Source organism: Zingiber officinale, chromosome 9A (genome assembly GCF_018446385.1).
Source record: "Zingiber officinale cultivar Zhangliang chromosome 9A, Zo_v1.1, whole genome shotgun sequence".
Lineage (NCBI taxonomy): Eukaryota > Viridiplantae > Streptophyta > Magnoliopsida > Zingiberales > Zingiberaceae > Zingiber > Zingiber officinale.
The window spans coordinates 136062938-136130478 of NC_056002.1; the positions used below are offsets into that span (position 1 = coordinate 136062938).

A 67541-nucleotide genomic window follows, 5' to 3' on the forward strand; every position below is an offset into this window, starting at 1 on the left:
AGGTCGGCTACTCTACAACTCTGCCAGCTTGACCAACTCGACAATAGGTTTATAGACTCAGTACTCAACTTCCAAACTTGGCGACTTGAAGTCGTATTGGCAACTCAGCCGACTCAGTCGACTCAGCGACTCAGCACTCGGCTAGCTTAGCTTTCGGAAGTTCTCGACAGGGAGCATTCAATATCCCACTCGGGAGCACTCAGTGTCTTAACTTGGCACTCAACAATCTGCATGAGCGATACTCAACTTCCCACTCGAGCTTGGAAGCACTCAACATTTGGCTAACGACATCCCGCTCATGCTTGGATAACTCAATAGCTCGGCCTAACTAGCTCAGTCTAGCAATTTGAGATTATTAATTCAAGTCAATTTGAGATTATTAATTTAAGTCATCTTGATGTCCGTAGATTCTGGTTAACTCCGGTAAATATGTATATGAAAAAAAGAAAATATATACATCACTTCATGTACCATCACCACTAACAAAGGCTCGTACAATTGTCAATGATGCGGTGATAAAAAGGGGGTCTGTCCAGTACGAGTAAATTGGCCAAGTAGAAGTCAAAGTCAAGGTGGTTAACGTTAGGGTGTCAAAGGGCTCGCCTATGGAGGCCGAGCGGAGGTCGATTAAAATGGTCGGTCGGGCCAGATAATATTTGATTGACAACAGGCCTGTCCGAGCTGACTTCCCGTCTAGCTCGGAACAATATGGTAAGATCACCAGACGCTCAGTATCGAGCAGCAGAACGCCAAGGAGACCGGAGTGCTTGCTCGAGCGGAAGGAGACAAACTACTATACCCAATCACCACAAGGAAGAACAGTTGAACCGATCAAGTAGAAGAGTATCAGTCGAGCGGCTTCCTTGCTCAGATCGGAGCGTGGTCTACATCCAGTCAACACAGTAGCCACATTCCTAACTTTCCATTCCCATAATTGTATATTTTCAAGTGAGGATCACTACAGCATGGTAGAGCTAGCTAGCATACATTCTTAATTATCGCAGAGCAATAGTTGTATAGCGTCCCCGTCAATCTGTCCTAGGGCCAACACGGAATAAGTAAATCACGGGTGACCACTAGTCTTTGGAATAGTGACTAGCACATAAGGGAGACATTTATCTTGGCTTTGTCAAGATTCGAACTCCAGACCTAATGATGATCATACCTCATGTGCTAACCACTGGACCATCCAAGGGGACAAGTACAAATACATTTATAAACTTAGTTATTAGATATCTATTCATATATCTGATACTTGGTATATGAGCAGCTATCTTTGGAAACGTGAACATTTGGTAGAAGGTGAAGCAGCGATAGATTTCCTCAAGCGCATGCTTCGATGAGCATGCGATCGTTCCACTCCTCCTTCATGGCCCTATTCAGCCGAGCCACGCACATCGAATCCTCCTCTGCAGCTCCCGTACCCGCGCTGTCGTTTCTCGATTGGCTCGCCCGCACGCCGCGTAACGCGTCCCGCGATGAGGTGGCCAGGTAGTCCTCGAGGGCGGCGAGCACCCGCGTCGGCGCCCGGCCGCGGCCGTCCCAGAGCCACACCCTCGCCACCCCCCGCCGCAGCGCCCGGCCCACCGCCTCCCTCACATCGGCCGCCTCCATCACGCGCGGCTTCACCTCCACCACGAACTCGCCCTCGCGCCGGCCGCGGCCGACGGCGACGGTGCCGTCGTCGGCCGCGACCGGCGGCGCCAGGGCGAGCGTTACCCGCTCCACCAGCTTGCGCGGGAACGAGGCGTCCGGGTAGAGCGCGCGCTGCACGGAGTCGGCCGCGCTGTCGACGAGCCGCGCGGCGCGGCCGTTGACGACGAAGAGCAGATCGAAGCGGCGAGCATGGGGCGAGGAGGAGGAGGAGGACGCGGCGGCGCTGAGGACGGTGATTTGGATGCCTTTGGAGGCCTCGTGGTTGCCCCAAAGTGAGAAGGCGGCGACGGCCAGCAAGAGGAGGAGGCGGAGTAGGAAGCTGGAGGAGCCGTCCGCCGGCAAGGGAGGCGGCGACGATGTGGGGAGCAGAGGCTGATCCATACGGAGGAGGCGGCGTAGCCAATGGCAGACGATGGAATGGATAACTAGATATAGTTAGGGAACGTATAATTTTTCCAAAAACAAAATAATAATAATAATAATAATAATTAATGTTTATAATTAATATAACATTTAAGATGGCATTTGGAATTAAGCAGGTAATGGAACCACTGTACCAGCTGTTGATCTCGCAAAAGACCGGGAGAAGGCCCAACGAAGATTAATGCGACAGAGACATATGATTGTGATGTCCATGCTCACGGGTACTGATGAGTAAATTGTCGGTTAAACTGAATTAATCTATCAATTTAATTCAAAATTTTATTTTATTTTTTAAATAACTGTTCATATGACAAATGCAGGATCAATACTGATCAGTTAACCTACCAAATTAATTAATTTTTTATTCAATTTAATTTAAACTAGTAAATTTTGAAAGATTCTGTTCGTTTAAAAAATAATTAATTTAATTTCAATTAATTTGATTTAACCGAATGATGGACTATATCATATGATATTATTTTTATAAATCATTTTTTTTTACAAATAGCGTGAATTCGCCTTAATTGATTGCATGATTCACATGTTCATCAAAGGTTAATTGATTAACAATTTGTATGCATTGCAATTTTTAGGAAAAATATAGAATGCAGTAAGATGTGATTTTATTTTTATTTTTATTTGTTATCATTATTCAACTGAACCGATTTAATGAATAAAAGATAGATTTGTTTTCAGTCCAATAAATATTTTGTTGGGACTGGCCGACGCCTCCTTGGTCCCGCCTAAATCATGTAGGTGGACCTATCGTGCCATTGTTCGGAAAGGGACCTGCCTAAATCAAGTAGGCAATATCATTTTTAAAATAATAATATATAAGTATTCTATGATAATTTTACTATAATCAACTGAGTTAAATTAGGTCTTATAAATTTGATATCTTATATCTAAGTGCACAAAAAATTTAAGAATACATGAAGTCAAGCTGAAGATGCGGTGAGTGAGAAAGATAGCACGGGAAGGGAGTCGATGGACTTGGTGTATCCGAAAGGCGAGAAACTACGGAAAAGTACATTGGTGGACGACGAGAATGATGCGCACAGTGCATCCGAGGGACAAGAAACCAGGAAGGAAGTATGCTAGAAGAGAAGACTGGAATTGAGTTCGGGTGAATTTAACTTTGGACGGTGAGAGCCATCTCAAGCGAGCGAATAGAAGAATGATCAACTTTTGAGTCGACCATTTCAGGCACCTAGATCAATTCCAGGCGCCTGGGAAGGGCGGCCACGTTAGTGAGAGTCATTGCAGAAGAGGATCAACATAAAGTCCATGTAAACCGAATCCAGATGCCTAGATCCCTTCTAGACGCCTAGAAAGCCCAAGACCGTTAAAAAGGCCTATTGGCAAGTGGATCGATTCGACCGAGTTCAAGCGCTCGGATTGTTTCCAAGCGGCTTAAAAGGGCCACGTTAGCAAACGGTCATTTCAACTAGTAAGCTATAAATATAGGTCTTGTCTTCTAAGTTGAAATAACACACTATGTATTCATTTCTAGTTTTAGTTTTAAACTTTTGTACTTTTAACTTTGTAAGGGGCTTCTCTACCTCTAACCGTTATCGAAGAAGGAGCTTTTGTAGTGCGCTTTTCATAGCTTTAGATTAACAATCACCTAGGTTATAACAAAGTAAATATTCAAATCCCTACTTTTATTTTATATTAATCATTTCTAATTAATATGTGTGTCCTTGCTAGTTCAAAAGTAAGAGAATTTTCTAACTCTAATTGCAGACTATTCACCCTCTCTAGTCGATCTACCCATTTCTACCATTGGTATCAAAGTCCAACTGCTTCAGAATGACTTGTTGGTGCAGGTTGCACTGATAATCAGATTTTAATGTATGACAAATATGTTAAAGTTAGATATTTTATTTATCTAACATTTCTACCGAGTGTGCAGGAGTTGACTAGTCTGAAGGACCTAATACCAGGCTGAAATTCAGTTAGGTCTATGGGACCCAATAACTAGTGGGAAGTCTAGATAGGTCCGTAGGGACCGATATCTAGCGAGAAGTCTAGTTGGGTGCGTGAGCCCTAACAACCGGCTAAAGTCCAGTTGGATCTGTGAGATCTGATAAATGGCGAGAAGACCTGGTGGGTCAAAGATAAGTCAAGCGACTGCAAGTGGTAAGTGAAGGTAAGCAATTAGTGAAGAGATCCAGTGAGAATGCGTTTCCGGTTGAGGGAACTATAGGCGTCGGTCCAGCTTAGGTCCATTTGGGAAACCTAAGCTGAGACCTTGACTAGATCCTGGTCTTGGGGAGACATGATCTAATTATTCCTATTTTATTAATGTTGTGCTAAGTCTGTTTTGCAGGATAAATATATTTTTTTGTTGTCTAAACTAACCCTTTTTGCAAGGAAGAAGCTGCTGAAAAAAAAGAGTCTGGGCACCCGGACCAGCTCGCCTGGGTGGGTGCCGCAGGCACCCGAGTGGTCCAAGCGCCTAGAGTTGCCCAGGCACCCAGACCAGAAAACTTATCTAGGAGCTGAGTTGGAGCGTGTCGAATGGCCGAACCACGTCAGCATGGTCCAGGCACCTAGAGGGGTTGCAAGCTTCCAGAATGGACCTATATAAGGGCCTTCTACCAGCAGCTTCAATATATCACATCTGCTATCATATTCAAGTGCTACTCCGAAAAGACTCCGATGATACCGAAAGGTTGCTCCAAAGTTTGAGGAATGAGAGACTTCATTTTCCTTTTTGTTTGTCGGTAACAAGTTTTATTTTTAGTTCTTGTACTTAATCTTTGTAATCTATTTACGAACTAATAGTGATTACATAATGAAAGAGATACGATAATCGCGGGCCTTGGAGTTGGAGCTGTCACAAACTTCGAACCAAGTAAAACTTGGCAGTGTTAGCATTGTCTTTTTTTTCCTTTTCCACTGCGTAACTTATTTTAACTGATGATTTTCGACAAACACTATTTACCCCCTCTAGCATCTTTACAATCCTACAACCGCTGACTAAAGCAACAAGAAGATGACCGGACCAAGTATTCATTCCCCAAAGTTGGAGTGGGAATTGTTAGAGTGTATACTAAAAACCTAGCTTTTGTATAAACATTTATTTAGAAATAAAGAATCACATTGGTCAAAAATATCTACATTTATGTTAAGTGTAGTTGTTCAATTAATTTATATCATAGATAACATGGTGTGTGGTGTCATACACAGAAGATCATGTTATCGGTTCTTTATAAATTATAAACAGTGGCTCACGACTAAGATGGAAAGGAACAAACCGTTGGAATAGTCGTAGTGTAATTAGGTATTAGTTTATCTTGACTAGTAAATTACACTAGTATACTCTAAGTGTATTTAGTAGGACCATTTAAGGTAAGTTCTTTTTATACTGACTTAATAAAAGAACTAGACCTTAGTTATTATGGAAGTGTGTGCTCTTAATCCTAATATAATAACAAGCACATATATTTAGTATTTATTTCTTTGACTTATCAGTGGGTGAGATTTAGCTCGATAAATCAATAAGCCCGATAAGTTGGGAAATGATATTACTTATAGTGTGTGTTGTTGATTATACAAGGAAACTGTGTCTTAGTAATCTAGGTTGAGAATGCCCCCAAGAGGAGCTCATAAGGATTGTCATGTTAAACCCTGCAGGTGAACTTAGTCCTACAAGACAATGAGGTTGAGTGTTACTACTCTTGGAGCTAGATATTGATTAACTGAGTTGTCAGTAACTTACTTAATTAGTGGGCATTCATTATCTTAAATACAGGGAGACTAACACACTCATAATAAGAAGGAGCCCAAAACGTAATTTGGGATTGGTGCGGTAGTTCAATAATAATTCTTTAGTGGTATGAATTATTATTGATGAAATTAAGTTAGGTGTTCGGGGCGAACACGGGAAGCTTAATTTCATCGGGAGACCAAAATCAATTCCTCCTCTCGGTCTCTATCGTAGCCTCTTGTATATAGAGATTTATACCCACCACATACCCACTTCTTACCCACCTTTATACCCATCCTATTGGGGCCGGCCAAGCAAGCTTGGAACCCAAGCTTGGGCCGGCCAAGTAAATAGGATGAGTTGAGTTGGTGTGGCCGACCCTAGCTTGAACCCAAGCTTGGTGTGGCCAGCCACATCATATTAAAAAGGGATTTTATTTTTAATCTTTTCTTAATGTGGATATCATGGTTTTAAAAGAGAGTTTAAAATTTAAATCTTTCCTTTTATAACTTTCTATAAAAGATTAAGAAAAGATTTGAAATCTTTCCTTGTTTGTAGATTAAAAGGTGGATTTTAATTTTAAGAAAACTTTCCTTTTTTAACCATATTCATGATTTAAAAGAGAGTTTAAAAATTAAATATTTCTTTTATAAGTTTCTACAAAAAATTAAGAAAAGATTTGATATATTTCCTTATTTGTAGATTGAAAGGTGATTTTAATTTTTTAGAGATAACTTTCTTTTTGGAAATTATCCACATATTTAAAAGAAAGATTTTAATTTATAAAATTTCTTTTTATAATCCACCATGAAGGAAAAAATTATTGAAGAAAGTTTTTATAAATTTCCGGAAATAAATTAGGAAGTTTTAATTCTTGTGTTAATTAAAACTCTCCTTGTTTTGGAGATTAAAGTGGCCGGCCATGTTTCTTAGAGGAAAAAATTGATTTTATTAATTAATTATTTCTTTTTCATGGCAAAGGAATTAAGGAAATTTTTATTAAAATTTCCTTATTTGCCAAGACCAAGGATTATAAAAGAGGGGATAGAGAGGTCTTCATTAGAACAACCTCTATTCTATTTTCTCCTCTCTTTTTTCTCCTTGGGTGTGGTCGGCCCCTCCTCTTTCTCTCTTCCCCTTCTTGTGGCCAAAACCTCTTCATTGGTGGAGTTGCTTTGGTGGCCAGATCAAGCAAGGAGAAGAAGGAGAGAAAGGAAGCCTTGTTTCTAACATCCCTTGGAGCATTGGTGGTGGCCGAACCTCTTCATCTTTAGAGAAGCTCTTGGTGGCCGAAACCTAGAAGGAAGAAGAAGAAGTTTTGGTGGTTCTCATCTCGGTAGATCGTTGTCCACACAACGTCCGAGATAAGAAGAGGAATACGGTAGAAGATCAAGAGGTCGTTGTATACAAAGGAATGTATAATTAGTAATTAATTTCCGCATTATACTAGTTGTTTTTCTTTTGTATGAATTCAAAACACAAGAGGCATTAGATATAGTTTTCGAATTTATTTTCGAGTTTTTGTTTTTTTTTACTTTGTCGAATTTGTGATTTGATTGTTCTTTTTTGTTAACCTAGAGTTATTTAAGGAAATTAAATATTAGCTTTCCTTAAAAGGCTTTGTCTAGGCGGTAGTGGTTGCTTCCATATCCAAGAAGGTCATGTGCCTCGCCATGCAGTCCTGGAAGCCAATGTTGGAAATTAATATTTAATGGAATTAATAACATGGTGGATTTGGATCAATAGTGTTAAGTTTCGCTTGCGATCCAAATCTAAACCATCAAGAACAGATAAGTTAAATTTAGAATCAATGATGTTAAGTTCCATCTGCGATTCCTAATTTAACTTCTAAATAACACAATAGGTTGTTTAGGAAAGGTTCAACACGTGTACAAAATTTTTGTACAGTGGAACTGGTACGATCTTCCTAGGACCAACCAACAGTTTGCACTTCGGTAATGTCAAATGAAAGTATTCTTTAAAACTGACTTTAATATTCTTCTAACAATTAAGCATGATTTTCTAGTACCCAAAGATCATAACAGAGAACAAAAGGAAAAGCACCTTTAGAATAAGAAGAAGCAGGCTGACTTCATGGCCAACGGTGAAATGGAATTCCACCTACTGAGTGTACTATCACCCTAAGAAGTCAATTGAATCGAAGCTTATGAATCTGTCGAAGACCTCTGGGAGAAGTTCTTGGAGCTACACAAAGGAACCTCGAAAACTAAACTAGCAAGACGGGATCTACTCAAAAACTAACTCGGCAACCTCCAGCTTGAAAAGGGAGAAACGATTACTCAACTACACACCAAGCTTAAGAAGTTGATCACTAGACTAACCAATCTCAGAGAAATAGCACCAAATCGAGACTCGCTAAGATATAAACTTAAGGTGTTCTTGAGGACACAAGAATGGACATTAATTGTCGATTTCTACTACATCTCCAAAGACCTCGAGGTAAGTAGTTTAGAAGATTTGTTTTCAACATTAGAAATTTATGAATCTCAATGTGCAAGATTAAGGAAAAGAAGTCAAATCAAAATCTAGCACCGCAAGCCAAGAAGTATGAATCGGATTTGGAATCTTCCCTCGACGAAGAAGAAAAAGGCTACATGGTAAGGAAGTTTAATAAATATTTTAAAATTAACAAATGTAATAAGATACATGCCAAGAAGCTTCTACAAGGTAAAGGAAAGTCAGGTGCTATAACTGCTTAGAAGAAAGACACATAAAGAACAACTGCCCAAGACTAAAATCAAAGGAAAAGAAAAAGAGAATGGGACAAGAAGGTCCAAACAAAATATCCTCAAAGCGACGTAGAGTGAGTCATCATCATCCGAGTCTAAGACAGAACAATATGTTGGACTAGCACTAATGACTAGTCATCGAGAAGAAGACGACGAAGCTACTTTGGATGAGAGCATCGATGAAAGACGAGCATCAAACTATGAGTTCGACACAGTGATTTATGTAACCTTCTCTATGATAAACTTCATGATGCTATAAAAATATTAAATAGAACTTTATACAAAATGAAGAATAAATATATTGATTCCAAGAAACAAAAGGCATGCTTACTAGAAGATCTTGTTAGAATTAAGGAAGAAAATATAAAATTAAAACAACAAATAGAATTATTAGAAATAATTGATATATCAGAAATTTAAAGTGGATCAAAGTTAAAGTTTTTAAATTTCAAACTGAAGACTTAATTGGTATATTAGAAATTATAGAAGTTAAATTACAAAAATAACTAGAAATAATATTCTAAGAAAATATTTAATTATTTTTGTAGATAATAATTTATTTTAGATATCCAAATATGTTCTAACATTGAGATTAATTTTATGTGCATGTATGAAATTGATTTAGTTGAATTATTAAATGCATTGGAAAATTTAAATTTTTATAAACTTTCTGTTCAATTTTAATTTGGTTTAAAATTGTTATGATAAAAAATTATGTTCTTTTGTTGCTATAAAACATTTGTATTTTTTTTTGGCTGTTATATTATTTTTATGTCTTGTTACCAAAAAAACAAAATTGTAATATTTAAAATTTTTAACTATAAATTTTTGAAAATTCTGATGTTTTCAAAACTAACAACTAGATTTTTAATGTTAAAAGAAAATTAGCAAGATTTTTAGAAGTCAAAATCTATTTTTAAGTATTTTATTTAAAAAATACATATTTTTCTATAAAATATTTATTTTGATTATAAGAAAAATAGTTTTTTCATGAAATTATTTTATTATGATTTGAATGATTCTAAGTGACTTTAAAAAAAATTCATAATTTTTCAAAAATTAAAATTTATTTTAAAATTATTTTTACCAAAAATGGGTTTAATTCTTAAAAAATATTTATTTGCAAAAGAATTTCAGTAAAAATATGCAATCTTGACTAATTTGTTTACAACTCCTAAATTTTTTTTTAGATTTTGTTGTCTTATTTTTTCTTATTTTTGATATTATCAAAGGGGGAGAAATTAGGGAGGTTAAATTAAGAGAGAGATTGTATTATTGGCATGTAATTGTAATATTTGATATTATTTTTTAATAGGAAAATTATTATTTTTAATTACTTTAAATCATTTAATGTTTATTTACCCTAACTTTAACTCAGGTTGATGGACATTAAAAATAAGAAGATTGTAAGTACTCCGGGATAGTTTTGAATGATCAACCGAGTTAATTTAGATCCTGTGGATTTGATGTCTTGTGTCTAAGTGTTTAGGGACTTAGGAATATAAGAAGTCTAGCGGAAGACACAATGAGGGACGAGAAGCTGGGGAGGAAATCTGCTCGAGGAGAATGCCAGAGTTAGGTGATGTGCATAGATTATATATGCTTTTAGGCATGCTTTAATGCACATCTATTTATATTTCATAAGTATAATCTATGTTTATTACACCCCATTTTATTATTATGTCATACTTCTATTCTATTTGTTCGGAGATATGCTCTTTTCATATTTTAATTGACAAGACGCCATTTGAAGCGAAAAATGGAACAAAAACGTGCATTGAAGCAATTTATGAAGATCAAGTAGCCTGGCCATGCCCCCTGGCACAACCGTGTGCCTTCTTCCGAAGCAAAGCTAGACAGGTCGTGTGTCACTCCAATAGCCAACCAAGGGGTGATAGCCATGTCCCCCTTCCGTAGCTGAGCCATGTTCATGTCGTGCCAAACTTCTAGAACCGAATTAAGGACAGGTCGTGCTAAATGGCACGGCCGTGTCAGGGTTCCAGAGACAAATCAGGGGTGGTCGTGCCAATTAGCATGGTCGTGCCTCTTCAAACGAGGATATTCACCTCAGGAAGTGCCAAAAGCCATGGCCATGGAGGAGAAAATAAGAGAGCAGTGTCGCGCGAAAACAAGGCTGTGTTGAATCTGGGCAAATTGCAGATTGATTTCGAAACGGCCATAACTTTGTGTCGGTTAGAGTTATTGGTTGTTCTTTATGCCAAAATATAACTAACTTCGATATCTACAATTTTCTTCAGGTTTCAAGAGATAACAACACGGTCTAGTCATGCTAAAAGGCACGATCGTGACTCCTATCCACGACCATGTTATACCCTCCGCCCAGACTGCAGACCAAACTTTGAACCACCATAACTTTCGGCTCTGTCGGAACCACGACTCAATCAAAATATAGATAATTTCAAGGAATACAACTTTGGTTCAGAGTAAAATATGATAAAATTAGCTTTAAGGGGTAAAAAACTAATTTTACTGAACCCCTATAATCCTAACTAATCTGGGCAGTTTTGAGGAGGTATAAACGAGTCAAGAACCTCATTCTTTTTCTCATCTTTAGCTTAAGGCTTGCCCCTATTCCTTAGGAAAGGGTTCTCCCCCTTGGGGAACCCTAAAATCTTCATCTTCACCTATCCGTCCACCTTCAGAGCAAGAATTATATCTAAGAAGACCAACGCTACATGGATAAGCCTTCTCTTCTCTTCTCTTTTCTTCTCTTTATGTTTTGAGTTGTAGATTATTTTACTTCTTGTCTTTTAGTTGTATTTCCTTCTCTATGGAGTAGATCCTTTGATTCTTAGGATGTAAGGAGTATTTTGTGATGTTGATGTTTGAACAATGTATATGTTATTTCCTTGTTCAATGAAGTGTTTATGTCATGTTCTATATGTGTTGTATCTTCTATGTGTTTGATGAAATGTGTTAATAGTTTAAACATGTAGATATGTATTGATTGTTCACCCCCATAAAGGGGATACTCTAGATTATATAACTAAGGGCTCTAGTAACAAGGGTATCCCTTTAACTAGACATTTAGAGTATCGCCTTGAAAGGGAAGACAATTCTCCACAAAGAAGAATCTAACTAGGCTTAATGGATTATCTCTAATTCTATGTTAATAAGTGTCCTATTTAATCTAGCAATTGTATGACTGAGGGCCCCCAATGACAAGGGTATCCCTTTAACTAGACATCCTAGGTTACCTCTTCTACTTAGTGGCATCGGATATCAATAGGGGTAGCACTCTAACATGATCGTCGTGAGGTAGTGTCGGTATTTTGTTAGACTTCCTACATGTGAATAAGGACGGAGGTAAGGAGATGAACAATGCATAGGAACATTAACTAGCATCATAGTGAAATGGAACTCCTAGAATCATTCCCCCGACCAACTCTCACTCACTTTGTTCACTTGCACTCACACTCTTTCCCTCTCACTTCTCTCTCTTTCCTTCTCTCTCTTCTCCCAATCTCCCTCTTTTAAGCGCACGTAAATCAACCTTCGATAGTTTAGATAATTCACTGTGCGAAGTCAACTAGTGTTTAATCAATAGTCTCTGTGGGATCGATATTTTTATTACTTGACGACAATCGTACACTTGCAGACTCGATGCATACACCCACGATGCATTCGCGGGACGAAAAGCCAGGGAGAAAGTCTGCTCGAGGAGAAGACTGAAGTTGGGTTCAGATGAGCTCAACTCTGGACGACAGGAGCATCACCCAAGTGAATAGATGGAAGAATGGTCAACTTCTGAGTTGACCATTCCAACGCCTAAATTAATTCTATGTGCCCGAATTCCAGGCACCTAGATCCATTCCAAGCGACCGGAAAGGGTGGCCATGTCAGCAAGAGTCATTGCCGAAGAGGATCAGCACAGAGTCTACGTCAATCGAATCCAGTCACTCGAATCCCTTCTAGGCGCTCGGGAAGCCAAGGATTGTTGAAGAGAGTCATTGCCAAGTGGATTGAATTGACTGATTCCAAGCATTCATATTGCTTCCAAGATCCTGGGAAGTACCACGTTAGCAAACTGTCATTTTGATCAGTAAGCTATAAATACAGACCTTGTCCTCTAAGTTGAAATAACACACTTTGTATTCATTTCTTATTTTGATTTTAAGCTTTTGTACTTTTAACTCTGTAAGCAGCTTCTTTGCCTCTAACCTTTGTTGAAGAAAGAGCTTTCATAGCGTACTTCTCACAACCTTAGATTAACAATCCCTCAGGTTGTAACTAAATAAACATTCGAGCCCCTATTTTCGTTTTATGTTAATCATTTCTAATTAATGTATGTTACTTGGTAGTTCAAAAGCAAGAGAATTTTCTAACTCTAATTGCATGTTATTCACCCCCATCCCCCCTCTAGCTAGGCCACCTGTTACTACATGATCTTTAATAATTAGTTTATTTTTTGGATTAATAAATAGTCTACATAAAATTTAGCATAACTTTTAAAATTTATTAAACTTATTATAATGTATTTATTTTGTACTTGATGTGGCGAAGCTAATGGTACGATGTGGCACAGATTATGACTCAATCAATTCAACCCTCAATCCATCCGACTTAATTCGAGTTACTCTATCTACTAGAGTCGAGGTGTAGCAGATCGTGTTAGGAACCATGCAAGCTAGAGAGGGGGTGAATAACTCCAATCGTTTCGTCTCGATTTTGTGCTCATTGTTTGAATATGCTGCAGAAATTTGAATCAAAACCGAAGCCACATGCACAAGTACTATGAGATTTTTCTTGGTATCTGCCTCTTAAGGCGACTAGTCCAAGGCTTACTTCTAGCAATCATTCTCCAATATAACAATCTTCTTCTCATACATCTTTCAGGGGTAGAGAAGCCTCTTACAAAGTGTTCTTACAAGAACACAACAAGAAAATAAGAAAGGAAAGCAAATACAATGTGTACAAACAACTTTACATGAATCTTTCTTTGAACTCTTTCTTGTTGCTTGATACTGTCTCTTGTTGGTCCAAAAATAGAACAACACTTCGTTCCAAAACCACCTCCAAGATTTAAAATCTCCTCAAGAATCTTGTTTTATAGCTTTCAAGTTGGGGATAATTTCTGCCTATCAATCGACTGATTTTACCCATTAGTTGATTGATATGTTGAATCTGACCATTTAAAGCTACAAAATCTTTCTTGACCTATTTGACCACCAATCAGTTGATTAATGAAACACATCAGTCAACTGATGCCATGCAACAGTCAAGTCTAACAACTGAATCAACTTGTTTTTGTTCTATTCTGATCGTCATCAGTCGATTGATGCAACTCATCAGTCAACTGATGTCATCAGTTGAGTCTAACAACCAAATCTACTTATTGTTGTTCTATTTCTAAAGCTATCAGTTAATAGATACCTATGATCAATTAACTAATATTGAGTAACAAAATAGTAGATCTCTGAACGAGCTCTATTTCGCATATAAAATCATCTTGTTCTAATATCTAGGTCAAAAGTTATAGCCTTCAAAAGTTTGCTCTATCAAGACTTCCTCATTGTCTTGCATCTGATCGACCTTGATCTACTGGGACTCATTGTTGTCTGGCATTCAGCTAACCTTGATTTGTTGGGACTTCACACCTCATGCCAACTTCCTATCAGATTTTAGACTACCAAGTGTTCAATCAACCATGACCCACCTGGACTTTTCTCTTGTCAACTACCTGTTAGACTTCCGATCACCAAGTGTTTGGTCAACTATGACCCACTTTGACTTTCCATCTAGTACCAACTTCATCTTGGACTTTTGACCCACCAAGTATCTGGTCAACCATAATCCACTTAGAATTTTCTCTTGTCAACTACCTATTGGACTTCTGATTACCAAGTGTTCTCGCAACTATGATCCACTTGGACTTTCGATCTTGTGTTAACTTTATGTTGAATTTTTGACCGCTAAGTGTTTGATCGACCTTGGCTCACTTAGACTTTTCATATCTTGTCAAGTATTCGGTCAACATTGACCTACTTAACTTTTTGCTCAATCAACTTAACATATTAATCGACTGTCAATTATATGATCAATCTTGACCTACTTAATGCCCCAATTGAAAATTAATATATTGATCAAACAAGAAAATCCCAACTCGAGTCAACTTAAGCTTGGTCAAACCTTGACTAAGGGTCGATTACACCAACAACAAGGTCTCTAGCAACCCTAACAAGCCACTAGTAGTTCCAAGGGATGTAATCGTTATGCAAGCTACCAACAGTCCTAAGGGACACAACTATTAATGCAGGCCACCAGTAGCCCCAATGGACACGGTAGTTATAACAAGTGGCCAACAACCTCAAGGGACATGATAGTTACAACAAGTCGCTAGCAATCCCAAGGAACATGATCGTTATGTAGGGCGCTAGCAACCCCAAGGGACCCTCCAATTATAGCTGATCATGAATAGCCCTAAAGGATGCATTAATTATAGTTAGTGTCAGTTATGGAAGATTGTACCTTCAAGGGAGAGGAAAGAGGCTCATCCTTTAAGAATCATGGTCACCTCTTCACCCCTTATGTAGAATAATGGTGACAGTAATAGAAGGGGATGAGTAAGATATCATATTTTATTACATTTCACTTTGTCACTGTCTTTTCTCTCTAACTCTCTATTTGAGTCTGACTTGAACGTAAAGAAGTCATTCCAAGGTACACTTTCTTCTATCTTCTTTCCAATGCATCCATTATAGTACACCATTTTTTTACCATGTTAATCAACACATAATAACTATGCCACTATGGCTCTCCTCTAGCCATTCAAATTTCATTCACAAAAATCAAAACTCAAACTGAAAATCCATAAGGTGATCCTATCCGAAAACAGTGAAGACGACTAGTTGGAGATGTGGTTCTATGGTTGATGCGATAAAGACTCCACGTAGCTCTATAAGATGAAAATGTTAGTGTCGGACTAGAGAAGGGGTCTCCGGTGTTGGCCCACCAACGCTCAAATTAGTCACCAAAATAGTAGAAAGACAGCCAAGAACTGAACAACAATAAGAGCGTGGATACAAACATGGCTCCTCCGGTGCATGGACCCCCCCTTTATATAGTGCCCTGTAGCGGACATGCATGCTTCTAAATGCTGTGCATATTTTCCCAACTGTCTTATGAAGAGACAAGTCAGAAAAATATCGTCGACACATTTCCTTAACAAGACATGCAAATCTCTGACATAATAGTAGAAGCTTCCGCCGTATGATTTACCTACTGCTCATGCCCTATTATTAGCAACACTAACTTCCAGAAGGATCTGATGAGCTAAGCAAGGGGCCCACTATTTAGCCGAGCGAGGGAGCTGCTCGGCGAGGATTCTCTGCCCGATCACTCAAGGTTGTTCTTCTCAATGATTGCTTAGCTCGGTAGGTTGTTCCTCGTTTAGCCTGACATACAGTCGGTCGAACTAACCCTTGTTTGGTCATCACAGTTGTGAAATCTATCTCCCTTTCTTTAGTTGTCCAGCTATCAGGGCGCTGCCTATCACCCAGCTGGACGAGTGATCTGGTTGAATGAGCTACCGACAACACCTTGATCCTGGGCCATCCTTCACTAAGTGGGTGGTCACGTCTGATTGGACCCTTCAGGCCCGATCGGCCCTTCGCTATCCCGCATGGCCAACTTTGGTGACCTAGTGATGCCATGCCTTTGACCGGCTTGACTTCAACCTCCACATTAGCTGCTTTTCCTATCTTTGACTCATTCTTAGTGGGCTCCCTTTACTGCTGCATCACAAGTTTTCCCCTCAAGTCTAGTCGAAGGAAGCTGTAAGTCCAACTGACTGGACGAACAGTGTCTTCAGTGACCTTTCATGCCGATCGGATATTCTCGATTTTAGAGCTGCTGCTCGGCTAGCATCTTCATTAATTAAGGGTTTATAGTCACCGTTCGACTTTGAGTTCCGCCAATCAAGGGTTTATAGTCGCTGCTTGACTTTACTTAGATTTAGGGTTTAGGCTTGGCTTTGGTGAATACTGTAGTTGCTTTCTGCCATGAATTTAGATCCGTCGCTCGGCTATTGAAAGCGAAGATATTCAGTTTTATAGCCGTCATTCAGTTGTTGATGTTCCTTGCACATAAGTTTGTATACGCTGATCGGCGATATCATGGTTGACACTTAGCTATCAGCCATTGATCTCTGTTTTGACTGTTGATAGATGGTTTATTGGGCATATCATTCTAATGGTTATTGTACGAATTTTGGGAACTAATGTTTTGATAAATCAATTTGTTAGGTGGATTTACAAAGCAAGGAATATTTAAAGTTGATTTCGTTTATTGCTCCATATTCATGATTTTTTTTGCCTCATTTTGTAGGAAACCAATGGGGTTTATTGAGCAAGGGATTTAAGCTTATTTGAGAAGGAGTTAGGTTTATGCAACCAAGAAGAGTAGCTAAAACCATACGAACCAACTAAACCTAGCCTTAACCATGTGACTCAACCCATTTGATCATCCACTGTTGAACCGGTTGAAATAAGGATTTAAAAGTCCAGCTTTGGCACGGTGAATAGTGGCTTGTGCTACTGTTTACCATGTCATCATATTCTTCACACAGCGATGCAAGTCCCTTCCACTTCTCAGATTTGAAATCCAGCTTCCTTCATCGACGGAGAAACCTGACTACCTGAGCAACCGACGATCAGTGCTTGAGGATTAGGGCGCAACAGAGGGTGTTTTCCTTTATCGCGATTTTGGCATCCGCATTGCTCAACAGCAACATATCGGAGGGTGTTTCCCCGATCTGAGCTTTCATCGTCCAACGGAGTTGCTAGCAGCGTTTCCTTTGTGTTCCAATTCCATTTCATCCTCAAATTCATCAGCGACTTCTGAATCGATCAGATCAATCGATTAGAATAAACAATTTCAGATTTCATTCCTCTATTCTTGAAGCGTCGACAGTTTCAGTTGATCGCGAGCTTGAAGGGTGGTTCTCAGGAGCTATGAGCATCATCAATACTAGCTGGGTGTTTGGTTCTTCTTCGTTGATGACTTAAAGGGTGTTTCCCAAAACCATTTCTGTTTGACAGCAGGAAGAAGGAACTCGATCTAGGATTTGAGTTGAGGAACATTTTATTTTTCTTTGATTCTTCCATTCAATAACTCAGATCTGATTACTTATATTTGCAACTCACCTTCAGTTTTGAATTCCTGCAATTTGATTGAAGCATTTTATCCATTACTTTACTAAATCAGAAACCCTTGATCTTTGTATTTGGTTTGTTGCAATTCAATTGCCACACGTTTCAATTCTGTATCAGACATCTTGATCTTGTTTAGCTAGTTTAGTTTTTGCAATTCAGTTTGCCAACTTAATAAAGTGAATACTATTTTAGATTGATTTCAGTTTGATGGTAAGAGTTGAATTTCATCTTCTTCATTGAGTAATTAAGTTTAGTTATGTTGTTCTTCAAGTCTAGTTATTCTTAAATTTGCTAACATTAGGATTTGATTTCTGATTTAAGGCGGATGTGGTAAATGGCCTTTACTTATCTTGATTGCAATGCACCATTCATTTAGCAAGAAAATCAAAATCATACGTCCCTTTCCAAATAGAAAACCCGAAAAGAATTTTACATCTAAATCAAGCACACATTTAGTTATCCTTGAAAAAATACGACTTGGGACCTTACTACATCTCTGCTTCTGTATCAATATGTGTTTTCAACAATTAATAATTTGGAGTGTCATGTAACATGCAATATGGGCTACATCAAATTTTGGAACCGTTGCCGGGGAACACTAGTATTGTGTGTTTGATTTTACATCGTGCATAGTTTTATTTTCTTTGTTCTGCATCTTTCTTGATTTTATTGTTTATCTACTTGAATTATCACTTTGACTTGTTTTCATGACCAGAACTTCAAAAGACAAATTATTTGAGTTAGATCCAGAGATTGAGAGAGCTTTTAGGGCTTTGAGAATTCAAGAGAAATCATTAGAAGTTTTTGACAGTACTTCTTCACACTTTGACACTTCTATGACTAAGCATCATAGGACTATGAAGGAGATTGCGGCTCGTGATGAGACATTCAAGTATTCATATATCACTTATCCAGATTTGGCAGGAGATTTTGATCTGAGATCTCGACTGATTAATTTGTTTCTCAAATTTCAAGGATTATTTAGAGAAGATCTAAATAGACATTTACATGAGTTCCATGTGGTTTGTTCTACCATGAAGCCATAGGTATTTCAAAAGAGGATATCAAGCTAAGGGTTTTTCCATTTTCTTTAATAGGAGTAGCAAAGGATTAGTTATATTATTTACCTTCTGGATACATTACCTTTAAGAACTGCAACTATCAGGAAGAGTATTTGTGGGATTCAACAAGTGGTGGAAGAGACACTTTATAACTATTGGGAGAAATTGAAAAAGTTGTGTTCAAGTTGTCCTCAGCATCAAATCAGTAAGCAGTTACTTGTCCAGTACTTCTATGAAGGATTGCTACCTATGGACAGGAGTATGATAGATGCAGCAGCAGGAGAAGCTTTAGTGAACGAGACTCCATAACAAGCAAGAGAGCTTATTTCAAATATGGCTGAGAATTCACAACAATTTGGAAGTAAGTTATTAACTACAATAGGAGTTGGAGCGGTTCAAATAGTTTCGAATGAGCAAAAGGAGATAAGGAGTATATTGTTAGAATTAACATCTTTGGTGAAGCAATTGACATTGAATAATGTTGATCAAACTTCTACTTTTCCAAATGCCCAATTTCCATGTCAATCAAGGGTAGTTTGTAGTATTTGTTCAAGTCAAGTTCACATTTCAGAATTATGTCCAAATCTTCATTAAGATAAATCATTGGCAGCATTTTCAAGGGCTCAATTCCAACAAAAATATGACCCTTATTCTTCTACGTGTGACCATGGTTGGAGAGATCATCCAAACTTAAAGTATGACAACTCATTTTATCAACAATCGCCATTAAATCAGAATTTCCAGCAAAATCAGAGTCGCCAACCACCTCAACAAGGATTCCAACAACAATCACAACCTTTTCAATATCATTATCAACTTACAAATCAATTTCAGCAATCATTTCAGCCTTAACATTAAAATTTTTAGCAAAACCAGCAACAATATCACCAATCTCAGAATTTCTAGAATCTACAAAACCAGCATGCATTCCAACATCTTCAAGACTAAGTTTGACTCAAGGAAGTTCCAATAATACCTCTAATTCAGATGCACAACAACCTAGGTTGGAGGAGTTGATGTAGCATATGTTGTAGCAACAACAAAATCAGCAAAGAACTGATTCTGCTTTACAGAACATTGAAAGGCAGATTGGGCAATTAGCTTCCAACATTAACCAAATGCAAGCTCAAGGATCAGGTTAATTGCCTTCACAAACAACTCCTAATTCTTAAGGGAATGTGAGTGCATTAACTCTAAGAAGTAGGAAAATAATTTCATATGTGAATTCAAGAAAAGCAGAAGCTGTTGGGAAGTTTCCAACAGTTCAACTTTCATATTCCAGCAGCTCCCAAATAACTTCAACCAACTTTGATCTGAAATTTCCAGCAGCCCAAAATTTTTTAAATTCAAACTCAAATCCAATTTACATTGATCCCATGAATTTAGAGCATGAACAAGAGAATAGTTGCTTGAATCCAGGAAGTTCCAGTAGCTTTATTCCAGCTGAACAAATTCTAGTAGTAACTCTAAATTCCAGCAATTTCCAGATTTCAGAACATCAAATTCCAGAATCTAGAATTCCAATAGAGCAAGTTGTCAAGCCAAGCATTCCTTTACCTTTTCCTCAACGCAAAGTACAACCAAGGAAGAATATAGAGGAGGAAAAGGCTAGAGAGTATCAAGAGCTCGTAAATCTATTTAACAAAGTGGAAGTCAATGTGCCTTTGTTGACAATGATAAAGCAAATTCCCAAGTATACAAAATTTCTCAAGGATCTTTGTGTACACAAAAAGAAGTTGAAAGGGAATAAGTTGATCAGTATGGGTAAGAATGTATCAGCACTTATTCAACCGGTTCCTCAGAAGTGTGAAGATCCTGGAGTGTTCACTGTACCTTGTGAGATTGGGAATAATCTTTTTAAGGATGCTATGTTAGATTTTGGAGCTTCAATAAATGTAATGTCAAGATCAATTTTTCAGACTTTAGGGATCAGACCATTACAATCTACTGTGGTTATTATTCAATTAGTTGACCGTAGTTAAACTCATCCAGCTAGATTATTGAAGATGTGTTAGTTAAGGTGAGAGAACTTATTTTCCTATAGATTTTTATATCCTAGATATAGAGGGAGACTATCTGGCCAATAGATCTTCACTTATTCTTGGAAGACCATTCTTGAAGACTGCAAAGACAAAAATTGATGTTCATGCGGACACACTTTCCATGGAGATAGAAGGCACAGTGGTCTAGTTCAGTATCTTTGATGCCATGAAGCACCCAAGAGAATATCATTCTATTCTTAGTATGGATATCTCAAAGGAGCTGACTAGCATGGATTTATTTTCTGAGGTTGACTTATTTCAAAATTTTTATGAGGATGGTGAGTGTGAGGAATATTCTACAGCTTTAGAGGATACTTTAGACATGGGAGTAGATGTTACTACTTGTGGCTTATTTTCATATGGGAGAGATTATTTATACATAAGGGATTGCTTAGAAGAATCACTACCCCAAGGATCACCAAGAGGGGAAGATTTATGTGTAGGAGATTACTCAACAACAACAATACCCCTAGGATCACCATCTATTGATCAGGCACAGATTGAGTTGAAGTCATTTCCTAAACATTTGAAGTGTGCTTATTTGGGAGAAGAGCAGTAGCTACCTGTCATTATAGCCCAGGATTTAGAGCCAGAGCAGAAAAAGAGATTATTAGAGATTCTAAGACAGCACAGAAGAGCCATTGGATGGACACTTGCTGATATTCCTGGGATCAGTCCTTCCATTTGCATGCATAAGATTTATTTAGAGAAGGATGTGAAACTAGTGAGATGGCCACAGAGAAGATTTAACCCACTGATCCTTGATGTAATCAAGAAAGAGGTGACTAGACTTCTATAGGCAGGTATTATCTATCCTATTTCTGACAGTAAATGGGTAAGTCATATCCATGTGATTCCAAAGAAATCTAGAGTGACAGTGGAAGCTAATGAAGAGAATGAGTTGGTGCCCACTAGAGTGAAGAATTCTTGGAGAGTTTATGTGGATTACAGGAAGCTAAATCAAGCAAACAAAAAGGACCACTACTCCTTGTATTTTATTGATCAGATGTTAGAAAGACTTGCAAGTAAGTCACATTATTGCTTTCTAGATGGCCATACAGGTTATTTTCATATTTGCATCGACTCAGAGGATGAGGAGAAGACCACTTTCACTTGTCCTTTCGGTACAATTGCCTATAGACACATGTCATTTGGACTTTGCAACGCTCCAAGGACTTTTCAGCCATGCATGGTGAGTATCTTTGGCGATTTATTAGAGCATTGCATGGAAGTTTTTATGGATGATTTTTCTGTATATAGTTCATCATTCAATGCATGCTTAGAAAATTTATCTAGGGTTTTACATAGATGCATTGAGACTGACTTGGTTTTAAATTTTGAAAAATGTCATTTCATGGTGAAGCATGGGATTGTTTTAGGTCATATAGTCTCTCGAAGAGGTATTGAGGTAGATCATGCTAAAGTTAGTGTTATATCTTCTTTATCTTTCCATACATGCATGCGGGATGTTCGAGCTTTTCTTGGACATGCAGGGTTTTACAAGAGATTTATTAGAGATTTCAGTCATATTGCTCTTCCATTGTCTCAGTTGCTTCAGAAAGATGTGGATTTTCATTTCGACCAAAGGTGCAAGGAAGCCTTCGAGAGGTTGAAAGAGGCTTTGATTTCTGCATCCATCATCAGACCGCCAGATTGGACTCTACCTTTTGAGTTGATGTGTGATGCATCAAACCAAGTTGTAGAATCTGTACTTGCTTAGAGAGTAAATGGAGATCTGTTATGCTTCAAAGATCTTGGATTCAGCTCAAGCAAATTACACCATGACAGAAAGAGCTTCTTGCTATTATTTTTTGCTTTGGATAAGTTTATATCTTATTTGCTTTGTTCTCATGTGGTTGTATTTTTTGATCATGCAGCTTTGAAGTTTCTTCTCAAGAAGCGGGATGCCAAGCCAAGATTGATTAGATGGATGCTTCTGCTCCAAGAGTTTGATTTGGAGATACGTGATAGGAGCGGGAAGGAGAACTTGGTTGTCGATCACTTGAGCAGGATCAAGGGAGATTTGGATCATGCGGTTATAGATGATGATTTTCGAGATTAGCAGCTTTTTCAAATGCATGGTGAGTCACCTAGGTATGTAGATTTGGTTAACTTTTTAGTTGCACATGTTTTTTTTGTACAATTTTCAAAAGCTCAAAAAGATAAATTAAAAAGTGATGCAAAATATTATGTGTGGGACGTTTTTGGAGCACGAGCTCTAGCAGCGGCATGTTTCGGCCGGGCAATCAAACGCCTCCCGAGCCCATATTGATCAACTCACCGCGAAGGTGGCCTGGCTGAAGGAAGACTTCGAATGGAGTGCCGAGCAGCTAGTGGGCTCCGAACGGGCGCTCATTGTTGAGAATAATAAGAATCTCGAGCTGGCCCTCCAACTTAACCGGCTTACCAAGCAGTCTCATAGTTTTGAGTCGAAGATAAACTCTACCGACACCAAGAAACTCCGAGCCATTGAAGATCTCGATATCAAAAATAAGGAGGCTCGGGTCCTGGCCCAATATCTCAAAGAAGCAGAAGCTGCTCTGGCGGCTGAGCGAGATAGCCTAATGGCAGAACAATTGGTGAGCAAGCTCCAACTTGATGAAAAAGATGATGAGCTGGCTTCCCTAAAAGCTGAATTGGAGGCATCATGGGCGGCATTTAACATTTTCCAAGAGGACGAACTCGACCTGTTAGAGTCTTTTAGAGAGAATTTTCTCCACTCTAATGCTTTCAACAACAAGTTTACTGACTGGGCTCTTCGCCTCTTTAACTATGGCATTGATGAGACCCTCCAAGAACTGAAGGACGGAGATCATCTCTCTCTCAATCTGACTGGCTAGATTATAAATAGAGAGAAGATCATAGAGTTGCTCCCCAATGACATTCTTGACTACCTTAATTAGCTTCCTTTTTAAATTTATACTTAGTTTTCTGTACTTTCCTGTGACACTTTGTAAAAACTTTCTAAGTGACAATGAATGCACGCCTGTTCAGCACTTTATAGCTATCTGATTTGTCATTCTATAATCTTGTAACCCTTTGTCAGTGTAGTCTGTAAACATTTTCTAAGTATTAATCCCTACACCTCCATTCGGAGATATAAGGTTATTAGCTATAGGACCCTGCAAATCCTTCCAACCTTGGTCGAATGACCTATTTGTGTATTATTCACCTGGTCGGTCCGAGAGTCCTCTGACAAGCCTAGTCTGGATCACGTGATAATTTATCTTCATGCGCGAGAGTAACGCTCACTTATAACTCGCCCGCTTGAGTCAAGAGTCTTTGACGCGCCCGGTCTGGATCCCATGAATTTATCTTCATGCACAAGAGCAACACTCACTTATAACTCGCCCACTCAGGTCGAGAATCTTTGACGCGCCCATCTAGATCCTGTGGCAATTTATCTTCATGCGCAAGAGAAACGCTTGCTTTAAGTCACCCGCTCGGGTCGAGAGTCTTTAACGCGCCCGGTCTAGATCCCATGGTAATTTATCTTCATACGCGAGAGCAACACTAGCTTATAAATTTCCCGCTCGGGTCGAGCATCTCCCACACTTAGCGTTTTCCTATGAAGATCCCTCTCCGCTTAGTTATGATTAGCCCGGTTGGGTTGGAAGTCTTCAACACTTGCATTTTTTTTTGAAAGTCTCGATGACGACCGCTAGGTTTATGGTTGATTTTTTACTGTTGCCTCCTGACGAACAAGGGTTTATAGTCTCTACTCGGTTGTTTACAGTTTACTCTTAGATTACGCTTGAGTTTATAGCCGTCGCTCGGCTATTTTGCTTATCTATATTCAAGGGTTTATAACTGTCGCTTGGCTGTTGATAAATCTTAATGCTAGATGTTCTTCAACTATATATTATTTTCTATATACATTGATTATGCTTGTTAGTCCAATATTATATAATTGAATGTTATAAGTTTAATTTAATTTTATTTTCATGTTCATGTGTGTACTTGATATAGGTATTTAGTAGAAATGAGTTCCTTGGCTGAACAACAAGTTAAAAAGGATGTAATTAAGTGGACCAATGACATGGATAACATCTTTGTACAAGTTATGTTAGACAAGTTAATGGTAATCAAGTATAGCACTTTCACATTAATCCATACAAAGAAATAGTTGTTATTTGTAGTGAGAAGACTATTGACAAAGGACAATTCGAAGAATATAATTAAAGCGTTGAAAGTAACTTCAATAGTACAATTTTGTTTAAGAATGCAACTAAATTCAAAATTAAAGCATGTACTCCATTTACCTATTATAATGGATGGACATAGTTATATATGTTGGTGCAATATTTCCCAGGTCAAGGTTGACCAAGTTGACTGAGCTTGAATTGAGTCAAGTTCGAGTCTTGATGTTTGAGTTTCAATGTTTGACAATACATGGAGACAATACATATAGACAATATATGAAGATTGCAGGGGCAATTGTTCATGTGGGTAAATGGTGAAGGAGAGTTAAGTAGGTCAAGGATTAACTGGATACTTGACTGGAAAATCCTAGTGAGTGAAGCTAGGTGAAAGTCCTGGTCAGTGAAGCCAGGTAGAAGGAAAATCCTAGTGAGTGAAGCTAGGTGAAAGTCCTGGTGAGTGAAGCCCGGCAGAAGGAAAATCCTAGTGAGTGAAGCTAGGTGAAAGTCCTGGTGAGTGAAGCCAGGCAGAAGGAAAATCCTGCTGAGTGAAGCCAGGTGAAAGACCTAGTGAGTGAAGCTAGGCAGTTGAAAGTCCTAGTGAGTGAAGCCAGGCAGATGGGAAGTACCTAGTGAGTGAAGCTAGGCAGTTGAAAGTCCTGGTGAGTGAAGTCAGGCACAGGAAATCCAGATGGATCAAGTTTGATCAGACATCTAGTGTTGGGAAGTCCAAGTAGGTCAAAGGGATTGGTCGGATACTTGGCACAGGAAATTCAGGTGGATCAAGGTTGATCGGACACCTGGTGAAGATAAGTCCAAGTGGGTCAAAAGGATTGACTGGACACTTGGTGAGGGAGTCCTAGCAGGTCAAGGGTGGCCGGATGCTAGGCATGATGTACCAACAGGTCATGGTTGACCGGATGTTGGTTTAGGGGAGTTTGGACTTGGTTTTGGGCAAAAATCATGAGCTGGATCGATCAGTCGATCAATTGGCTCATGCCCAATCGATCAGCTGATCGATTGGGCGAGTCCCCACGACAAGCATCCTCCCAATCGATCAGTGGATCGATTGGGGAGAAGTGTCGCGCGAACAGAACCTCTCTGGATCGATCGAGCGATCGATCCAGAGGTCCCAATCGATCAGTGGATCGATTGGGAGCTGTTGTTTGTGCGCGATAAGCCCTAGATCGATCAGCCGATCGATCCAGACAATTCCAGAGAGAACAGAGGCGCTCTAGATCGATCAGCCGATCGATCCAAAGCCTCCCCGATCGATTGGGAGCAATCCAATCGATCGGGATCCGACTGTTGGCATCATATTTAGCTACAGGCGTTCGATTCCTTCGGTAGAGCTCACACTGTTCACTCCAGATCTTCACAGCAACTCCACAGCTTCTCCACAAAGTTCAGATCGCCAGTTCTTGAAGGTTCTTGGAGGTTTTTCCAAGTCAAGAGGCGGATCTACAGCTGAAGAAGAAAGTTAGGGTTAGGGTTTCCTTGTGCAAACTTGTAAGCTCTTGCTTATATTTTGTACCCTTTTCTTTCTCCTTGTAGTGTGAACTTGTAGGGCTTCTCCGCCTTCAGTGTTAGAGTGTATACTAAAAGCCTAGCTTTTGGTATAAACATTTATCTAGAAATAAGAATCACATTGGTCAAATGTCTACATTTATGATAAATGTAGTTGCTCAATTAATTTATATTGTAGATAACATGGTGTGTGGTGTCACACACAGAAGATCATGTTATCGGTTCCTTATAAATTATAAACAGTAGCTCACGACTAAGATGGAAAGGAACAAACCATTGGAAGGTCGTAGTGTAATTAGGTGTTAGTTTATCTTAACTATATAATTACACTAGTACACTTAGAGTGTATTGAGTAGGACCATTTGAGGTCGTTCTTTTTATACTGACTTTATAAAGGAACAAAGACCTCAGTTATTATGGAAGTGTGTGCTCTTAATCCTAATATAATAACAAGCACATATATTTGATATTTATTTCTTTAATTTATCAATGGGTGAGATTTAGTTCGATGAATCAATAAGCCCGATAAGTTGGGAAATGATATCACTTATAGTGTGTGTTGTTGATTATAGAAGGAAACCGTGTCCTAGTGATACTAGGTTGATAATGTCCTCAAGAGGAGCTCATAGGATTGTCATGTTAAACCTTGCAGTGGACTTAGTCCGACATGATAATAAGGTTGAGTGGTACTACTCTTGGACTAAGAAATTAATTAAATGAGTTGTCAAGTAACTCACTTAATTAGTGGACATTCGATATCTTAAACACAGGGAGACTAACACACTCATAATAAGAAGGAGCCCAAAAATGTAATTTGGGATTGGTGCGGTAGTTCAATAATAATTCTCTAGTGGAATGAATTATTATTGATAAAATTAAGTTGTGTGTTCGGGGCGAACACGAGATGCTTAATTTTATCGGGAGACCAAAACCAATTCCTCCTCTCGGTCCCTATCGTAGCCTCTTATTTATAGAGTTCTATACCCACCTATACCCACCTTCTATACCCACACAATAGGGGCCGGCCAAGCTAGCTTGGGAACAAGCTAGGGCCGGCCACCCAATTTTATACCTAGGCCGGCCCTAGCTTGAACCCAAGCTAGTGGGGGCCGACCAAATTAAATTTAAAAGGGATTTTAATTTTAGTTTTTATTATGTGGAAGAAATAATTTATTAAAGAGAATTAAAATTAAAATATCTCTCTTGTAAAAGATCTACAAAAGATTAAAGAAAGAGATTAAATCTCTTTCCTTATTTGTAGATTGGAGAGTTATTTTATTTTCTCTTTAAAAATTATCCACATGTTGATAAAATTAAAATTATAGAAATTTCCTTTTATCAACCATGAAGAGATTTTTAAAGAGAAATTTTATTTTTAAAATTTCCGGAAACAAATTAGGAAGTTTTAATTGTTGATTAAAACTTGTCTAATTTGCTCTCTGGCCGGCCATTGAACTTTAATTTGGAAAATTTGTTTTATTTTTCTAAATTAAATCATGTCAAGGAAATTGAGGAAATTTTATTGTAATTAAATTTCCTAATTTGCCTAGGCCAAGGAATATAAAAGAAGGGGTGAGGGTGCTTTCATGAGACACAACCTCTATTGTTTTCTCTCCCTCTTTTCCTTGGTGTTGTGGCCGGCCATCATCTCTTCTCTTCTTCCTCTTTGTGGTGGCCGAAACTCTCTATTGCTTGGAGGTCTTGTGGAGGCCGGATACTACTTGGAGAAGAAGAAGAAGAAGGAGAGGAAGCTTGCATCTCTTAGAGCTTGGTTGGTGTTTTTCTTCTTCCTTGGTGGAGCTTTCTTGTTTTGGCCGAACCTAGCTAGGAGGAGAAGAAGGTGCTTGGTGGTTTCTCATCTCGGAAGATCGTTGCCCACACAAACGTCCGAGGTTAGAAGAGGAATACGGTAGAAGATCAAGAGGTTTTTCTACAAGGTATAACTAGTAATTTTTCTTTCCGCATCATGCTAGTTATTTATGGAAATAATACCAAATACAAGAGGCTTACGATTCTAGAATTTCGAATATGTTTTTCGATGTTGTGTTCTTTTGTTTTTCTTTTCCTTGTGATTTGATTGTTCTTTTCGGTTAACCTAAAGTTATTTTAGGAAATTAAATATTAACTTTCCATAAAAGATTTTGTCTAGTCGGTGGTGGTTGCTCCCATATCCAAGAAGGCCGTGTGCCTCGCCACGTCAGTACTGGGAACCAATTATGGAAATTAATATTTAATGGAATTAATAACTTAAGGTGATTTGGGTCGAACGTGTTAAGTTCCGCAGGAGACCCAAGTCAAAACCTAAAAGAACGAATAGATTAAGTTTTGGATCAAACGTGTTAAGTTCCGCAGGCGATCCAAAATTTAATTTAAAAGAACACATGGTAGCTAGGAAAAGGTTCAGATCTTTGTACAAAATTTTTGTACAGTGGAACCTCTAGGCTTTCCGAGTAGCAACCAACATTCAGTAGTTACCGAAAAGGAGTGTTTTATTAGTGGAGGGTGCGTGAGTATGTGGATCACTAGTCACCTCTTCTTGAGGTGGATACCAAGTAAATCCTTACTCTTAGCGTTGTGTTTGTTTTCTTTGTATTTTCCGCTGCATATCTTTGAAGAAACAAGCAACGAAGAGCACGACGAGCGCACCGAGCTATTCACCCCCCTCCCCCCTCTAGCTACATAATCGGTCCCAACAATATATTCTTTCCTCTCGTTTACCTATTATAAAATAATAGATGAACAGATTAATAAATTAATTTGTGGATTATTTTTTACACATTTTTTGTCTACTCGAATTAGACGAAATAAAATTTCCTTCCCTTCCCTTCATGGTCAAATTCAAAACTCTCAGCTTGAATCTCTATCACGTTGGGGGAGGCCTTGCTCGCGGCCATGAGGCTGCGGGTTGACACGCAACCTTAGGCTACCTTGCAGGCCACCATGATGCCATGAGGCCTCACTCACGGTAGCAAGGCCTCAAGGCCTTACTTGTAGTCGCGAGGTTCAAATTTATTTTTTTTCCTTTCTTTCTCTCTTCTTTCCTTTCTTTTTCTTTTTTTTCCCCTAGAGATTTTGTTTCTAGCTCAGATTCCCTTCCCTCCTTCAATCCACACCTCAAATTAAACAAAGCATTGAGGTTTGAGGCTAAGGAAGGAGTTTTGAAGAATTTATCGCATGTAAGTATTAATAGTATATATAATTATTATGCTTGTGATAAGTTATATTTTTTTTTCTAGGCTAATCCATCAATTAAGAAGTGGCGATATATGTCGGAAAAGTGAATGAGAAAATGGATTAAAGTAGTTCCAATGTGACTGGGAGTTTAGTCTCATATTGGGAGTCTTGGGGCAACATGACTAGTTTATATTAAATCACAACTATAGTTGTTGTGAATCTATATAGATGAGAGGCTCTCTCTTGTGTGTGTGCTTTTAGGGGGTACAAATCTAGGATTTATTAATAGCTTAATCAAAGTGGACAACCATTAATCTTCAACTGTCATTTCGAGCATAGAAGAAAATAATGGTCGGGTGATGACTATTAATCGACAAAGTTAATGGTGGCCAAGGTTCCAAGCCTATAAAAGGAGGCTCCTTCCTCAAGTAGTAGATATCAAATAATTGATACATCCATTAACAAACAACTCCTCTATGTACGTTCCTTCTCTGCTAATCTTCTTTTTCTATTCTTACCCGTGATAGCATTTGGGTACTATTTAGTTTGTCACATACAATCAATTCTTAGTTGCAAATGTGATCAAACCGTTAAATCCTCCTAGGAAACAAGCATCATTTGAAACCTCTAGGCACCACTGGAAAGGGGATGAATCTATTTTAAGTAAATTGTATCTAACACGGACCTCGACAACTCAACATTTCAACTACTTGAACTACTCAACAACTTGGCTGCTCGACCTAATTGGCAACTTGGCTTACTCAGTAGCTCGACAACTCGGTAACTCAATTGCTCAGTAGCTTGGAAACTTGGCCTACTCGACCTACTTAGTATCCCGACTAACTCAGCCTCTCGGTGACTCAATCTAATAAGTTTAAATTTTTTTTTAAGTCAGTTATTTCTTAAATTCATTAATTTTTCATTCATTATGTGATAGACAACCAACAATCTTAAAACTTATTTGCTCTATTGAGATGACAACAAATGGTGTTGACAAAACTACACAACAGACATTTGCCCCCTCTGCCCTAGTTGTGATTATTTTAGTCAATTCAGGGAGAAACTAGAGAAGTTCACTGGGTTGAACTTTAATAATAATAGTTGAAGATGCTCTTCTATCTAACCACATTGAACCTTACCTAATTTTTTATGGAAGAACCTCCTAAGTCAGATGAGGATGACATTGATCTTCAATGTTATGGAAGCATGGAATCATTCAAAGTTGTTATGTTGGAACTACATCCTTAATTGTCTTATCTATTTGTTGTACAATGTGCGCAACACAAAAAAAGAATGGCTAAGGAACTATGGGATTTTTTGAACCAAAAGTATAAGTCAGAGAATGCAAGGGCCAAAAAATTTTATTGGTAAATTCTTGGACTACATGGTTAACTCTAAAATAGTGATCAACCAAGTTCAAGTGCTCCCACACAAGATTCACTGCCGGTCATGGTGCTAAGTAAACCTTTTAGGTAACAACTATCATTGTAAAGATACCACTCACTTGGAAAGACTTCAAAAACTACTTGAAGCACAAGTGAAAGGAGATGAACGTTGAAGAACTCATTGTTAGATTTCTTATTGAAGAAGACAATAAGAGTTCAAACGAGAGATGTTCTCTTAGGCTATTGTGAAAGTCAATGTATATGAGCATAGTCAAAACACAAAATTGAAGAACCCTAGTTCATCCAAAAAAGGGGCTAAAGTGAAACTTAAAGGAGGTGTCAATAAGAAGAAATTCCTTAGTAAATGCTATGATTGTGATCAATTCGGTCACAAATCTTGGAATGCAAGAAGCCAATGAAGAATCAAGAAGCCAATATGGTAGACAAGAACAAAGATCCAAACATGGACCTCTATACTATAGTCTCTAAAGTAACTTGGTGGGCTCAAACTCAACACAGTGATGGATTGATATCAATGCCACCAAACATGTGTGCTCCAACAAAAAACTGCTCCACAACTTATAGGGAAAAAGCTACTCATAGGAAACTCGACAACCAATCTAAAAAAGATACCAACACATGGTTAAAATAAGTACTCCATCACTTTTATTGATGCTAACATAAAGTTTTTCTATGTTTATCTTCTTAAAAATAAAGATGAAACTATAGAGAAAATCTATTCTCTATAAAAATGAGATTAAAAACCAAGTTAATAAGAAGATTAAAGTGATACTAAGTGATCGAAGAGGTGAATATGTATTATCATTTATTGAGTTTTGTGATGAATATGGAATTAGACATGAGACAACAACCCCATATACTCCTAAGTAAAATGGTATTCCTAAGAGAAAGAATCATATACTCTTATATTAAGTTATGATTGCCACAAAATATATGGAGGAAACTATATTAACAGTCAATTACCTTACAAATAATGTGTCTCAAAAACCATAGATACGAGCTCATATGCGTTGTAGAACAGAAGAAAATCATCTTATAAATACATGCAAGTGTAGGACTATCTTGCTAAGGTTATAGTTTCTAATTCAAAAAGGATAAAATTAGGATCAAAGGTTGTTGACTGTATATTTATAAGATATGCACATAATAGTAATATTTTTCGATTCCTTGTGTATGAGTCTCAAATACTCAAAATACATAAGAAAACAATAATAGAATCAAAAAAATGTTTTGTTCTTTGAATGTGTGTTTCTATTTGAACGTTTTGAGCATTTTCCTTAAAATGGACATATAAAAAATAAGAAGAAGAACAAGATGAATCATATGAGGTTGAGCTCAGATGAAGTAAATGAGCTTATGTAGGAAAATCCTTTGGTATAGATTTCCTTACTTTCATGGCGTAAAGTGAACATAGAGATGTTCAAAAGCTAGAAGTTCCTCTAAGGACCTTAATGGAAAGAGATAATTACACTTGAGATTAATTTAATTTTACAAAATTATACTAGGAAACTTATGGATCTTCCTCTTGGAAGTAAATTACTATGTTGCAAGTGAATCTTCAAGAAGAAAATGAAATAAAAATTTTTGATAAGTACAAGGTAAGATTGATAATTAAAGGTTACCAATAATGAGAATTTCTTGATTACTTAGATACTTATTCTCTAGTTACATGAATAATCTTCATCAAAGTGTTATTGGTTATTACCACTTTGTGAAATCTGAAAATATATCAAATTGATGTAAAAATAGATTTTCTAAATGGGGATTTAGAAGATAAAATCTATATAAAACAACCTAAAGGATTTTCTACTCCAATAAAGGAAAATAAGGTTTGTCAATTTATTAAGTCATTATACAACATGAAACAATCTCCAAAGCAATAGTAGCATGAAGGAAAGTGGATTCAAAAATTAATGAATGTGATAAATGTGTATATGTTAAAGGCACAAAAAAAATTATATCGTCTTATGTATTTATGAATAATAATAAGATAATTAAATCTACTAAAGATATGTTAAACTCAAATTCAAAATAAAAAACATAGATCTAGTAATGTATTTTTTGGAATCAAAATTCTTAAAATATCAGAAGAACTTTTTCTAAGCTAGTCTCATTATGTAGACAGGATTCTTAAGAAATTCAACAAAGATGATTTTTCATTGGCAAGAACTTGGTAGATACGAGTTAGCATATATCATAAAATAGAGATGAGAATAACTCTCAAGTAGAGTATCCAGAATTATTGAAAGATTAATATACTTCATGAGTTGCACACAACCAGACTTAACATAGCAATGAACAAACTAAGTAGATACATGAGTAATCTCGTGTTAAATACTGAAAAGGAATAACAATAATACTCAAGTACTTGTGATATACATGTGATTATGAGTTTTACTATATAAGATATCTTACTGTGATTGAATGATACTATACAAATTAGATATTTAATGTGAGAGATTCAAAGTCTACTAGTGAATTTGTGTTCACATTGAGAGGTATAGTTATTTCGTGAAAATCTTATAAGCATACTATAATAACCAGATCTATGATGGAATCTGAGTTTGTAGTCCTTGACAAATGTAGTGAAGAGGGTGAATGATTACGTCAATTCTTATAAGATATTCCTATATGACCAAAGTATGTGTCTATAATTTGTATAAATTATGATAGTCAATCGGTTATTGGGCAAGCTTAGAGTCATTTGTATAATAGTAAGTCTAGATGTATATATCATAAACATAATATCATTAAATAATTACTCATAATTAGAGTTATTACTGTTGACTATGTAAAGTCAAATGACAGCTGATGGATCCTCATAGCTCTAGGGACGTCCTTGGTGACATAAATAAAAAGGTAAAAGCTCAAGACATTATTGGATTAAGAAACACTTATGTGGTGTTTCCCAATTAGGAACAGTTCATTAATTTAGGGAAATGACATCAAATTAGTCTTTAATGAACGGTTCATCAGGGACGTCCTAAATTGGAGAAATGTCATCAAACTGTTCATTAATTTAGGATTGTTTTTTAGTCTTAAATGAATGTCAAACAGCAAAGAGTAAACATGTTATTCTTGAATGCAAATGAACTAAATTTATAGGTTTGCACAATTTCGGTTGGAGATGCATTTGGTAAGATTTAGCCAAAGTAGGAGAAGACCATACCAGGCCACTAATAGGGTTTAGGAGAAGCAATACGAGCCGATGATGGCCATACGAGCGAAGGAAAAGTGGTTCAGGGTTTAGAGTTCTATTTAGAAAGCAATTATCTTAGTTCGGTCTGCATGCTCCTTAGAGACAGCTTAAGGCATAGGTTATTAAGGTTTATGCCTAGGGCCTCAATAAAATTGGGGATCATGTTTTTTTTTAATATTATTTTATTTAATTTTTAAAAGAAAATATCCATTTTTAATTTAAAATTATGTTAATTTATTTGTTATAGTTTTTTAAATTATATACCTTATTTTTTAAAAACCTAATCAATTTTTTTCTTTCCGTATTCATCTCACAAAAATATGCTCCCTCATATCGTCAGTGATCTTGTATCATTCTCTCTTGTCAGTGCTCTATGCTCTTTTCCTCCTTAGTCAGTAATTCCATATATTTTTCCTCCTCCATCAATGATACTCTTACAAGACGCCATTATTTTCCTTCATCAGTAAGTTCTCTTTCTCACTCTTTATTATTCTTTCTCAATAAGAATAGGAAATAGCAGTTCCTTATCCATTCGAAAATGCTAGTATTTTTAAGGATTATAGAAAAATAAATTCATATATGTTGTAATTTCTACTAAAGATATTGTAAATGATATGAATATAGAATTAAAATTTTATGGGAAACATGTAATGAAAAGAAAACATTTTAATGAGAATGAAATTGGATATGTAACTTTTACTGAAGAATCTTTGAAAATTAATTATTTTAATTATATTATTGAGCATACTATTTTTTAATTTCAAAAAAGGGTTGACCAACTTAAAATATACAAAGATAATTTAAATTTTTTATATGACATAAAAAAATTTAAATTGCTTGATAATTATTTTTTAAAAGAAAAATATTTGAATATTGAAAACTTTTCAACTTCATATGGTATTGATAGTTTAGATTTATTTTTAAAATTAAAAGTTCTAAAACATATAATATATCCAAATTAAAAACATCACTTGAAATATTAAATTTTATTAAAAAAAAATATTTTCCTAATGCATGGATAGCTTATAGAATACTATGAATACTGGTTAGTTTAGCTTTAGTAAAAAGAAATTTTCTAAAATTAAAATTAAGAAAAACTTACGTTTAACAATGTCTCAAGATTATATAATTTAACAATTTAATCAATTTAAAATATATATATTATAATATAAAAATTTAAGTAGTAACTTTGCATTTCAACAAGTAAAAAAATTAAATTTTATTTATATATATTTAAAATTAATATTTATTTTAATAAAAATTTAAAAAATAAAAAATAAAACCGCCGAATGCCGGTTCTAAGTCCGGATGAAAATTAACGAGGATGAATATTTAATTTTTTAAAAAAATATTAAAGATTTTTTTTACCTAAGGCCCCAATGATCATTATGACAGTCCTAATGCACTTCTTTTTATTTTCACCTCAACCTCCTTATCCTTCCATTGCAGCAACAATCACCGCCATTCGCAGTAGAGATCCTCTAGTCCGCAATATGAAGACCATTGATTTGGATGAAGTCCACTTTTAAGTTGGTAGGATCCCTCCAAATCAAGGGTCTACAATAGTGGACCATCCTTTGATCCGTAAATTATGGACCAGAAGATCTGTCCTCCGTCATTCGGACTTAGTATTTGGATTGATCTAGTCAACCTTACGTCGTCGTCGTTTGGTGTATATATATATATATCTATATAATTATTTTTCCTTTCTGTTTCCGTCCCTAGCCCGTAGAAACTATATTTTTATAATCCAAGTCATAGAATTGACTAATTCTTAAGGTAATTCCACGAAAATTTTTCAACCGCCCGAATTGAATAGAAAGTATTGATTATATCAAGCATGACCGTTTGTTATCTACTTTTCGTCGAATTTGATTTCAACATCTTTTCTGGTCTTCAAATAATGATTGCCGCCAACATATTGCGTTACACGACTGATATGGAGGCCACTACGGGAACACTTTGGCCGATAGCTATTACACAACGATAACGTCGCTATTACACAGTTAAAGGACTTGTGAAGTGCAGTCCTTCAACAATTGAAAAGGAGAACAAAGAAAAAGTAGACAGACAGGCAGACAAAGAAAGAAACAAAACATACACCGTGGAATCAGCATCCAGACAGACAACAACCAGAAGACTTTCAGGTCACAAGCTGCCCACCATACGAAAGAAAAACATTTAATTGACGTAAATTATAATTGAGAAAGCCAGAATGCATTTTAGCCACCATTTTGAGAGACCGCTTGGGCACCGACAGTTTAACAAACAAGATGGAGTGCCCAAATGCACTCTAATTACTCAATGGAAATTTATATGTAGACAAGACCAAGTAACATGCACGTGAGGGGAGCTGAAATTTGACTGTTTAAAGAAAATTTAGCTGTACAGTTCTCAGCATCAAACACACATCCAACAACCTTTAAACCAAACCATGTAATATAAACTAGGTCTGGTTATGAAGAGCTAGTATCATCGTCCGGACCAACAGATAGACAGACGCTTTAAACTTATTTCTCTAACCACTAGATATCTCTCATTGCAAAATCACAGAATCTGGAATCCCTATTTCCATTAACTGCACACGCCAGGCCACACCAGTGACAATTTGGTGCATCCAGGGTTTCAAAAGTGGATGCACCCTTTCAATACAATTTCTAACTGAATTTCCCACACTCACCATATCGTACACTTGGATACCTATCGACACGTTAGTATTCACACTCATGTTTGCCATGCATTAGTCAAGTACTATCCTTCCAAGCTAGTTCCGGATAAGTTGATGTTCCGTTTGGATTGCTCCCTTCTGGATTTTCAGGCGAGTCCCCAACTTTCCCACCTTGAGGAGCATGCATATTGCTTAATTGAATGTGTTTCTGCAAAATTTACTAGACTATTAACAATCATCCTCATCAGGAAAAAGGAAGGGGAACTTCAAAGAATGTATCAAAATCAGATAAACATAGTAAAATAAAATAAAAAATATAAAGTTCCGTGGAAACTTCCCATCTAAATATACAACAAAAAAATAGTAAAATCTTTATTGTTCACTAATCTAACTCCATGGTAATGAGATAAAGTTGTGAAGGAATGGTACAGGATAGAATTAATCATTTTTTATGTTTGACTTTACAAAACGTGCACATCTAACTTGACAACTCTACTGCAACAAAAAATTGTGATTAATTCTCATCAAACTATATTTAGTCAAGCACCTTATAGAAAATATCTAAGCACAACTTAACATGATGAGATCAGTCAAATGACATACTCATTAAGAAAATGACAATGAAAACGGAAATTGATGCAAATTTGTCATTATTTCTAACCAAGAACATCTATTCTATTCATGAAATAAATTGATCATTGTTATCCAAGACAGTCACAGAAGCTTTAACATTTGATCTGGGTGCCAATTGCCAACCATTGTGATGCCAGCATGTACGTACCAATTGTCAAACACAACTAAAATTCAATAGGATTGCCTGCGCAAAAACATTCAACATATTACCTCATCACCAGCCTCTGTTCTCTCAGAATCAAAAAGAATAGGGCGACATCTCTTATCCTCGTTCATCAAGCTTGAGTTCTGGAAATGGGCAACAAGTGCTGCTCTACCTTGGATTCGTGCATATGCTAGGGAAGCAACCTTCTCACTGTTGAACTTCTCCCATTTCTTCCCATTGAATGCCTGTACAAGTAAATATAACTTTCAAATGCCTGTATAAGTAAATAAAATGGCTAGATGGAACGTTCAAGTAACAGAGGTAAGAGGTAAGGGGAAGCAACAAACCTTATAAAAGGATATTATGCCTGCAGGAGATAGCATGTTTATAAATGCATAACCTACATTGCATTTATTCTACACAGGTAGAAACAACATTAGTTTTACCAAAAAGAAGGTTTGTTATTAAACTACTAGTATTTAATCAAGTGTAGTGTAATTACCTTGAAATCAATTGGCAAATACAAAAAATCATAAGTGCCTTTATGAGTTTCATCTATTGCACCCAAAAGCATCTTCGAGGTATACCTAGAAGCAATTATTAATGTTACCATGTTTGTAATTCTGTATAACCATCAAAGAAGAATAAACATCTAGTATATTTTCTTTTAAGATGACTCACTTATTTGGAATATTCTTTATCATAATTGTAGTTCGAGTATCTTCCCCTTTAATAATTTTGTCCAAGTCAAGTTGATACTGCTTATTATTATCTACTTGATTCCCTTGGTTGTCCATTCGTCGGCTACGACTCCAATCAGCAAAACTATCAAAGCCAATGGATGTTAGACCAGGGTATGCAGCATTGTGAAAGAGCAGAGGCCCAAATCTGTGTGCAGGCAGCATTCTCATATTAGGTGAACTATTATCTGGCATATTTCCTGGCATCATGCCTTGATTCATTGTCACCCGAGGACTTATATTCATAAAACTTGCATCATTTCGGCTAATTCCTATATTGCCAAATGCAACATGGTTAGTGAAAGATGTCTCTGGTAACTTGGGAATAAAGCCATATTGCTTCTCAAAAGGAACAGATGGAGCAGATCCAACATGATTCAAATGCTGACTGTGTGATGACCCATGCAATGAGCCAGCACGGCCTTGATAGGGGAAGCTTGGACCTTGCCCTTGTCCATTTGGCACATACGAATTCCCAATAGTTTGAGATTGCCAAGAAGAAGAATGTGTATTCTCCTTGTATGAAGATGAATTGCCCCAGAGAAATTGTGGACCAGTCAGAGTTCCAACCCCAGAAACATTTGGGGTTGATGAACCAAAAGATGTTAAATTCCCTGGACTTGGGTTCAATAATCCATGGGTGTGATCTGGCAAAGAATGAGAATTATTGTGTCCACCTCCATGTAATTGGCTGGAAACATAGATTGCCTGAGTAGAATGACCACCTTTATTTTGGTCCTTCCCAATTGGTGCAATCTTAGCAGAAGTTGATAAAATTGGGGAAAGTACAGATGCTAATCCAGCCACATGATTATTGCCAATAGGACTCATTGCACCCCCACTAGGAGATTTACTAAAAATTTGTAGTGGACTGCCATTATTTGAACTACTGAATTGTGCCCATGGACCTGTCATACAAGAGGCATCCAGTTCAAACTATAGTACCAATTAAATATGCGATCTTAGCAGTATAAGTAAAACACAGAGATAGAAACTGACAAAAAGGAACTTAGACCCATATTTGTCTCTACCTGGAGGTGAATTAATAATAGGTGAACCCACATGATGCCGGTAACTTCGGATTTCATCTTGTTCCAAATCATGAGTTACTTGTTGCATTAAACTGTGTGGAGAAATGAGATACTATCATTTAGCTGAACAAGAGCTCACCATTACATTTTACCAAAGTAAGATGGCATATGAAAAATAGATCATCAAATAGTATATACACAAAGAATCAAAATCATTGTTTAAGAATTAAACTGACATTCTCTGCTTTAGAGTTTGCAACACAAGGTTCAGAAGCTTTAACAGTTCTCAGAAAATGGCATGTTCTTTTCTGGGCTCTTAAAATGATAATGAGGATGATGTCATCCAATAGTTTAAAAATAGAAATATTTTCAACTTGCTGAGATATAACAAGGGATCAAAGTGATTACATGTTCACACAGGCAAAGGATAATTGTGATTTTCCAAAACCATTTCCTTGCAGAACAGCATACCCATGTAATTAAATTGGCTAATGGAAATAGCAGTAGATAAAATTAGTGGGAAAAGTAGTTTCATCTACACAAGGTAATCAATGAAACTGAGAGTACATAAATATTAACAATCTGATGGAAATTCCCATTCAACATATGAAACCTCATATTATCTGACTCAAGATCCAGATTGAGAACCAGACTTATCAAAAGATAAAAGGCAAAAGGTAGAATAATTTCTTACCATATTTATCCCCTAACCAAATTAAGCAGTGGTTGATATTTAGTTTAGAAAACTTATGTTATTAAAGAAGGTAAGGACAGTAGTATATTACACATTTAGTATATGCAGAGTAAGCCTTGATAGCAGCTAAATGATTAATATTAGCTAAGCCATGCAAAAGTAACGTTCTTAAAAATAGAAAATAGAAAATGATGATAAAAAAGGTGGACAGTAGGTGTAGTAATTAACCAGAGTACAAAAACTATTTCATGCGTTTACATTTTACAGAAGGAGATAGCCAATCACAGTCTATTAAGTAAGCCTAGCTGCAAATTTTTATTTGTTGCTAAAATCACTTCTTGATCACAAGCCTTCTTATTGGAACATAAGATTTTGGATAAAGCCCACATCAATCCTATTTTCAAATCACCTTTTTCTTTAAACATTGCTCAAGATTTTGCTATATTGTAAAGTCTGTATACGGAGATCATAAATACACAGTCAGTCATCTCAGCACACTTTTTGATTTGAATACACATACAAATTAAATGACAGGATCTGAGAGGTGTTGCACGAAACCTAAGTAGTTCAACGCATGAAGCATCCAGCCACCAACTATTGGTATTTAAGATGTAGAGGGATTGATTCCCCATTTTAGCATATGAGAATACATTTGTACTATCTAACAAACAATTGTTTTTTAACAAAATAAACAGTTCAAGCCAACCTGCCTAGCTGTCAAATAAACATTTAAGAACACATGTGAAAGGACCAAAAATAAAGGAAAACCTCAACTAAATTGGCATATTCATTGATAAAGAAAGATCATGCTAGGTTGATTTGGAAGGTGTAACTTGTTACAAGTGTTAGATAATTTATCAAACATCAAAATGGGCAAGAATTTTTTGCAAAGAAATTCGGATATCAATGAAATTCCAAATTCATGCTGCACGAGGCTTATTAAAAATAACCACAACTAAAAAGCCTGGGTACCAAAATCATGATTCATTATGTGGGGGGGGATTTAATGACCAAATTAAGGTAAGAAGAAACCAGTTAAACTAGAAATCTTTTATGATCTAATAATTAACAGTGGCTTTGCAACTTAACAAAACCTTGACAAGATCAATAACAAGCAATAATTGAGGCTCTCCGTACATTTTCATACAAAAATTGCATATCAGTTAAGCACAAAACATAATTAGAATATAGATTTTGAAGTGCTGACATGTAAATGTTGCTCATAAAGAACAACGATTACAACTTATGTTGCCAAAAGGAGAATATTAAACTCAAACAAAATTTGATCATTTCTAACAAAAAACAGCAATTACATGGTCACAAGATCATTATCAGCCTATTGAACTGAATGAAATTTTACTACTACAAGCATCAAACTTTGTATAACTATTCATCAGTATCAAGTTTAACCAAGTAGTGCATTTATAGTAAGAAAAGGCTACAACAGTTGTTTAACATGGATCCTAAATCATTGAAATCCTTTAAAATGAATCATGGAAGATTTGATTCTTTTATTGATCAGAATCACTTAGTGTGCTGTCAACAAAGCGAGTATATATATATATATATAAATGCAAAAAAAAAAATGCATACTTCCTTCGAGCTCCACCTGGACGGCTAGGTTCTAGTTTTATACGCTTGCCAGCTATATCACTCTTGTTCAATGACCGAAGGGCAGCTTCAGCTGCTCTGACATCATAGAACTCGATAAACTTGTGATGCCTCTTATGAGGTGTCTCCCTTATCTACTTCCCACAGCAAATAACAAGCATTCAACATAGGCCTATAAAGCACTACACTAAAAGCAAAATCGCAGATGAAAAATCACCTCCTTAACTTCCCCATATGCACCAAAAATATGCCTTAGGTCATCATTAGAAACAGAAGGATCCAAATTAAATATCACAAGAGTTCCTTGATTCACATCTTTGTCTGAGGGGTTATCCTGATGACAAATAAATAAAATGAGAAAGAACAAGTGATAGAAACTAAAATGCAAGGAAGTTGAATGAAAAAGTATATGTAGCCAGGCCTTTGGTATGGAAAAATGGATGTCTAGCTTCCTCCTCCTTAAGGGCCTGTTCTGTAACGCACGCATAGCATTTCGAGCAGATCGTATGTCATAATAAGATATCATCACGAATCCCCTGTTTTTGCATGCAGTATAAAGGCTACGAATGTCCCCATATTGCTAACAAACCACAGTAAGTACATGTCAGGGCAAGTATTCTTAAAAGAAATGCCCAATATTAAAGAATGGCAAGAAAACTAATGATCCAAAGCAACTACATGGGTTTTTCCATCCACACTTCCAACAGTCAAGACAAGATGTAACTAATTGCAGAAATTGTAGAGTCACCAGTTCAGCATATAAGAGAAAATAGGTTTCTGAGACATTATCATTGTTGCAAATGTCCCAGTTCAAACTTAGAATCAGTGGGTGGCTATGAAAACTTCAGTGACTGTACACATTTCAAAATGATGCAACTACTTTAATGACCTTTTTCAGTGCATTTCCTATTTAAACAATTCATGGAAATGTGTGGAAATTCTACTAAGAGCATTTTTCAAAGTCAACAAAAGTCATGGCCAAATTATCATTCTAATCTTGATATTTATTCATTAGTCTTCGAATTAAAAACATGATCTCAGCCATAAACCAAATTTGTTTTTTTTAGAAATTCTATTGCATCTCTTATTCTTCTCTCAAAATGTGTCATAATGTAACTCATCAACTTAATGCCTCTGTTGGAATGAGATAGACTGCCACTGTTCTTCTTATCAAAAAAATTTTTCTAAAACCCATTTCTTTAGTCATCAAACATTTCTCTTATTCTTATTTTTCAGTGAATAACTTAAATAATCAAACTTATAATCGATAGCCAGATTGTACTGAAAATTTTAGTTGGCGTATCTATGATCCAAATTTCACTTACCATAATATAATCAATTAGCATTTTAACTTTTATTAAGTTATTTGTAACATTTACAAATAATTTTAGACTTTTATAATAAGAAATCTCAATAACATGAGTACTAAAGATAAAAAAAATTAAGAATCAAAAAACAAAATCATGCTATTCTCTTCATTTTATTTTCCAGATCTAAAGCCAATAATATGAATATATATATTCTGCATATATTCTCCATAAATGCTCATTCAAATCTCCATGTGTGAATTCAGCAATTGAAGTGAAAATTATCATTTATGCTTTCCACAAATTCCAGTTTGAATTAAAAAGTCAAACCTAATTGAGGAGCATAAGCAAAAAAATTTAGTACCATGTTTTGTATAACCAACTTTAGTACAATGATTCAAATTCAATCTCTCAATTACAATAGCACATCCATAGTAACCATTGTGTCCCAGAATACCTACATCTTTTTTATGCTTAACATTTTTAGCACAACAAAATCTTTATTTTTGTAACTGTATTGTGTGTTGTCTTGACGGCCATCATCTAACAATTCTAATATTTTCTATCCAAATGTTTTGATATTGCTTACTTAATCCTATGTTCATCAACTAACTGATTTACCCACTCTAGCCAAATGTGGATCACTTTTGGCAACTTACTTTGCATATCAAGGCACTCTAGTATTGAAGGAATTTCATGCCCACTCGTGGGAGACAATGTGGCCTTACAAGAAATTCTGTTAAGATTTCTGTTCATGAAATTGTTTACATAATTTTGTGGTAGTTGCAAGGGTCTAATGCAACTGAAGTCATGCCAAGCTAGATTGCATTGCCTTATGCTTACCTAATTAGTAGCACTTAACTGTGAACATGACCATCCAGCCATGTTTCTCTCAACTATTAAGGGTGGCTACACAATCTTATCCTTCCATGGAGCTCTATGCAAGCAACATCACTAGTAATTAAATTAATTGGTAAACCTAGGTCATACCGGCTATTCCCCTAACTAGTGCATTCCTAAATCCACTTTTTTAATGTAGGCTGAAAGAGTTTTTTCCAAAAGTTGCTTTCTGAATCTATTTTTATAATACTTCTAAATCCCAAAGGATTAACTACATAATAAAAAATACTATTACTAACTACCATAAATACTAATAGAAAGCATTATAGTTATATCAATGTAATTTTTTATTATCTTACCATCTGTATTTGTTATTGAATCAATAATTGTTAAGACAATATAAATTATAAAATAAAATATATTAATTTATCTTAATAACATTTAAATTAAATTAAACCAAATAAAAATAGAAAAATACTCTAAAATTATATTAAAAATTCCTTAAATAACATATTAAATAAATAAATAATGCCAATTAAGATTAGTTTAATTAATACATAAAACTTATATTATGGCATATTGATTAAAATAAATTCAAAAAATATGACTATAATAATTTATTTCACGTGTTAATTATACTATTATTGTTCTAGTTAAAGTAAAAGTGCTTTAGAAATATAGTCTCATCAAACATTGTAGGATACTAAATTGGATTGCGTAGCAATTTTGAAACCAATGTTATCAAAAACAAAACAACTTCCACATAATGCACTTTAGCACAAAGTGCATTTGCTGGATGTACATTTCAAATGCAAATGTAAGCGCAGATCCAACCAATATTTTATGTAAGCATAATGGCAGAAAATTCCATATAATCAAACCTATGCTTGTCCTTCTTGTTATTTGGTAGAAAAATAAACCACATGGTAAACCAACTTTAAAAATGCCTACGAAGGATAATACTTACACAGATCTTGAAGTAAATCACAATACGAAAAATCAAAAAAGCATAGTTAGGCCTTACCTCAAAGAGAGAATGTAACTCACTGTCTTCAACATTGCTGTTGATATTTCGAACAAATAAAGTTCTAGAAGGATGCTCTCCAAATGGATGCTCTCCAGAAACAGTTCCAATACCATTTGGAAGGCTATACTGAATAATCCCATTGCTTAAAAAGCCATCTGAGATAGTTGCCTTAGTCATGTTAAGAGTAATACTCTCTGTAGGGTCGTCCAATTCCATGCCGCCAACACTTCCAAAGAGATCATACTCATCCAATTCATCAATTTGATTAGGCAAACCACTGGGGTCAAAATCATCCATTATGCCAGACAAGAGAGCTTCTTCGTCGTCAGGTAAAGAGACCATAATTGCTTGGGGGTTTATATCATCTATAGAAACAGTTTCTTCAACATTATTGCTTGAGTTTCTAAATTTAGAAGATACATCAGTAGTTGATTGAACTCCTTGAAGAGAATCCACAAAGTCCACTGGGTCGTGAAACACAAAGAATAGAATCAACTAAATGCACACCAAATCAGTTGTTAATAGTTGTTAGGAAAAAACATACATTTCTCATGACGAAGGACAGGTAATGAGCTTGAGAAAAGGCTAGCATCACTTGATGCATGAAGTGCAATGGAGTTTGATGGAATATCCCAAGCATTTTCAGCCTTCATCAAGGTTGTCAATGACTGAAATTTTGAGGAACCTGCATTATACATTTAGAAGCATAAATAATTTTGGGACGTAAAAAACTTCTCCAATAGAATGGTCTCATTTGTACTTACGGAGTGGAACTGAATTCTCCAAATTTTGTTCCATTACAGCTCCTCTATGATACAAAGAGGCCAGAGAGAACAACCAAACTCGAATTCTTGAGCATCAAACAAACATATTTAGAGAGAGAAAAAAGTGACCTGCAGTTCCTAAGATGCATCAAATACTAAATAGGAAAAGGACATAACTGGAATAATAGTCAGCGCAAAACCGAGCAAAGCATGCCCCACTTTTGAAATGGTAAAAACACAACGACATTATCTCTTCACTCCACATGAACCTTGTTCCATAAAATTGACACTCAAACATACCATTTTTTCAAACTAACACGATCACTTTGCTAACCCAAACAAACATTGAGAATCCCATCCCGCGTTAAATAAAATTCTACACAATGAACAACAGGCCAGAAGGGATCCATCTAAGCAAACCAGAGAGCGAAACGGGGGACTATCTCGCGGCACAGCTAAATAAAATCACAAATACCCTAGTCTACTTCAATCTCGCACTTAAAGCAATTTAAAAACCCCCAAATTCCAACATATCGAGGTAAACGAAATATAAAACAGCTCCTTACCGAGAGGAAAACTGACTCGTCTTTGCGTTAAAGAAACCCTAATTTCCCTCAAAGCATCTCGAACAAGAACCCCAGCAATCCCCCGCGACGCGTGCCCAGAAGCTCAGCCCCAATCCGCCGAAACATATAGCGAAACCGGAGAAAGGATCCCGATCACTGCTCCTACTCCTCCGGGCGCAGTCGCAGCAACAAAAAGAGGGGCCGATGATTGGGCAACCAAACTACGCCAAGAAGCGACAGCGATCGAACGAGAACGAGAACGAGAGAAAGAGAAAAAACAAGAAAGAGAGAGAGAGAGAGAGAGAGAGAAGAGAGAGAGAGAGAGACAGGGGGGAAGAGAAAAGGGTTGCGTTGGGTTGTCTCGTCCCCTGTTTTATAACGCGGCGAGTGCGCCGTGATTGAACCGCATTGGAGTGCAGCTTGGCGTCCGTTGACACGACCAAAACCTTCTTTGCTTCGCTTTCCTTTGCTTCTTTTGGCTGCTCCTCTCCCTTTTCTAGTTCACGACGCAACGCGACTGGATATGGAAATTAAAAGGGGCGAAAAAAAAAAAAAAAAACCAAACCGTGACGTGGACGGTGCTCGCCTTAAAATGTCCAAATTGCCCCTACCGAGTTGTGCGTCAGATGTTGGTCACTCATTTAATAATAGCTTAATAGAGTGTTTATCCAAGGATTAGGATGGGGTTATGGTTAATCCTAGTTTAATGCTTCCAATCAGTAGTGCCCGAGGTGGTTGGGCACGTGCCGACACGCGCGCGGCACGAGCTTATCTCATCATTTGCTTTATTTTTAATCTTTCACATTTATTATTGTATAATATTAAGGATATTTTTGACAAAAAATAAAAGTATGGGCGCAAATATCGAAAGGTTTTAATTAGGCAAAAGCCAAAATAGCTTTCTTAGTTTTTTAAAAAATCATCATTAAAAGGTGGGTCCCACTTTTATTAATTTTATTAAAAGGGCGCTCCGCCCCATAATAGCTCATGTATAATTACTTAATTATCTTCCTTTATATTATACTTATTTTCATCTCGGCCCTACATTGTAAATCAGGGTGCATTGCGATAACTATCTATGATTTCATAGGTGATGAAGATATTGTAATAATTATGACTTTGTAGTAGTTATAATGTAAATTCGATTTTGTTCATCTATTTTTTATTTTATAATAATTATGAAATCATAATTGTTATAACTATTATAGTACTAAGATTCTATAATTGTTGTAACATGATTCAACTTGCTCTCGTAACATTCATATTGTAAATAACTATGAAAAATTATAACTACTATATATGGTGTAACAATTATAATTTCATAGTTATTATAATGCACCCTATTAAAATTTAAGTGGAAAATAATAATGAAAATAGTGTATTGGATGACAACTTAGTAATTGTATATGAATTATTAGTAGGGTGAGGTTTTTTTATAAAAATAAATTCAAAGTGGATATTCTGTGATGATTTTTTAAAAAGAGCTATGATATATTTAAAGAAAATTTTCAATAAAATACTCAAGAATAGACACATAAATTTATAGTTCATCAACCCCGTCAACTCATCCCAGGGTCAACACGGAGGATGAAATGTTCAATGATAGACACATAAATTTATAGTTCATCATTTCACTTTTTATCGATCTCATCATTTTATGTGTTTATTCTTAAACATTACATTGAGATTCTTTCTTTGAACATAAAAAACATCTTTAAATTTTTATCCCTCTGAAAATATATATTTTTTACTAGTGGTTAAAATTAAATTAATTTTATTGTGCAAAAAAGACAAAACACTCGCTCCCACATATGAGAGAATCTTTTTTAATGCTCGACAGGATCAACCCCGACTCTATTATGTAAACTCTCATATATTAACCACTGAGTCATATCCTAAGACAAATTAAATTAGTTTCACTATTCTTAATTCAAAAGACATGATTGCAATGGATGCTTGCTTTTGTAAAATTGCAACACCCACTCGGGGTGCATGTAATTAAATTCTCTTTTGATATCGTCCAATCTTTTTTGATTTGGTTTTTAATTCATTTTTTTATTTAAAAATAGGACTAATGATGATTAGTCATGTGAAAATAATATTAGCAATGGAAATGCTTATTCACTAATAATGGGTTGACTATATATAAAGTATGGTCATTGTTAAAGGCTTCGATTTCCATAAGACAGAGAGGAGCTAGTGCATTCTAGTTAAGGTTTGATTGTGAACAGTTGACCCGAGCATGCTTGACATCAATTGCAACAATTCAGAAGGACATTTTATAATGAATTTTCAATTAAATATTTAGATTAAAAAATAACAATCAAATATTATCCTATTAGATGAGATTGATTATATCAATGATTATATACTATTATGTTCTATCTCATACTACCTCATCATTTTATATTTATATAAATTATATTTTTATTTTATTATTGTTAACCCTATCTCTTTTTTTTAATTTTTTTTATTTGATGTGCATATTTATTATACTATCATATCCATAATTGAATATTCATTTTTTACTTTTTTCTCTTTAATATTCTTATTTTTTATCATGTTCATACACATAACAGGTGCAAATCTAATTTAATGTCTCCATCTATGTAATTTTCATCTTCTATTCACATTCTCTATTTATAACCTTATATAATATAGTAAGTTTAATTATGATTTTGTACCATTTTTTAAAATTTTAGAGGTATTAAAATTTATATTGTATAATTTTAAAAAACTACCAGTCTTCTTTCAACCTTTATAATAAATGTCATGTTTAAACCTGAGGCATCCAGAGTGAGAATTCTAATTTCAATAGAAATAAATATTTAATATAAAATAAAAATATTTAATATCCAGTACATTCAAAAGTATGAGCATAAATAATATTAAATTTATGCTTTTAAATTTTTAGTAAAATCAAACACATTAATTATTAGTGGGAAAAACCAGTCAACTGTCAACTTCCCGAATTAATTCCGGAATTAATAGTGTGGAATTTATATATCTGGATTATTATAAATAAATAATAATAATAATAATAAAACGCCATATCTGGCACCGATAATGACGTGACCATGATGTGTTTTCATTCTCCCGTCGTCTCGGCATCTACTTTAATGACACGTGGACTCTGTATAACCTACCCAATCATCACCTAAGTACACAGTTGTGTATACATTTAGGGCCCACTTCGCCAGTTTGTCGTAGACACGTTAACATTTGGTGGTTACGAGGGCAAACTCGCTTTTATTAACCAGCAAACATCACTACCCATAGTATTTAAACTCATATCCAATACAAGTTCGGGTAGGCGAGTGAGTTAATAAAATGTCGCAGACGAGAAGAATAATTGGTACGCCGACAAGGCCAGCAGGGAGGCGATCAGTCTCCGTCCCAATTAATTTCGATCGGGAGGAGGTAGATGGGAAGACGAGAGAGTGGGCTTAATTTAAAGGAAGAGGATGAAAGCTAGGAGAGGAAGAGGGGAGAGTGCGGCAACAAGGAGATGAGCGAGGAGGAAGAGAGGAGCAAGGGGCAGTATGGCACCTTACAGGGCGCCCCCGACTACGCCCAGCCTGCGATCGGCTTCCCTGAGCCGGTGCCACCGACGGGCCTCACCGCTTCCCGCCAGGTCCACCCGCCGCCACAGCATCATTACGCCCAAGGGTATCAAGCCATCCCGGGTACGCCGACCTGCTCGACTGTTTCCTTCGCCGCGTCGGTATTTCCGGTTTCGTAATTGCTTGATCTTTGTGCAGATCCATCGGGAAAATTTTACTGAATCGAGTATGCAGATTTTCATATTATCCATTTCGGATATCTAAATTTTATAATTCCAAAAATACGTACATTTTCATCATGCCCCTTCTTTATCATTCACTAGATAGTCGAGTTTATCTATACAATTATGCTAGTCTGCACACCCGCTGTGCAGAGCTCATATATTTATTTATTTATCAAATTTGCTTTAATCTTTCATTTCTAGAAGCCTTGCAGACAATGCTATGGCTAATTTTTTCTATAATTACCGTGCTAAATTTTGTTAGGATTGACTTGTGTTAGGGGTCGTGCTTCGCTGTTTTGTTTTGATGATAATGATATGTAGCGGAAATACACACAAAGCTCACTGATCCTATCCGGAAGCTGAGTCAAACAGACCGTCAAGTGAGATGGCGAGAACGTTGACAGAGTCGCGATGTCCCAAAGGAGGGGTGTGCTGAGATGGCTTCTGTGTTGACCAAGTTATCAAAAGTCCTCTGGTCAATGGTACCTGCAGCTAGCGATCGGGTCCCCCGGTCCCTGATACTCCGAGGCTAGAGGCAGATCAAACGAACGTATAAGTAACAGACTAAGTCATAAAATAATTAAAATGCGTATGGAATGTGAACGAAGAACGTACCTTGACCTAGGGGCACCCTTAGATGAGACACTACTCGAGTTGTCGCAACCCGGAACAGTAGGTGACTCGGAGCCGGATGTGGAGCTGGGTCTGGCGTCACGAAGCCAAATGCGGCCTGAATCCGGAAGATGATACGCGGACTGGGAAGCGAGATCAGCACGCAGGCCGGGGCATGAGATCGGCACGCAGGCCAGGACACAAGATCGGTACGCAAGCCGGGACATGAGATCGACACGCAGACCGGGACACGAGATCGACAAGCGGACCGAGATACAGCGGCCAGGCCCATATAAGACCACGATACAAGGGTCAAAACATAGCCTCGGCTCGAAGGTCAGAAAGCAACAAAGACAGAGCACGATTAGATCGGAGTCCACGGGCGACGAGGGCTCGGAGGCCCGACCCACATCGAAGACACATGGCAATAAGGACGGCCCAGAGATGGCCTACGGTGGAGAAGACCAGAAAGAGGGTAAGTGGGGCGATAGCTTGCGGGTGAGAAAGGAGAAGACGGCAGTGGCGACGCGAAGCCAAGAAGAACCCTCAGTTTGTGGCATTGCTGGCAAGGCAGCAGCGAAGCGGCGGCTTCTCCGAATGACGAAGGGCCGACCTCCGTTCGTGGTGGCTGCGACGAAGCCCACACCCAGTCGAGAAAGAGGAAGAAGCGAAAGAGAGCGGCGTATGAGGTTTCCGGCAAGGCGGCAGCTGGCGAGGCGGCGTTGAACGGGGATGGCTGTGAGCGCCTCCGATGAAGTGGCGCTGGACGAGGGTGGCAGCGTGCATCTCTCGCGCAGAGGAAGAGGAGAAGAGCCGCCGCCGGCCGGCATCGTTGGCAAGGGGCGCAAGGATGAAGAAGATGATCTTCCTCTTGGTCCTGTTGGCGGCGGAGAAGAGGGAGAGCAGAGGGAGAGGTGGGTCGCCGAGTCCGTTCAGCGGCAGCGTCGCAAGGAGGAGGAGGAAGGAGGGGCTGTCGCCGGCGTTGCGAGGAGGAAGAAGAGAGGGGTTGTCGCCGTTGTGGCGAGGAGGAAGAAGAGAGGGGATGTCGCCGTTGTGGCCGGCGTTTCGAGGAGGAGAAAGGGAGTCATGGCCGGCGTCGAGAGGAGAGGTGGCGGCACGGTGAGGTGAGGGAGAGAAGAGGTGGTGGCCGGCATCGGCTCCGGCAACGGTGTCGCGAGAAGGAAGAGGAAGGCAGGTTGGCGGCGGGCGCCGGCGAGGGGAAGAAGGAGGAAGCAAGGTGGGCAGCCGACGCCGGCGAGCAACGTGAAAAGGAGGAAGAAGGAGTTGGCGGCTGGGTCTAACGCACGAAGCCCTCCCTTGCTTGTGGCGTGAACAATGCCCTAATAGGACTGCTACAGTAAATTGACCAAAATGCCCTCCTCCTCTCCCATTAATTACTCCTCTGCCCTCGATACCTATCCACATCACAAGCCTCCCCCTCAAGTCTAGTCGAAGGAGGCGCAAGTCCGACTGACTAAACCCAGCCAAACGAAAAACAAAATCGCTACTTAATGCAGAATCATATAGCAGGACCTGTCATATAACGTCAAACGAGTAGCTGTGGCAATGCTGAGCAGGTACCTCCAATAGTATCAAGCGACGAGAAATAACGCGAAGCGCATGCCAAGCAAGCGATCGATCGGATGCTGAGTGAGACCGAGTGATATCGGGAAGACGCTTGAGCGATACTGAGAAGAGTGATCGGGCAATTATGCAAATGACAAATAAAAAACACAAGTGCCAACCGGGTAATGAATGTGGGGCAAAGCAATGAGTGAGATACGAGCAAAAATGCTGACCAGGCAATAGGGAGACTGTCGAGCGGGCCGAAAAAACGACGGGCGAGCGGTGTCAATCGTGCGACCGTGAAATTGTCGACCGAGCGAGAGTAAATCACGACTAAGCAATCACATAATGCAGACCTGGCGATCGAAAAATGTTGACCAGGCGATCGGAAAATGCCGAACGAGTCGAAAGATGATGGATGAGCGGGGTCAAACGCGTGACCGTGAAAATGTTGTCCGAGCGATAGTAAATCGCGACCGAGCAATCGCTTAATGCAGACTTGGCGATCGAAAAATGATGACGATGCAATCGAAAAATGCCAAACGGGTCGAAAGATGATGGACGAACGGTGTCAAGCGCGCGACCGAGAAAATGTCGTCCGAGTGACAGTAAATCACGACTAGGCAATAAAGAGAGTGATAGATGAGCCAAGCCGTGAGCGCGCCCGAAAAAATACCGACTGAGCGACGATAAATCGCGATCGAGCAAATAGGGAGAAGGATGAACTAGCAAAAAACCGTGCGCGTAACCGAGAAAGTGCTGACCGAGCGATCGCAAAGCGCGACCGGGCAATAAAGAGAATGATGGGCGCGTAAAGTCGTGAGCGCGACGAGCGAGTTCCTACCGAGCGACAGTAAGTCGCGACCTGGCAATAAAGAGTGTGACTGAGCGACCGTAAAACGCGACCGGACAATAAAGAGAATGATGGGCGTGTAAAGTCGTGAGCGCGACCGAGAAGGTGCTGGCCGAGCGACCATAAAGCGCGACCGGATAATAAAGAGAATGATGGATGTGCAAAGTCATGAGCGCGACCGAGTTACAGCAGTGAGCGAAATGCGAATGATGAATGTCGAGCAGAGAGACGACTGAGCGGTGAGTGCCGACCGAGCTACAATGGTGAGCGAAATGCGAACGATGAGTGCCGAGCAGAGCGGCAACTAAGCGATGAGTGCCGACCGAGTTACGGCGGTGAGCGAAATGCGAACGATGAGTGCCGAGCAGAGCGACGACTGAGTGGTGAGTGCCGACTGAGCTACAGTGGTGAGCGAAACGTCGATGATGAGCGCCGAGCAGAGCGACGACTGAGCAATGAGTGTCGATCGAGCTACAGCGGTGAGCGAAATGCGAACGATGAGTGTCAAGCAGAGCGACGATTGAGCGGTGAGTGTCGATCGAGCTACAGTGGTGAGCGAAACGCGGATGATGAGTGCCGAGCTGCGCGACTCGTGAAGCGAGTGTGATGAGTGTCGGACAGAGCAGCAAGTGGGGCGAGTGTGATAAGTGATGGACAGAGCAGCAAGTGAGTGATGAGCGCCGACCGAGAGGTCGTTGGGCGTGAGAGCATGGTCACATATAACTCGCACTGGGGCGAGAGTCTGGGAGCCGACCGGGAAGGTTGTTGGGCGTGAGAGCAGTGCTCACTTATAACTCACACTGGGGCGAGAGTCTGGAGGCGTGAGAGCAGTGCTCACTTATAACTCGCACTAGGGCGAGAGTCTGAAACCCGACTGAGAGGTCGTTGGCGATACTCTGGTCCAAGACCAGTGGCGATACTCCAGTCTGAGACTGGTGGCGATATTCCGGTCCGAGACCGGTGGTGATACTCTGGTTCAAGACCAGTGGCGATACTCCAATCCGAGACTGGTGGCGATACTTCGATCCGAGACCAGTGGCGATACTCAGTCCGAGATCGGTGGCGATACTCCGATCCGAGATCGGTGGCGATCTTCCGATCCGAGATCGGTGGCGATACTCTGGTCCGAGACCGATACTCCAGTCCGAGACTGGTGGTGATACTCCGGTCCGAGACCGGTGGTGATACTCTGTCCGAGACCAGTGGCGATTATCTCGACCCCGAACGGGGGAGGTAAGAGATGATATACTTCGGTCTGAGACCGGTGGCGACTATCTCAACCCCAAACGGGGGAGGTAAGAGATGATATACTTTGGTCCTAGACCGGTGGCGATAGCTCGACCCCGAACAGGGAAGATAAGAAATCTGATAAGCTGGCCCGAGACCAATGAAGACCGCTCGACCCCGAACGGGGGGATAAACCCTAAAGCCCGTAGAAGTAAAGCCCGTAGCAATATGAGGGAGCAAAGTCCGCAGCAATAGAAAGAAACAGAGCACCGCATGTGAAGGGAGTAGCACCTGTAGATGTAAGAGGATGTCAAACAAATGGAGGATATAGAACATATAGTAGCATTAGAGTAAAGCGCCTATAGCAGTAAGAGAATGCAGAGCCCATGGTGAAGGGTGCAGAGCCTACAACACACCTGATCGGGGAGCTGAGCCCCTAATCCCTGATCGGAGAGACAGACCCTTAGCCTGGAATCAAAGAGCGAGGCCCTTAGATCCTGATTGGGGAGTTGTACTGCGAGTCACTGATCGCGGAGCCTTGTCCCTAGTGTATGAGCGGGGAGATGTGCCCCAAGTGTATGAGCAGGGAGCTGGGCCCTAGTGTCCGATCAAAAATCGAAGGCCCTAATCTTTAATCAAGGAACTAGGATCTTACTCTCTTATCAGGGAGCTATAGCAGCTTCTATAACCGTAAAAAAGGGAACAGAGCCTGTAACATACCTGATCGAGGAGCCGTGCCAACTGGCTAAGGGTTTGTCTCGGTCCCTTAACTCCCGAATACCAGTGGAGTCAGGGAAAAAATATAATGGAAAAACTAACCTGTCGGCCAATTGAAGCTCCACTTGATCCCTCGACTCCCGAATACCAGTGGAGTGAGGATAGAAGATAATATATTCGTCGGGATCCTCCAGAACTGTGATAATGGCAAAGAACCTTCCGACGTCGTCCATCTTCACGTTCCAGAACAGGTGGAGAAGATTCCCACAGACGACGCCAAATTTGATCCCGTCCGGAAGCTGAGTCAGACAGATCGTCGGGTGAGGTGGCGAGAATGTTGACGGAGTCACGATGTCCCGAAGGAGGGGTGTGCTGAGATGGCTTCTGTGTTGACCAAGTCGTCAAAAGTCCTCTGGTCAATGCTACCTGCAGCCAGCGACCGGGTCCCCCCGGTCCCTGGTACCCCGAGGTTCGAGGCAGATCCAACGAACGTATAAGTAACAGACTAAGTCATAAAATAATGAAAATGCGTATGGAATGTGAACGAAGAACGTACCCTGGCCCAGGGGGGCGCCCTTAGATGAGACGCTGCTCGAGTTGTCGCGACCCGGAAGAGCAGGTGACTCGGAGCCGGATGTGGAGTTGGGTCTGGCGTCACGGAGCCAAATGCGGCCTGGATCCGGAAGACGATACGCGGATTGGGAAGCGAGATCAGCACACAGGCGAGGACATGAGATCGACATGCAAGCCGGGACATGAGATCGGCACGCAGGCCGAGACACAAGATCGACACGCGAACCGAGATACAGCGGCCACGCCCATATAAGACCACGATACGAGGGTCAAAACATAGCCTCGGCTCGAAGGCCGGAAAGCAACAAAGATAGAGCACGATAAGATCGGAGTCCACGGGCCCCGAGGGCTCAGAGTCCCGACCCACATCGGAGACACATGGCAATAAGGACGACCCAGAGATGGCCTACGGTGGAGAAGACCAGAAAGAGGGTAAGTGGGCCGATAGCTTGCGGGTGAGAAAGGAGAAGACGACAGTGGCGACGCGAAGCCAAGAAGAACCCTCAGTTTGTGGCATCGCTGGCAAGGCAGTGGCGAAGCGGCGGCTTCTCCGAATGACGAAGGGTCGGCCTCCGTTCGTGGTGGCTGCGACGAAGCCCACACCCAGTCGAGAAAGAGGAAGAAGCGAGAGAGAGCGGCGTATGAGGTTTCCGGCAAGGCGGCAGCTGGCGAGGCGGCGCTAAATGGGGATGGCTGCGAGCACCTCCGACGAAGTAGCGCTGGACGAGGGTGGCAGTGTGCATCTCTCGCGCGGAGGAAGAGGAGGAGAGCCGCCGTCGGCCGGCGTCGTTGGCGAGGGCCGCGAGGATGAAGAAGATGATCTTCCTCTTGGTCTTGTTGGCGGCGGAGAAGAGGGAGAGCAGAGGGAGAGGTGGGTCGCCGAGTCCGTTCGGCGGCAGCATCGCAAGGAGAAGGAGGAAGGAGGGGTTGTCGCCGGCGTTGCGAGGAGGAATAAGAGAGAGGTTGTCGCCGTTGTGGCGAGGAGGAAGAAGAGAGGGGTTGTCGCCGTTGTGGCCGGCGTTTCGAGGAGGAGAAAGGGAGTCGTGGCCGACATCGAGAGGAGAGGTGGCGGCACGGTGAGGTGACGGAGAGGAGAAGAGGTGGTGACCGGCGTCGGCTCCGGCGACGGCGTCCCGAGGAGAAGGAAGAGGAAGGCAAGTTGGCGGCGGGCGCCGGCGAAGGGAAGAAGGAGGAAGCAAGGTGGGCGGCCGACGCCGGCGAGCAACGTGAAAAGGAGGAAGAAGGAGTTGGCGGCTGGGTTTAACGCACGAAACCCTCCCTTGCTTGCGGCGTGAACAGAATAAGGCTGCTACAGTAAATTGACCAAAATGCCCTCCTCCTCTCCCTTTAATCACTCCTCTGCCCTTGATACCTATCCACATCTCACACTCATAACGCTAACGCTATGATTTACTTGATATCCAACTCAAGAAGAGATGACTAATTCAAGGATCCACACACGTCACACTCTCTACTAAAATAACATTTCTTCTCGGTAACTACTAAAGGCGGAGAAGACTTGTACAAACTCTCAATACAACAAGAAGAAAGTAAAGCAAAATACAAGTGAAATCTTACAAGATTTATAATATGAAACCCGAATTTGCTTCTTCTTCTTGTAGAACGCTTCTTGACTTTGGACGTGCAGCAACACTTTGCTCCAAGAAAGCTTTAAGAACTAGTGTAAATCTGTGAGAGAGATCGCAAGAAGTGGAGAGGAAGAACTGCGGAGGAAGACGCTCGCCAATAGTTTTATCCTGTGCAACGACCGTCTCCCAATCGATCGACCGATCGATTGGGGAGGCTGAATCGATCGGCTGATCGATTCAGCCTTCTTTTGTGCTCTCTGAAAATGACATGAATCGATCGGTTGATCGATTCAGCTCTCTCGCGTCACACGTGATTTTCAGCCCCCAATCGATCGGCTGATTGATTGGGGATCATTCTGTGCTCGCGACATTTCTTTCTAATCGATATCGATTGGGATGCTCTTTGTCACAACACTGTGCCCAATCGATCAGCTGATCGATTGGGCTCGGTCCAATTTGATCACTTGATCAAATTGACCAACCTTAGCTTGTCTGAGTCAAGTCTAAGGTGCCCCAAACCCAACATCTAGTCAACCGTGACCTATTGAGACTCCTTGTGCCTAGCATATGGTCAACCTTGACCTGCTGGCACTCCTTCACTAAGTGTTTGGTCAATCCTTTGATCCACTTGGACCTTTCCCTTCGTGCCAAGTGTCAGGTCAACCTTGACACACTTAGATTTATCGTCTCGTGTCAAGTGTCCGATCCTCCATGGCCCACATAGACTTCCACCAAATGTCCGGTCACCCTTGACCCATCTGGATTTCCTTGTGCCAAGTATCTGGTCAATCCTTTGACTTACTTGGGCTTCCCAACACCAGGTGTCCGGTCACCCTTGACCCATCTGGATTTTCTTGTGCCAAGTATCTGGTCAATCCTTTGACTTACTTGGGCTCTCGATTATGAAGATTTGTTGACATTTAAAACTTGTTCAAAGTTATCTCTTCTTGCCCTCTTAGTTGCCGCCTTAAAACATGAAGAGTTTTAAGAAAACTTTGATTGAAAAAGAGAAGCATAGCATTGGTCTGCAATCCCTTGTCATTTTACTAAGTTACTGCCAAGTTCTAGAGAGGAAAGAAACGCTAAGCTTGCTGCTTTTAGTAGGATGAAGAAGACAGCCCGACGACCTCAATGTGGAAGGGAAGGTGATGTTGGGCATTCCAGCATGCTTGTGGCCCGCAAAAGAAGGCTCTCCTTGGCTCCTGATTGATGGAAGAAGATGGTGCTCAAGGATAACTCCACTCAAGGAAGGGACATCACGGCTCAAGGGGATTGCATTAGGAGAAGCCATGAGGACTTGAGAAAAATATATAAAGGAAAGAGAAGATCTCGGACACTGATTTCTAACTCTAGATCATTTAGGTAGTGGCCATGATTCCTAATCGGAGAGCTCAGCACAGAAAATCCAAGTCAGAGGGAGATGCTAGGTAGTTGGAGAATTTTCCAAATTGGAAAAGAAGATTGCTGTTTTTTTTCCAAAATAAAAGTGACTGCCATGATTTATTGGTGCTGCAAGAAATCTTGAACAGAAGGCTTCACATGCCTCTTAGGGGAAGAAAAAGGGCAAAAAATCAATATTTTTTTTAAAAGAAAAAAGAATCTATTTTCCTATTATAACTTAACTGGGCATGGTTCAGTTCAATTAAATTGTTCAATCCACCTAGATTCGCCTGGTTCAGCCCTTATTCAATCCTGATTCGAGCCCCAAATGCATCAGAACCTATTTCATCATCCAATGAATTCAATTTTAGACTCAATTTGCCTAAACAATTTTAATTAAACTTTAAACCTCAAATTCATTGCATGCTATGTTTATTCTTTTTGTCTACACATCAAATGTCCATCACTGATTTATACTGCAAGTGTTGAAACTCATGGTAATTACATTAAAATTGTATATTTTTTATTGGTTTTGTGTGCCCCTCAATTAAAGTGCATTACGACTTCTTTGGGTATACTATCTCTTTCTTTTCTATGAAAATTGAATGTTTTCTGAAATGAAAACTTTCACAATGCTAATAATGTGAACTTGGTTCTGCACAAAGTTCCTTTTAGCCATTTGATTAAACCTTACCTTTGTTTAGGCTATTAATTTGCTGATTATTTTCAAGGTTATGCACCAGTTGAAGGAACACCAGTTAGTCTGCCACGTCTCCCTTGCTGTGGTTTAGGCGTCGGTTGGCTTCTGTATGTGAATCTTGCTTTGACTTTGCTTAAGTATGTGCATCATGCATTATCTATTTCTACTTTGTGTAAATATGGGGTGATAATTGAGGTCAGCGGACTATAAATGAGTTGCGAGTTGCGATGATACATTTCTACTGAAATGCATATAGCAGTATGTCTAAGAAATGGCATACTTGTACATAGACTCAAGATTGGTGGCATATGCATTTTTGTTAGCATGATATAAATAAAAGAAGAAAATTAAAAATGGATGAACAGGATGTGTATATACATTTTATTCATCTACCTTCCTCTTTTATCTTTGAAGTTATATATTTGTCTAATCTTAAATTTGCTGAATGCTAATAAACTTATCCTATTTTGCTTTCCGAAAGGTTCATACTTGGTTTTCTCCTAGCGTCTATTCCATGGTATGTTGGAGCTTTCATTTTATGGTGTGTCAGAGTAGACGACAGGGAGAAACCAGGCTTGGTTGCTTGCACAATCGCAGTAAGTCAAATTTTCTATAATGATTCTTCCATGCTGTGTTTCCATGTTCTTTTATATCTTTTTTTTTTCTTTATTGCATTTACTACTACTTTTTGATACATTTGTTTTCTTTTTGATGCCAATAATTTCCCCTTTGTACTTGGCAACTACAATCATAACTATCTTTGGCACATGGTTATATAATCACTGTTCCAAGAATTTCTTCTGCTTTTCCTTTGAATATTTAAAGATTCTAATGGATCGATTTTCCCTCCAAGATCTGATAAATCATCCATCTTGATCTAAGTACCAACAAACACTAAGCTTAGCCATGGATTCATCTTTGAACTGCAAAATTTGTAGAGGCAACGCCGATGGGATAGGTACTTCTAGTTTGGATCATGTTCAATTTGAGCATCACCAAATGATTCAACTAAATTTACTGCCTTATTGTACTTTCATGAGTAAATTCACCACTTCTTTTTGAGACTTTTGTTGATAATTTTCACTCGTTTACGAGTTTCATGTTTCTCTGCCGTCGGAGGTTGATGTTATCGTATGGCAGGCTGTGCTCGCTGTAATTGCTGTTATTATCGGTGCAACGAAGGAAGCTCATGTGTGGTGAACAAGCAGCATTATGTGATTGTGTATAATAAATATTCCAGATCATATATATTTGTGTGTGTGTAAGCTGGCCTAAATGTCACTGGGTTTGGAACATGTTAAGTACTTCCTGAGTGATTCCTGGGGAAAAAAAATCTTGTTACTTGTACTGAGTTTTTATTAGTATGATGATGTTGTTTATTTGAATCCTCTTGCATTCTTGCACAAGGTCTACACGGTGCTGCAATTGTGAATGAGAAGATGTCATGCATTCGCATGACATTTGTTTTTTCTCTAGATGCATCAATCAATTTCGTTCCCTCTTTTTTTCTAGGTCTAAACTTTTGAATTTTCAAATTGTGCAAATCCAGCAATCATTTTTCTAGATAACTTTGCATCACTTCAAATCAAAATCAATGTATTCTTGAAAATTCTTTAATTATTCATATCTTTATATCTGAATTCAACTCCACCCATGACAATCAGTCATGGCTAGTCCCAAGTTCGGATAAAGGAGGGTTGTGTTAGGTTGTCAGTCAGCGTCAAACTATTGTAAATATTCAATGAATGAATCCATTAAAATATTATATTAATGCTAGGTTGTTCCCCGAAAAGAACGCGTTGCAGGATTCGATTGTAACGTCTCGGCAAGGACCGTTATATTTCTAGAATTCGGGTATAGTAATAAATATGCAAGAGTTCACGTTACAGGGTCCGACTGTAACGTCTCAACAAGGACCGCTACATCTCCATGAGAACTTGGGTGTAGTGTTAAATATAATAGACAAGAGTTCTCATACCATAGGTTAGATAAGAATAAATATGATAGAAAACTAATAATCTAAAATTTGGAACATGGAACATAGGAACTCTCACTGGTAAATCAATGGAGGTAGTATATATGATGATTAGAAGAAAAATTAGTATTTTATGTGTACAAGAGACAAAATGGATAGGTGAGAAGGCAAAGATGATAGAGAACTCTGGTTTTAAGTTATGGTATACTGGAATGAGTAAAGCAAGAAATGGAGTGGGTATTATTGTAGATAGTTTGTTAAAGGATGAAGTTGTAGGAGTAGTTAGAAAAGGGGGTAGAATTATAGCCCTTAAGATAATAGTGGCGAAAGAAACTATGAACATAATTAGCGTATATGCACTACAAGTAGTATTAGATGAAGCTACCAAATCAAGATTTTGGGAGGACTTAGATGAAATATTACAAAATATTCCACCAAATGAAATGATTTTAATAGGAGGTGATCTAAATGGGCATGTCGGAGTGAAAAATGAGTAATATGAGAGAGTACATGGAAGTTATGGGTTTGGAACAAGGAATGGGAAAGGGAAAATTATATTAGATTTTGCGATAGCATATGACCTTATATTAGCTAATACGTTTTTTAAGAAAAGAGAAGAACACTTAGTCACATTCAAAAGTGAGAATAATAAATCGCAAAATGACTTTCTTATGGTTAAGAAGAAAGATAGAAAGATTTGTAAAGATTGCAAAGTCATCCTTGGAGAAAGCTTAACCACCCAACATAGGGTAGTAGTGTTGGATATACGCCTCAAACATAGTATCAATAAAAAGAAAATATATACAATTCCTAGAATTAAGTGGTAAAAGTTAAAGGATGGGAAGCAACATATATTTAAGGAGAAGGTAAAAGTACAAGCATTAGGTGAAATATACGATGACTCTAATACAACATGGGATAAGATGATATCAAAGTTGAAAATAGTAGGTAAGAGTGTACTCGGTGAGTCAAAGGGACATACACTACTAAGTAAAGAATCTTGGTGGTGGAATGAGAAAGTACAAGAGAAAGTGAAGGAAAAACGAATAACTTATAAGGAATTATATATTTGTAAAAACGAGGAAAACTTAAAAAAATATACAATAGCCAAGAAAGAAGCTAAGAAAGTAGTGAATGAAGCAAAAATGACACTTTTGAACGGCTATATCAAAAATTGGATACAAAAGAAGGGAAAAGAGACATTTATAGAATAGCTAAAGTGAGAGAAAGAAAAACAAAAGATCTTAGTCAAATAAAATGTATTAAAGATGAATGTAATAGGGTATTAATAAACGATGGAGAAATAAAAGAACGGTGGAAGAGATATTTTCATCAACTTTTTAATGAAAGTTTAGCTGACCAACTTAACTTAGGTAATTTAATTAGGCCAAATGAGCATAGAAATTTTAATTTTTATCGTAGAATTCAAACTTCAGAAATAAAACAAACTTTAATGAGATGCACAATGGAAAAGTCGTTGGACCAGATGATATTCCGATAGAGGTATGAAAGTGCTTAGGAAAATAAAGTATTGAATGACTTACAAAATTATTTAACATGATATTGAAAATGAAAAAAATGTCTGATCAATAGAGGATAAGTACTCTAGTTCTCTTATATAAGAATAAGGGAGACGTACAAAATTGTGCAAACTATAAGGCTATTAAACTAATGAGTCATACTATGAAACTTTGGGAAAAAATAATAGAAAAAAGATTAAGGAAGGAGACCACAGTGATAGAAAATCAATTTGGGTTCATGCCTGGGAGGTCGACAATAGAAGCTATACATCTTCTTAGACAATTAATTAAAAAATATCAGGAGCAAAAACAAGATCTACATATGGTATTCATTGACTTAGAAAAAGCTTATGGTAGAGTCCCAAGAGAAATTATATGGAGAATTTTAGAAAAGAGAGGTGTTAGCGTAACATATATTGAACTAATTAAGGATATGTATGAGGATGTAACGACCAGAGTAAAGACTTCAGGCGGAGTAACTGAAGCATTTCCAATAAAGATAGGGTTACATCAAGGATCAACTCTAAGTCCATATCTTTTTACACTAATTATGGACGAACTCACTGCACACATTCAAGACACAATACCGCGGTGCATGTTGTTTGCAGATGATATTATTTTGGTAGATGAGACACGTGAAGGAGTAAATGCTAAGCTAGAATCTTGGAGGGAAACACTAGAAGGGAAAGGTTTTAAGCTTAGTAGATTAAAGACAGAATATATGGAATTTAAGTTCCGCAATATTAGAAGTAATGAAACAATTGTTAAGATAGGAGAGGGTGAGTTGTCCGGAACGGAGAGATTTAAATATTTAGGATCATTTTTACAAAATGATGGAGGGATTGAGAAAGATGTCTTACATAGAATACAAACAGGATGGATGAAATGGAGGAGAGCGTCGAGTGTTTTATGTGACCGTAAAGTATCTCTTAAACTTAAAGGTAAGTTTTATAAAACCGCAGTTAGACCTGCTATGTTATATGGAGCTGAATGTTGGGCTATGACTCGAGCACATGAGTAGAAGATGAGAGTTGCAGAGATGAGGATGTTAAGGTGGATGTGTGGACATACGAGGATGGACAAATAAGAAATGAGAGCATTAGAGAGAAAGTCGGAGTTGTATCTATTGAGAGAAAACTCCGAGAGACACGTTTAAGATGGTACGGACATATACTTAGACGACCAATAAATACTTCAGTTAGGTGATGTGAAACTATGATAAACATGCATATTAAACGAGAAAGAGGAAGACCAAAGAAGACCTGGTTAGCAACAATAAAATAAGATAAAATTTATTTAAATATAGATGATGATATAATAGGAGATAGAGTTCAATGGCATAAAAGGATTCATACAGCCAACCCCATCTAGTGAAAAAAGACTTGATTGTTGTTGTTGTTTATATCTGAATTCGATAACGTAAATTGAGAGTAATGAATTTTTGAATGGGTAGAGTAAAAAAATAAAATCATATTCTTAATTTAATTGATAGTCTTATTTTTTCCTTGATTAATGGCAGGGTTCCTGAATTAAGACATTATGATCCTTCAGTGCCGAGTATTGTTGTGGGAACAAAACTCGGAATAGTTGAGTTTTCTTTTGTTAAAAGTTGTTGGCTTTGCAGAAGAAAAACAGGGAAAGAGAGAAAACGATAAAAGATGAAAATGGGCCGAAAGGACACCAATTAATTTAGTAAAAAGTGATAATCCTTAGCTTGGGGTCATCTAGGACTGCTCTACACTATCATAATTTGGAGGGGTTTTAAAATTTTTAAGATGTGTTTAGTTTAAGTTAACATATATAATATTGATTATATGATTATCAGATAATTACATAATAAAGATTATGAAAAATAAAATATAATCAAATATTATTTGGTTCAACTTAAATTAAGACAATAAAAATTTATTTATTTAAAATTTTTAATGAACAATTTAATTTAATATTTTTCTCTATTTTCTTCCGTTACCAAACCAATCCTATATATTACTTTCTCTTTTTTTTTTTTTTTTTTTTTTTCATTTTTTAATTTTTTTTACCTTTTTATTTTTTTATACTTTTCTTGTTTTATGAATAAATAAATAAATCTAGTGCATAAGATTTGACTGGATCACCATTGCTTCCATTCTACAAACACTTTCTGGCTCATAAATATTAGACATTGCTGATGCAAAAAAATGTGATAACGCGCACTAAGCGTCCTATATGTCCTATATTGCTAGTGATGAAATGCAGAGAGGTAAATTAGATACTGAGCAGCCTCATAAGTGAGACAATTATTTACCACAATCATAATTCGAACCATTATTCATTGATACAAATCTATCACTTGGATACTAACTCTACTGACTCAGCTATGCCCTGGCAGTGCATAGGATTCCCGGCAGCTGCTACCTAACTGCTACTCCTTTACTTTAACTAATATGTTAAAAACAAAGTCTGCAAAGAATCTACTACTGAATCCAAATTGAACAGTTAGCTTGTGCACATGTAGATTAAGAATTTACTTAGAGGTCAAATACTTTTGTTACATTTACCAGCATAAATGGCTGCATTGCTAACAGTTCATGTAGTAAGTATATCAGAGGAACCTTCCCCAATTTGTCAAACAATTAGAATCCATCAACAATCATTCTCCCTTGCCAAAAAAAAAGACAACTACTAAAACAAATTCTAATGCATATCCCCTTGAACAAATTCTACAATCATTCAAGAGCATCTTTCGAGCAATAAGACGGCGGTTTCACCTTGCTTTCTTTCCGCATTAACCTCCCGCAACATCTTCACGACCTTTTTCATCGAGGGACGGTTAGTCGGGAGCGAACTAGTACAAAGAAGGCCGACGCTGAGGACCTTGCTGATCTCCTCCTTGTGGCACAAATTGAGCTTGGGGTCAATAACATGCTCCATTCCCTTGTGACTAACCATGCTGGATACCCACTTCACCAAGTCTTTTTCTCCCAATTCCGGATCGATTGGGAGTTTACCGGTCACTAGTTCAAGAATAACCACACCGAAACTATATACATCGCTCGTCTCGTTAACCCGAAGAGTATAAGCATACTCTGCACCATAAGAGAAATGGAAAACAATAAAATTTGATGAGATGTAATTACTAATGAAAGATCCAATCACATTAGGTCAATTAAACGCGCACACGATTCAAATCCGTGACCTCAAGGCCACACGATAACAATTTTATCGTAAGAAGCTGTCAAGAATGATTCTTGAGATATGTAAAATGTTTCGAGAATTACGACTATAGAAGTAAAGAATATCGAACCTGGCGCAATGTATCCACAGGAACCAGCAATTCCAGACATAGATTTTGGTCCCTTCTCCACCATCTCCGTGACCTTGGCAACCCCAAAATCAGCAATTTTTGCTCTGTATTCTCCATCCAAGAGGATGTTGCTAGACTTCACATCTCTGTGCACGATCGGGGGCACGCAGTAATGGTGGAGATACGAAAGGCCCTCCGCCGCGTCGACCGCGATCTTATACCTCGTCGGCCAGCCCAGCATTCCTCCTTTGCTGCCGTGCAACAGGCCTCCTAAGCTCCCATTAGGCATGTACTCATAGACCAGAAGCTTGCAGTCCCTGTGGCTGCAACAGCACCACAGCTTCACGACGTTCTTATGCCTGATCTTCCCCAATGTGGCAACCTCAGCTTCAAAACTATCGTCAGTCGACTGGTCCTTATACGAAGAACCCCACAGCTTCTTCACGGCGGCAATCTGACCATTGCTAAGAATGGCCTTGTAAACCTTCCCTGAACCTCCAATGCCGATCACATTATCCTCGTCGAGGCAATTCAAAATCTCATGCTCACTGAACCTCAGTTTGTGGAATGAAGTCAGTGTCCACTTGGACTCGTCCGATGGTAGATTCTCCTTCATGTAGATTCGATATCGCCATGAGAACCAAGCAATTCCGACTAGGAAGATCAGTGCGGCAGATACGAAGACGCAGCGAAGCGACCAGATGAAGCTGTGGCTGTAGCTTCTTCCATGTGGAACAGGGCATAGGCCAGATGAGTCTTTGCAGAGTTCCGGGTTGCCGAGGAAGCTGTTCCGGTAGGCCTCCCGGGCGAAAAGAGGCGGAAGAGCTCCGGAGAGGCGGTTATTCGATAAATTGAACTCGTTGAGCTTCAAGTTCTGCAATTGGATTGGAATCTCGCCGGAGAGGAGATTTCGGGAGAGGTCGAGGTAGTTGAGCACCGGGAGTTCACCGAGTTCTGGTGGTATGCAGCCGGCGAGAGCATTGTCGGCGAGGTTCAACTCGCTGAGCTTACTCCACGAGTGGATGTCTCGAGGCAGCTCGCCGGAGATGAGGTTGTGGTGGAGGTCGAGCTTACCGAGCTCGCGCAGGTTACGAAGAGACGACGGTAGCGGGCCGGATAGCCGGTTGTTGGAAGCAGAGAACTCGTAGAGCTTCGAGAGGGATCCCATTTCCGACGGGATGCTGCCGGTGAACTGGTTGTCATCGATGAGGATGTCGGAGAGGTTCGCGCCTCTGGCGATGAGGGGAGATATCCCGCCGGAGAAGGAATTGCCTCTGAGTTCCAGTAGCCAAAGGTGCGGCAAGCCCCAGAATCCGGCGGGAACCTCGCCGGAGAGGCGATTGTTGCTGAGACGGACTCGGGCGAGCTTCTGGCACCGGCAGAGGCCGTCCGGGAGGCTACTGGAGAACATGTTGTTCATCAAGAGAAGCTGCTCTAGCGCACCGCCGTCGCAAATGCTGGCGGGGAT

The 67541-nt window shown here is 38.6% G+C and overlaps 4 protein-coding genes across 5 annotated transcripts in view; 1 reads left to right on the plus strand and 3 right to left on the minus strand.

Annotated features, from left to right (window-relative positions):
- Nucleotides 1-1323: 1323 nt before the first annotated feature.
- LOC122019632 lies at nucleotides 1324-2292 on the minus strand. Its single transcript, XM_042577086.1, has 2 exons — nucleotides 2214-2292; nucleotides 1324-2081 (listed from the first exon to the last, which is right to left on the minus strand). The coding sequence occupies exons 1-2, from the start codon at nucleotides 2290-2292 to the stop codon at nucleotides 1324-1326; spliced, it is 837 nt and encodes a 278-aa protein (XP_042433020.1).
- Nucleotides 2293-36609: 34317 nt separating this feature from the next.
- LOC122020824 (protein MEI2-like 2) lies at nucleotides 36610-46645 on the minus strand. Of its 2 annotated transcripts, none has more exons than XM_042578854.1 (13): nucleotides 46292-46645; nucleotides 45726-45811; nucleotides 45506-45646; nucleotides 44959-45425; nucleotides 42209-42367; nucleotides 42005-42121; nucleotides 41770-41921; nucleotides 39483-39574; nucleotides 38393-39359; nucleotides 38214-38298; nucleotides 38059-38127; nucleotides 37777-37956; nucleotides 36610-37141 (listed from the first exon to the last, which is right to left on the minus strand). In XM_042578854.1, the coding sequence occupies exons 2-13, from the start codon at nucleotides 45757-45759 to the stop codon at nucleotides 37010-37012; spliced, it is 2595 nt and encodes an 864-aa protein (XP_042434788.1). In that variant the 5' UTR covers nucleotides 45760-45811; nucleotides 46292-46645; the 3' UTR covers nucleotides 36610-37009. The 2 variants fall into 2 exon arrangements, with proteins under 2 accessions (XP_042434788.1, XP_042434787.1); XM_042578853.1 differs by having other exon boundaries at nucleotides 45726-45854.
- A 3017-nt stretch (nucleotides 46646-49662) lies between these two features.
- Nucleotides 49663-60680, plus strand: LOC122020333 (60S ribosomal protein L18a-like protein). The gene is made up of 4 exons (XM_042578219.1): nucleotides 49663-49977; nucleotides 59327-59402; nucleotides 59777-59891; nucleotides 60436-60680. The coding sequence occupies exons 1-4, from the start codon at nucleotides 49800-49802 to the stop codon at nucleotides 60493-60495; spliced, it is 429 nt and encodes a 142-aa protein (XP_042434153.1). The 5' UTR covers nucleotides 49663-49799; the 3' UTR covers nucleotides 60496-60680.
- Nucleotides 60681-65279: 4599 nt separating this feature from the next.
- LOC122018761 (receptor-like protein kinase HSL1) overlaps nucleotides 65280-67541 on the minus strand; it is a 3574-nt gene continuing 1312 nt past the window's right edge. The window contains exons 1-2 of the mRNA XM_042576175.1: nucleotides 66074-67541; nucleotides 65280-65855 (exon numbers count right to left, since the gene is read on the minus strand). The exon at nucleotides 66074-67541 is cut by the window's right edge and continues 1312 nt beyond it. Coding sequence (XP_042432109.1) covers nucleotides 65500-65855; nucleotides 66074-67541 — 1824 coding nt within the window. The 3' untranslated portion in view covers nucleotides 65280-65499. The remainder of the gene's footprint in view (nucleotides 65856-66073) is intronic.

Coding starts and splice junctions, on each gene's coding strand:
- LOC122019632 (XM_042577086.1), bottom strand. CDS start 2,292: ATGGACATCACAATCATATGTCTCTGTCGCATTAATCTTCGTTGGGCC. Junction 2,082..2,213: donor TTTTGCGAGATCAACAGCTG/GTACAGTGGTTC, acceptor AACTATATCTAG/TTATCCATTCCATCGTCTGC.
- LOC122020824 (XM_042578854.1), bottom strand. CDS start 45,759: ATGGAACAAAATTTGGAGAATTCAGTTCCACTCC. Junction 41,922..42,004: donor CATATGGGGAAGTTAAGGAG/GTGATTTTTCAT, acceptor TGTGGGAAGTAG/ATAAGGGAGACACCTCATAA. Junction 37,957..38,058: donor GCATAATATCCTTTTATAAG/GTTTGTTGCTTC, acceptor TTACTTGTACAG/GCATTCAATGGGAAGAAATG.
- LOC122020333 (XM_042578219.1), top strand. CDS start 49,800: ATGAGCGAGGAGGAAGAGAGGAGCAAGGGGCAGTATGGCACCTTACAG. Junction 49,978..59,326: donor AGGGTATCAAGCCATCCCGG/GTACGCCGACCT, acceptor ATTATTTTCAAG/GTTATGCACCAGTTGAAGGA. Junction 59,403..59,776: donor TTAGGCGTCGGTTGGCTTCT/GTATGTGAATCT, acceptor GCTTTCCGAAAG/GTTCATACTTGGTTTTCTCC.